Source organism: Grammomys surdaster, unplaced genomic scaffold (assembly GCF_004785775.1).
Source record: "Grammomys surdaster isolate TR1022 unplaced genomic scaffold, NIH_TR_1.0 146, whole genome shotgun sequence".
In the NCBI taxonomy this organism is placed as follows: Eukaryota; Metazoa; Chordata; class Mammalia; order Rodentia; family Muridae; genus Grammomys; species Grammomys surdaster.
This window is the reverse complement of record NW_021604604.1, coordinates 4,547,726-4,619,573: the sequence shown is the minus strand read 5'-3', so window position 1 is coordinate 4,619,573 and position 71,848 is coordinate 4,547,726. Positions and strand designations below refer to the sequence as shown.

Sequence of the window (71,848 nt, the reverse complement as noted above, 5' to 3'; positions counted from 1 at the left end):
CTAGGGACACTATCATGAGAAATATCTACTACAAAGTCAGAGGGAAGAGTCCACAAGTCACCCTCAATTCTACCCCAGCAAATTCAAGGCTCCTATGACTATCTCAGGTTAAAGGATTTGTTAAAAGGACTCTTAAAACTTTCAGGAAGCCTGGCAGTGGTGGTGCAGGCCTTGAATCCCAACACTCTGGAGGCAGAAACAGGCAGATCTCTGAGTTCAAGATGGTCTACAAAGTGAGTTCCAGGACAGTCAGGGCTAGGTAGAGAAACCCTATCTCAAAAAACCAAATCAAACCAAAGCCCAAACAAAACAAAAACAAACAAATGAACAAAACTTACTGGAAGCTGCTCACAGCTGTAGTTTATTTGCTTTGACTAAGTATACAGATTAACATCCATCAAGGGAAGTCCACCAAGGACAAGCCAGAAGAGTTTCAAAAAGGAGTTTCCAGTTGTCAACCCCCATGGCATCATGGGTAGTATTCATTCTTCCCAGTAATGACGTCATGTAATTCTATGGACAATGTGTCATCCAAAGAAGAAACTCCTCAAACTTTGATGTTCATGATTTTATTGGGGTGACTGGCTTCCCAAATAACTCATCTCAGTCACCAGTCCTTCAGGGGTGCAAAGTGATCCAACACAACCCAAGGGCCTCATGTTAAATCCCATTTTGGTATAGTGCAAAGATTTCAGGAAAGATTGGTCTTACCTGGCAAGATATTCCAAGGTCTTAAGTCAAAGGTTAGAACTCTTTTGACAAGTTCAATTCTTTACTGTACAACTCACCTCTTGGTGTTTTGTTTTTGTTTTCTTTTTATATTTATTATTCTTTGCCAATTTCCTATGTGGATATAATTGTAGCTGGCTTAGCTACTTTGTGTTTTCTTTTTTTTTCCCACCCTTTAACCTCTTCCCCCACCCCTACTCCCTATCCTATAGGAGAGAAAGAAGAATAGAGCAGAGAGATCTCGGAATCTGTGGGGCCGTAGCTCGCGCATAGGCATGGGTCATGTTGGGTTGTGTTGTGGTTCCCACGTGTCTGCCATGGCTCAGGGAGTGTGGGAATTTGACTGAGTTCACTCCACATGGTGCCAGGCTGATGCTGGACTGTGAGAAGCTGTGGGGCTCCACTTGGGTGTGAAGTCTTAGCCTGAAGTCCCACGAGGGGGGGGTGGCAGAGCTCCTGAGTGGGTGCCTCTGGGCTGAAGCGGCTGACCGGTGGCCTCTGTCTTTGGGCTCCCACACCAGCCTGCAGCCGAGAGAAGGGAGAGGGAGAAGCTCTGGTGGTGTCCCTTGGGATAGAGACTCTTGGTTACGGCACTCACTTGGCTGGGTCGGTTAGCTTGCCTGAGTTGGCAGGCCTCTGCAGCAGAACATAGAGAAGTCTTCTAGCAGGAGATTAAGCAGCAGCTAGGTATTCAAAGGCCTTCTCCCCACAGTAGGCCCCAAAGACACAAGGAGTCCAAGGTTTTAAAAGGTTTATTGTCATGGTGGAAATTGGATGAAGCTGTACCTCCATACATACCACTTGTAAGGAGGAGGGTCTGGGAAGGAATGCTTAATTGGCTATGCCCTCTGGCTTTTAGGTATCTCATTAATATGGAGATCTCTTGAGGCTCTGAGGCCTGTAGTCTTGCCCTCTACCTGTACTAGGTGACACAAACCTCTCTTTGGGAGGGGCTGTAGGGGCATTGCCCTATGTGACTGAAAGGCGCAGATCAATGGATCTTTGGCCGCATGTCAGGAGCCTGGATTCTGGGAGTGTGGTGAAATGTATGCCGTCCCTTGCAGGGTGGGAGGGTGGGTCTCTGGCCATCTCTAGCCAGTGTTCCACCAGAAACCAAGCGATCCTTTCACAGTCCCACATGAATCTAATTTCTTTCCTCTTGTTTCTTCTTTGCTTGTAGATAGTTTTGCTACTTTGTGGGTTCTTCTTTTTCCACTCTACATTTTCACACACACACACCCTCCATTTCACCCCCTAACACTAGCTAAGAGAGAAACAATGATAGAGGGGAGAGAGGAATTAGGAAAATCCCTGAATCTAACTTTTGTTTTTCTCTGACTATGGCTACTAACAAACCTCAACCAGCACCCCCACAACCCCCACAATGATCAACAACCACCCATCCCTGCAAAACCACACCTCTGCTAGAGCATGAAGCAAATCCTAGTCAGCTGCTATGGTCACTTTGAAGAAGCTGCCCAATATTCTTACACTTGAGATTAAAACAAAAGCACATTTTTACAATATTTCTGTTTTTAAAGAAGTTGAAATTCTGAAATTTCCACTACATAGAATACATTCTGGTTATTTTCATCTCCTCTTACCTCTCTCATTCCCCTCTCGCTCCTGCTGAACCCCATTTGCCTTCTCAACTAGTTCCCTCCTATATTCATGTCTTTTTTGTTGGGTTTGTTTGTAGGGTTTTTATTTAATGGTCCACTAATTAGGTTTGCTGGCATAAATGTGGGGGTTGGTGTATACTAGTATGTGGGAAACCTACCAGTGGCCTAAAGAAGGAAACGACTCCATGTTCCCAGCTACTATTAATTGCCTACAGCTCCTCAAAGATGAATGGGACCTGATAAGCCCCTTCTCATCCAGAAGAGACTGCTAACAAGCCCAGTCACGGCAGCTAACCACAGATGCTGTGTGTACTTAAGTGTAACAGCCTTGTCACATCTAGAAGACAGCACTTCATGGCACTCCTCCCCACCCTCCAGCTCCTACATCCTTTCTGTCTGTGCTCTGATTTGTGCCCTGAGCCTTGGAGGGAGTGACACAGATGTCCAATTTAGAGCTGAGCACTCTATGGTCATTCACTCTCTGCACTTTAACCTCTTATGAATCTCTGTATTACCCATCACCTACTGCAAAGAGAAGTTCCTCTGACCAAGGATGATAGCAGCACTAATCCTTGAGTACAAGAACAGTGGAGACGGCTGTTCGACACCACGTCAGCTCTGGGTTTTAATTAGAGTGCTGCTCCAATTCTTTCTTCATGTTTGTGTTTTCAAGAATATTTTCTAGACTTTAAAGATAGGGATAGAGACAATCTTGACCGGTCTCCAGGAGAGGACAGTGGAAGATGGCACAAACCAACCATTCCAGCCCTTGTGAGGCAAACCAGGAGCACTGTACGTCAGCCTGGACCACAAAGAGCAAGAACCAGCTTCAGAAATAAAAAATTACAAATTTTAGGGGACCAGAGAAATGGCTCAGTGGTTGAGAGCACCGGCTACTCTCCTAGAGGACTTGGGTTCAATTCCTAGCACCCACAAAACAACTCACAACTGTCTGAACTCCAGTTCCGGGGATCTGACATCCTCACACACATACATAAAGGCAAAAAAACACTAATGCACATAAAATAAAATTAAATAAATCTTTAATACATCCAACATCTTCTAGTAATAAGCTAGCCATCTCTCAAAACTAACAATTTTCTGGTCTTTATATTTCAGGAGTCTATGTCAACAAGTTAGCTCATCCAGTAGAGGCCATTGGTAGATCCCACAAAGTAACAAGAGGGAACTAAGTCTCTAGGGTTTTCCTCTATCCTCCACATACAAGATACAGTACGTGTGCCCATGCATTCACAAACACACACAAAAATAAATAACTATATATACTTATTGTATATATAGATCAAGTTGGCTTCAAATTTACAGTGATAGTCTGCCTCTGCCTTCAGTGCTTGAATTACACGTGCAGTCCACCATGTCCAGCACACCAAGTATTAACATATTGTTTCAATTTAGTCACCCATATGAGGTTAGACAGGCTCGCTGGTTCCTGTTTTGCATGATCAATCAACATTAGCTGAAGGACAGACTGATGCAGCTTCTGTCTTTACAGTACTCGGTAGAAAAAGTATTATTCAGACCTAGCGTCCATCCTGATAATGTATTCAGGTGAGGAAGACACAAACATGTCATGGGAAATGAGGTCATTTCTTGTCGGACACAACTCGCGCCCGGAAGTCGTGGGTGGCCGCGCAGGCATGAGCAGGAGTGAGCAGAGTGCCAGTTCCTGGGGCGCTGCTCAGTCGCGCTTGACGGCCGTGCGGGCGCGACCAAGAGTGCAGCAGCGTGCAGGGGCATTCCGGGCACCGAGGCTCAGCGAGAGCGGGCGGGAGCGAACTGGAGCAAAGCAGCTGTACCGGAGCATGCAGTTTGGTCGCGCAGGACCAACTTAGCCTCTCTAATTGCGGCTACAGCAGCCTCGGACGTCTGGGCCCGAGAGGGCGGGGAGCAGACTGGAGGGTCTGCCTCTGCCCCAGCCTCCAAAGGCGGGCAAGTGTTACAGCTCTTTCGGTCCCCTCTCTCCAAGGGCAGCCTGGGAGTGCCCGAAGAGGGAAAAGTGTTACAGCTCAGCCCAAACCGCTTCGAACCGTGGAGCAGGGAGGAGAGAAGTATTGTTGTCCTTTGAAGTGGGCAGGATAGTCGGCGACAAAGCACTCCGACAGCAGGAAAGATCTCACACCACACACCTATTTTACTTTTGAGCTTTGGGGGATATATACAGTTTTTGGGGGGAGAGCAGGTACCTCCTATTGGTTTGGTTTGAGAGCTTGGGAATGCCTTATTTGCATGGAGGTGTTATTCCTATGTGATCAAAGGCCATGGACCTTTCCGTGGGAGGGGCTGTGGGGGGCGGAAGCTAAGAGAGCCAGATGGCTTTTGGGAAAGTTCGAAGCGGCCTCCCATCTGGCCTTCTTCAGACCAAGGTTTCCAGGGCTTCATATCTTTCTACCAAGCTTTCTGGCTTTTTCTCATAGCCCACTGCCCCACAATTTCTGGTGTCCACCTAAATTTTGGCTTTGATATATGCCCGTGTTCTCCAACCTCCAACCTATTCCATTAGGATTTCAACAATTTCTTAGTCTTTGATATTACTAGTATACATAATCCCTGATAGTTTTTGAAGAAGATTGGAATGTTGGCAAATTGATTGTTAATTACGCAAACAATAAAATCATCAATGTCAGAGAATGAGATATTACAAAGGAAAAAAAAATCTAACATCACACTCATGAGAACAGGAGGATCCCATTTTCAATGTCAGCCTGGGTAACATAGTAAGACCCACCTCAGGATTCCTCAGGGAGGAATCCAAAAGGTATCTTCTGTGCACGACAGGACTACTGAACACATGAGCCTTCCCATGGCAGCTGCACAAGTTCTGCATAAGATCCAGCCATTCAAAGTCCTAGCACTGGAAGTCCTAACAGCAAAGGGTTAGAGATTCATAAATCTCTACCTATCACAGTAGCACTTTGCATACATAGCTGATAGCTTGGTAGGGAGAGTTGGTTTTCTTAAAGGGTGTAGCCCCAGTAGGCCAATAACATTCCAGTGGTTTGCCCCACTCTCCTTAGTATATAGGCACCACAAATTAGACATGGTAAGTTATGAGAGAGAGAGGGGGGAGGGAGGGAGGGTAGGAGGGAGGGAGAGAGAAGAGAGAGAGAGAGAGAGAGAGAACCTGACCTGAAGTTTCAAGGGTGTGGGAAGGCAGGGGATGGGACTGGAAGGAGTTGGGGGAGAAACAGCAAGTCAATACAATGAAAAAACATTGTATAGAATTCTCAAAGATGTAATTGAAATATTATATTAAAAAGCAACGTCCAAAACTGGATGTGGTAGTACATGCCTTTATTCTAAGAACTCAGGAGGCAGAAGATGGTGAATCTCTGAGTTCAAGGTCAGTCTGGTCTACAGAGCCAGTTCTAGGACATCCAGGAGTGCACAGAGAAACCCTGTCTCCACAAACAAAGACTTCTACAATAAATACCAATATAAATAATAATTTACTTTTTTAAATTTTGGGGTGTTTGTTTATGAGTATTTTGCGTCTGTCTACCTCATACCGGTTTTGTGTCTTTAGAGGCCAGAAGAGGGCATTAGATACTCTGGAAATGGAGTTACAGGTGGTCATGAGGCACCATATAGGTGCTGGGAACTGAACCTGGGTCTTCTGAAAGCACAACTAGTGTTCTTAACTGCTGAACTATCTCTCCATCCCTAAATCATAATTTATAATGGCCTATATGGGGTTAGTAGAGATCATGTTAAGATTTCTGATTGTGATTATCACCATACAGGATCAGACAAAAGCCACAGGACTGTGTATGATTTGCTTTGCATGTGCTGTGTGAACTGTGTGAACTTAAGTCAAAGTCTGTGCATGAAGTTAAAAACTTCTCCTCAAGGGTATTACCAATTAAAAAACAAAACAAAGCAAAACCTTGTTGACTGCTTAAATATAAGAGTTAAGAAAAGAACTTTATGTAAATTAATGGTAGACAAAGACTTTTTTTTTTCCTTTCCAGCAAAGCCCAAGAGGACCAAGATAGCATATATATTCTTTCCCTCTCTAAGTCTTCGAGCTCCAGCTGAGCACTCACCTAATCTATAAAAGCCTGCTGTGATTTTTTTACCTCTGATTTCCTGTTACACTTATGGTCCCTAACACATGGCTTAGCCCTTAATCATAGTGTCTTTTATCCTTCCCCAATTATTGCCGTGGTTCCCCAGCCGGGCGGTCAATTCTTTGAGAACAGAGCTGGTCCCTCCACTATGCCCTCCAGTGCTGACTGTTTGGTGCCGCGATAACTAACATAGCTCAGGACACACGGTAAGTATCTGCTAGGAGCGTTTGTTGATCTTCTGTTTCCTAATTCAGTAATCTTTATGGTGGATCATTCTAGTTACTGATGCATATTTTGGGTCCCCAAAGATAAATCCCCAGGAATACTGAAACTTACAAATATGTCAAAGATAGCCACTTCAATTTAGACAGTCTCTAAATAATCAAGTGTTTGAGGGTTTTTTTCCTTTCCATCAGCTAGAAACCTAAGCTCCCCAAAGCCCCATTTTTTCCTATTTTTTCGCCAAATGACAGCTGCAATGACTTCCAGAGTTCAAGCCAGTACACAAATCATACTCAGTCCTGTGGAAATCCGCAGTTCTGTGTATTTGGTGAGCTCATTACACAATGAAACTTGAGGTCAGAGATTAAATTCTGCTTCACAGCAAACAAAAATCAGCTTGACAATGTGCAACCAATAGTCTGTTTAATACAGCACTTTCAAATGGCAAGTTTTGCTTCTGTTGCAAACATTTTCATATTTTTAACACTTGGCTATAAAACTAACAGAAATAAAAATCCTAAAATGGTACAGAAGTAATAAGTGGTGTTCTCTTTCTCTGCCAACATGAACTTAAAACACAGGAACATGAACTTATTTTACTAACTTTTAGTATGGACAACTTTTCCCGTGTAATTTTTTTTATTTTAAATGTATTAGTTGTGTGTGTGTATGAGTCTGAGTGTGTGTGTGTGCGTGCACACACACACACGCGCGAGCACGTGCGCATGCCACAACCTGTGTATGGAGGTCAGAGGACAACTTTGTGGAATCAGTTTCCTTCTGCCATCTTTATGTGGGTCCCAGGAATTGAACTCAGATCACATTTGCTCAGCACGTGCCTTTACCCACTAAGCCATCCCACTGGCCCACCAATATAATTTTTATTAAAAAGAACACAATCTTTTTAAGTTATTTGATTTATTATGCTATGTGCATTGGTGTTTTGCCTGCGTGTCTGCGTAAGGGAGTCAAATCCCTTGAATCAGGAGTTACAGACAGCTGTAAGCTGCCGTGTGGTTGCTGGGAATTGAACTCTGATCCTCTGGGAGAGCATCCAGTGGTCTTAACTGCTGAGCCATCTCTCCAGCCAGAAAACAATTCATCTTTAATTTCTTTCTTTTCCCACTTTCGTTCCTTCTTTCTTTCCATAAATAATTTATGCTTGTGATAGACAAATTTAAAAACCTCGAGAAATCAAAGAGTAAAAAACCAAGTTACCCTAGCTTTTAAGATATCTTATTATTTGAGAATTTCATATGTGTATGCTCTATTTTCCTCTTTCGACTTACCTCCCAACTCCCCTTAACACATCTCCCTACCACCTTCGTGTCTCCTCCTCCTCCTCCTCCTCCTCCTCCTCCTCCCTCTCCCTCTCCCTCTCCCTCTCTCTCTCTCTCTCTCTCTCTCTCTCTCTCTCTCCATCTCATCACATCCAATTGTGACTCCAGTGCTGCACCTTTGCACACAGGGTAGGGCCATCCATTAGAGCATGGGTAACCTAGCAGTGTCCACACCCCAAGGAAAATCACTCTCCCTCAAACACCATCAACTGCATTATCTCTTCAGCTAGGAGCAGGGCCTCTTAGTCCCCTTCCCTGTTGAGGCTGGCACTGTTGACTGAGTTGAGGCTGGCACTGTTGACTGGGTTGATGTTGTGCAGTGTGGATTCACCTGTGGAACAGTCCTGCTGTGTCTCTAAAACATTTTACGACACTCTTCCTCACCCTCTGGCTGTTACATTCTTCCCTCCTCTGTTATCCTTGAGCCTTGGGGGAGGGGAGTATAGATATATCCCTGGCATAATCAATCTCTCTCTCTCTCTCTCTCTCTCTCTCTCTCTCTCTGTGTGTGTGTGTGTGTGTGTGTGTATCTGCATTTGTATTTGTGCACATTCGAGTACAAGTGGATACCCTGGGGCTGGAATTGTAGGTGTCTGTGAGCTGTCCAACTGTCCTCATGACAGAGCAGATATACTCCTAGCCACTGAGACATCCCTTCAAAGCTTTTAAGAGAAACATTTTTAGCATCAAATTAAACATCAGAATGGGAAGGAATTACAAAGGAAAAGAAATAGTTCACAGAAGCTGACTAAAAATTAAGGGACATTGTCAACACTGATTAAGAAACAGAAACTGTAAAACAGGAAAGCATGCAATGCAAAGATAGCTGAAAGGTAAAATACAGGTTTAAAGTGTTGCTGATGCTGATCTGACACAGTCTCATATACCCTTGGCTAGTTCAGCGCATCATGCCCAGTCTATGTGATGCTGGCAAAGCCTCCTGCATGCTAACCAATCTATGGAGATATGTCTTCAGTCCCATTTGTATTTGATTACTGTTCTAGATTGCTTTTTGCTATTGTTGCTACTACTGGGATAAAACCTATGACCAAAAGCAACTTGAGGAGGTGAGGCCTTATTCGGCTTACAGGTCTATCATCCAAGAAGTTGAAGCCCAGGATCTCTGGGCAAGATGTAGGGACTAATAATGCTTACAATGACTATAACCTGAGCCCAGTGTATCCAGACTTCTGGTGTCAGCACTTGCCTGCCATATTGGAGAGAACTTCCTGCCGGGAGCCAAACCCATGAAATTACCTGCTGTTCTAAGAGAACCTCATGAAATTACCTGCTGTTCTGGAAAGCTTAGTCAGACAATCTTAAGAAAGGACGTTCACTGTCTCAGATCCTAGGAACTCACAGAACGTCTGGTATTTCCTAGGAGCCAGTTAGGACACTGGGGTGGTCTTAGGCAATACGGATACGATAGTGGGATAGCCTTAGGCAACGATCCTTGCCTAAACTTCCCGTTTTGCCACGTCTTTCTAACCTGCCGCCTGAAATTAAAGTTTAAGCTCTTGATCAGGACTTCTAGACTTGTGCTTCTTCTTTGTGTCTTCTGTCCCTTCATTCTTTCGTTCCCCTCCCCAGGTCACTGTTGAATTCCTCTCTGGCCAGGCAACTTCCTGTTCTCTGCAATCATCTGGTAGCCATCCTCCATCTAGACCCATCAAACTTCATCCAGGGTTTGAGAGAAACTCTTAGGAGGGAGAGGGGGGGGGAGGGAGGGAGGGAGAGAGAGAAAGAGAGAGAGAGAAAGAGAGAGAGAGAGAGAGAGAGAGAGAGAGAGATCTTTAAGATGATCAAACATTGGTGAAGTGATGCAACCAGAACACACCTAAGTTCTGGTGATCCCAACTGTAATGTTTTTAGATTTTCTTTGTTTGTTTGTTTGACTGATTGATTGCTGGGGGGAACTCCCAAAAACATGTGTTATGCTACTGAGTTAACCCTCCAGCCCCATCTCTTTTTGTTATGTGTTTTTGTGACTATTCAAATTCCTTATTGCAGCATCCATTCAAAGTTTTCTTCTGCCTTATCCAACATGCCAGATTAGAATCAGAAAGAACTTTGATGAGCCATCACTGCTGCTACCCACTCTGCTCCTTCGTGTGTGGAGAAGGGCACCAGGGATACTTGCAAAGCATTTTGTCACCAACATACACCCCCGTAATTTTAACTTATTTTGAGACTAGGTCTGGCTAACTAGATCAGGCTAACCTTGAACTCAATATTTTCTTGCCCCATCTTTCCAAAGAGCTAGGATTGCAGGACTGTGACACCAAGCAAAACACCCCTCTACTCAAATTCAAATCATATTTTAAGTATGACATGATATTTCTATTGGTGTAATCAATAAAAAAATACATAGATGGAGAAGTCCTTTAATTGTTATTATTATACAGAATCAGAAAGGCAGAAATCTAAATATTCAAAGATTTGGGGAGATTGGTTTGTTTGTTTGTTTGTTTGTTTGTGAGGTTTCACTCTTCAACCTTGACTGACCTCAAAATTGTGATCTTTCTGCCCCACCTCTGCAGTACAGACCTTACACACTAGGGCTACTATACCAAACAGTTTCCAGTTTTCAGAAGAAGTAGGATCTGAAAATCCATAGCAAAATGGCACAGTTTAGCATCATAATACTGCTGCCCTGGCCACAAAAGCATTGTCTTCACCAAAAGTGTCACAGCCAACTCTCCCAAAACAAAAGATAGAGTTTCACAGATAGAGTTTCACCCCACCTTCGGGGAAGAGCCCTAGCTCCAGGAGAAGAGTGGGTGCTCCAAGAAATCTGCTGATTGTTATGCCTCCGGCAATGAAGGATGACAGGTCACTGAAAGGGAGTGGACTAAAGGTGAGCTATTGAAAGGGGACACTCAAGAAAGGTTTCCTATGGGCCTCTCTCTGTAGGGTCCCTTTTTCTTGAACATAAGACCCATCAATGGTCAGACGAGGTGTTTCTGGGAATTCCTGTACAGTGAGCTCTTCTGCAGGAAGAGAAGGGAAGCCAGGCAAGGTAACACAGCAGACCTGTACACCTAGCATTTAGGAAGCTGAAGTGAGGCAAGACAGTCTGAAGTGCCGGGCAGTGGTGGTGCACACCTTTTGTCCCAGCACTTGGGAGGCAGAGGTAGGTGGATTTCTGAGTTCGAGGCCAGCCTGGTCTACAGAGTGAGTTCCAGGACAGCCAGGACTACACAGAGAAACCCTGTCTTGAAAAAAAAACAAAAACAAAAACAAAATAAAAAATAAAATTAAATAAATAAATAAATAAATAAATAAAAACCTAATCAGTCAAAATCTATTGTATAAAAAAAAAAAAGACAGTCTGAAGTTCAAGCCTAACCTAGGCTTTCTCTCTCACACACCCATACACACACACATTTGTTTTGTTTGTGGTATTTTGGAAAGAGCATATGAAAAACAGGAAAAGAGCAGTTCAGAAGAATCTTGCCTCAGAACCCTTCCCTTCATCTAAACTCTATTAAACGCACCCAAAGTCCTGCTTGTGGGGAGAGGGATTTTAAAGTTCTGATCGCCAACAATAAGTCTGAAGGAAAAGTATTAAAAACGAAGGACATGGCCGGGCAGTGGTGGCACACGCCTTTAATCCCAGCACTTGGGAGGCAGAGACAGGTGGATTTCTGAGTTCAAGGCCAGCCTGGTCTACAGAGTGAGTTCCAGGTCAGCCAGAACTACACAGAGAAACCCTGTCTCAAAAAAAAAAAAAAAAAAAAAAAAAAAGGAAGGACATGACTACTACTAGGTATGGTAGAAGACATTTATAGTAGACAAAAGGGAGAGCAGAGGCAGGGGCATCTAGGAGAGTCCAGAGTGAGCATGACTCATGTGAGGAGGAGTTGGGGAAGATGAGATCCAGGAGAATAAAAGGTAGACAAAGGACCAGGTAGCCAAAATGTTTGGACTGTACATAGGGGGACAACTGGGGGAGGAGTAGCCCAGCCTGTGGTCTGAAGAAATTTAGGGTAGGGAGCAGGGTATACCAACCATACCCTATAACAGGTAGGGACAGAGGGATGCTGGGAGGACCTAAAGACCAGGTCCAGTTTAAATAGACCCCTCAGTTAGACATTTGTCCCAGGCTTGAGACCTAACAAAGTCAATTTAGCATACTAACCATACAGGAATCACACTAAAAAAGATAAGCTCACAAATATTCCTTTACTTAGAGGAACTTGCTTTGCAATGACTGCTCTCAGTAATCAACCACAATGATTGGATGAAAAGAGATTTAAAGTTTAAGTTCTGAGGGTCAAAGACTGTGAAAATGAAAGTTGAAAATGTTCAAGGAAGTAGTTTAAGATATATAAAAAATGAAAAATATGTCAGAAATTATTTTTCCTCTATGCTATTGTTCTATTAAGATTTCAAAAGTTTTAATTAATTAATTTATCTCAGAGTTTTAATTCGATTCAACACAGTTCTGATAAGCTGTGAATCTGGCCCACTACTACTATCATTATCCTAGCCATAAACTCAAAATTGTTAATTTCCATTGGTTGTTGTCTTAGGGTGCTACTGCTGTGAAGAGACCGTGACCAAAGCAACTCTTATAAAGGACAACATTTCCCTGGAGCTGGCTTACAGTTACAGAGGTTTAGTCCATTATCATCCTGGTGGGAAACGTGGCAGTGTACAGGGAGACACGGTGCTGCGGAGCAGCTGAGAATTCTGTTCCTGATCCAAAGGCAGCCGGGAGGAACTGGAGTTCCACAGTGAGCAGATCTTTTCTTTGTTTTTTGTTTGTTTGTTTGTTTTTCGAGACAGGGTTTCTCTGTGTAGCCCTGGCTGTCCTGGAACTCACTCTGTAGACCAGGCTAGCCTCGAACTCTCGAACTCAGAAATCCGCCTCCCTCTGCCTCCCAAGTGCTGGGATTAAAGGCATGCGCCACCACTGCCCGGCTCACAGTGAGCAGATCTTAAGCATAGGATATTGCTAAGCCCACCCCACAGTGACACACATACTCCCACAAGTCCACACCAACTATAACAAGGCCACACCTCCTAATAGTGCCACTCTCTATGGACCAAGCATCCAAACACATGAGTTATGGAAGCCAAACCTATTCTTCTATTTTAGAAGACAAACCAGTTGTCTTCTAAGTATAGACTTAAAAAATCTTTGTTCAATCCGTGTATCCAGCCCTCTGGATATATAGGAAAAAATATTCATGCTTTTAACCCAGAATCATGTTTGGATCCCCAAGCTTTTTCTATGACTCAAAGGCATGAGACTACAACCTTTTCTATAAATGGATTTCAGTACAAATTACAAATAATGGTGATACTAATATATCTCAAATTTGTATCTCTTTTTATAAACTTAAATTTTTCAAAGTAAGTTTCAGGGAATAAGAGTTTGATCCACTACGCACAGGTCGAATGGTCCGGATAAGTCCTCCTGTCAATCAGTAGCCTAAGATTCTCTGTCTATTAACAACTTCTAGGGGTGGGATCTCTCTCTCCCCTGGTCTCGGTACTCTCCCACCTAACTATCAGGACTATGGTCTTCGAAGTTTCAAGTGTACACCCAAGTTAAATATTTTCCATAAACTCCTAAACTTCACCTTCTGTCCCCAGTCTATATCTGTCCCAGAAGGTTTTCAATCAACTGCAGACTGCTCCAAACACACCAGCCCTAAAAGTTGCTGAAGGAATTCCCCAGTCAGACTGAGCCTCTGCATTTCTGGCAGCACCTGTGCAGGGAGAGAAGGAGCTGTCCCTCAGCCTCCGCTCCTGTCTCCCTTCCCATCCTTTGACCGTCATTCCAGCCTTCTTGCCTCCTACACAACGGTGCCCCAATTTCAGCAGGAAGCAGTTACGGAAGAGTTACATCATCCCTATCTACAAAATGGCTGAAATAGGTTTCAAAGAAACCGAGCAATTCAGTCTCTGTGGCTCCTCCCAGCACTGCTCACCCCGCCCCCTTCCCTAAACCCCTCCCTTCCTGGGGCTGAGCTTCCACTCCCCCTCCCCCAGCCTTATCCCTATATAACTCATCTAATTTGGACACACTGTCTCTTCACTGCCTTTGCTCCTGGACCTCTCTTAGTTTGTATGCTCCAATCTCTTCTCTCTCGCTCTCCCCTCCCATTTTTCTTGCCTCGTGGCCTGGCTCAGTTTGCTAGCCATATTCAATCTGGACTCCTCCAAATGCTTGTGGGTATTCACTCTCTCAAATCTACTATAAAGCGTGTCTTCAACCATCCCCAGGATCAGCCATGTCCTCCCCTGTTTCACTCAGTGATGCTCCTCTTACCTCCCCTCAGACCCCTTCCCCTCCTTGCACTGTCATGGATTGGTTTGGTTTTCTTTTTAAAGACAGCACATGAGAGAAAAGCATGTTTCACTTGTCTTTCAGCTTATTTTGCTTGGCACAACGATTCCCAGTTTGGTCCATTCTCCAGGAAGGGACGCGGCTTTCATTCTTCTTTAAGGTAGAATACCCCACTATGTATACTTTCTGCATTTTCTTTGTGCATTCATCTGGTGACTGACCCCTAGACTGGTCCCGTATCTTAGCTGTTGAGAACAATGTTGTAATAAAAAAAAAATGGATGTGCATGTAACTCTGTGATACATTGACCTGCATCCTTTAAGAAAATAGTCAGAAAGGCTAGAGCTAGATCATGTGGTAGATCTATTTTTAGTTTACTGAAGGTCCTTCATATTGATCTCCATAGTGACTGGACTAACGTGCATTCCCACTAACACTTGAACGAATGCATCTTTGCTCCGTTTCTTATTTGTTTTCTTAACAGTATTTGTTATTTGGGGAGAAGGTTGTTAATTGTTGTAGGGTTGTTTGGTGTTTTTGGTTTGGTTGGGTTTTTGCAGGGGTTGATTTTTCAACACAGGGTTTCTCTGTGTAGTCCTGGATCTTGTTCTGTAGACCAGTCTCACCTCAAACTCAGAGATCTACCTCTGCTTCCTGAATGAGGGATTAAAGTCTTGCACCACACACACACACACAGTCTTAATTGCTGTAGTTTGTGTGCTTTGGAATTTTTTCTATCTTGTTTTGTGTTGTAGTAATTATTAATCTCAAATCAGGGGTTTCTACCCTGCCTTTGATCATTCAGTTCCCAGATAAAAGACACACAACCTTTATATTTATAATATGCCTTTAATGCACTAGAGCTGGCAGATATCTACCCTCTGAGCTATTAGAATCTATTCTCCCATCAATAATACCAAGTTATAATTTGCCATGTTTCATCTGGGCTGTTCTTAACTCCAATTGGCCAACCCTCATGGCCATGTTTTCATGACTCATCTGTCTCAAGTGTCTCTTCTCCTTTCCATGGTCTCCTCCCTCCAACCCCAAGCCCAGGAAAGAACCTCCCCACCACACTTATCTCTCTTCCGCCTTTACAGGCTGTAAGCATCTTTATTTACAAATCAGGGATAACTTGGGGGGCAAGGTTGCACAATGTCACTTGGGTCTAGTGTGGATTCTCTGGTCCCTAGGACAATCAAGCCTTGGGGGCCAGTATTTAGCATTTCAATATAGCAAAAAGACCAAACCTCAACTGTTTTGTTGTGGTTTTGTTTTTTGAGCTCACTATGAAGCTGTGTAGCCCAGACTGACTTCAAAATCAAGATCTTCCTATGTTAGCCTCTAAAGTACAAGAAATACATGCATATCCATACATATACATATGTGTGTGTGTGTGTCTGTGTGTATGCTTAACCATTGAGCTCTCTCTCCAATGCCAATTAAAACTATATCTGAAGCTTGTGATTTTATTAGACAGGAGACACTCTATTCTGGCCTCTTTGGGTACCTGAACACCTGTGACATACATACAGACAGACAGACACATGGAAAAAGAAACAGACACATACACACACACATACAGAAGACAAACAGACACAGAGAGAGAGAGAGATGAATAAAAAATCATTTTAAGAAAGAAAAGAAGCAAACGACTTAGAAGTTCACTAGTTGCTGGCACCATCCACCATCCAGCCTGCCCTCCTGCCCTTGGATAATGTTCCTCTTTTTGTGAAAAAAGAAAAATTAAATTTTGTTTTAAACTTGCTCTCTCTGAGCATCTTTTTGTGTTTAAGTGGTTACATTTCAGGAAAAAGAAAATGGTTATTTACTAAATAAAATGCATTTAAGGACACCTCCCACTTCAATATCAATAAAAATAATGATGATGATAATAAGCACCAACACCCACTGGTTTTTTGAGACAAAGTCATCATACATCTCAGGCTGGCCTTGAACTCACCATCTCTGGTCTCTGTATTTCAGCCTCCTGAGTGCTGAGATGACAAGCTACACCACTGTGCCCAATTAATAACTACCCTGTACGCTTGTGAAGTTCACAGAAAGCCCACATAAAAAGGAAGGCAGTTCATCAGCCTTGATTGTGCTCCGAATTTCCCCCTGCACTGGGTTGAAACACTAAGCTCTTTCTTGTGCACATCAGTTGTTCAAGGGCCAAAGGGAAGGCTCAAGTGCATTGGTGCAGCAGGGATAAATGGCACCCTTCTGACCTGCAAGAGTTAATAGAAAGCCCTCCCCCCACGTTTATTACTAGAGAAGATCTCTGAAGTATCACTCAGCCCTGGAAAGAAAAGACCCATTTGTTCCCAAGGTTTTTCACTCAAAAAGTTCAGGAGAGCCCACCCACCCCCCTTTTCTGTCTCCAACCTCTACTGCTGCCTACCCTTAAACACACACACACACACACACACACATTTTGTAAACCAAAATTTTTAAAACTCCAAGACTTGTTTCTCTCGTGAGGCAAAGGAAAAGCGTCCATGATTAATGAATGCTTCAGCTAAAAGCATAGGCTGCAGAATGGAGGGATTATTTATAGTCCTTCTCTTTGGGAGTTAATAGATGTTAGCCTAAAAGGCTAGAAATCCTACAGTGGGGTTTTTTTCTCCCCCAACTGATAAAAGTGACTCTGGAAGGCAGGATAAATACTGTCTCCAGCAAGCCATAAGCACTAACAATTTCGCTGTAAGTGCTCAGTCAAAGGGAGATGAACATGTTAAATGTTATTTAAAAATGGACGACATATTATCTGGGAAGTCACAGTGAAATTGTAGCCAAATGACAAGCACTGTCGGCGATGCCCTGCTCTAAGATGGGCCATGGCTGGGGGATTTACGGGCCATTGTGTTACAGAGTCAAATCACATTCAGTAGCTCAAAGGTAACAGGGATTGAGTTTTTAATCTCTAGTTACATTTTCCCTCTAGGCTGTTAGACTCCCCCACCCCACCTCCCACCTCCGACATTTCATTCTTCTTAGGTTAATTCTGTTTGAAAGGCCTGCCCTGCTAGTTATCTAGGATGGGTAGAAGAACCTGCAACTTAATTTCATGACTTTTGACATGACTAGATTTTAACTTGGCAGAAAAAATCGTGTTTTGTTTTATTTCTAACGTAAGGCCCTGCTAACGAAACATTTTTGTATGCTTGCTCCTTTTTTTTGGTGTGTATGTGTGTGAATCTGGGGTCTCACACAAGCTAGACAAGCGCTCTACCACTGAGCTACATCCAGGCCTCTTTTTGTTCACTTTTTGAAAACCAAGAAAACCAAAAGTATCCTGGATGGCATTCTGGAGAGTGTTGGGGAGGGAAAGGACCGGGTATATAATGGCACACATATGTAATCCCAGCACTTAGAAAGGAGGCTGAGGTTTGAAGATGACAAGTCTGAGGCCAACCTGGGATACCTAGTAAGACCCTGTCTCAAGTGAAAAAGAATTGGATTCAAGAAATTTCTGAGAATAAATAAATAGCAATTTGAAGACAGAATGACTGAAATAAAATGCTATGACAAAAATGTCAACCCTATACAACAACAACAAAAAAATATTTCCATGCACTAATAATGTTGTCCATAAAACAATAATTTGGTTGCTTGTTACCTCTACATGCCTGGGAATGACTGTTGCTAAGCAATTCATGAATGACTTCAGTCAAAGTGATGTGTGAAATTGCAGCAGCATCCTCATGATATCTACAGAAGAGCCCACTCCAACAAGGATGGAAAGCAGCAGGAGTAGGCCGACAGGAGAAAGTGCTCTAAACCAGGCCTCCTGAGTGTGTTCAGACTGTAGTGTCAACATGGTTACTGACATGAACATGGGCTGAGACCATAGCTCAGAGGCACATGCACAGGAGTGCCAGCACTGAGAAAGGAGAAGAAAAATCCTGGAGCACAGCAGGGATGTGTTGACATAGTTCTAGGGTTTGGGTGATATAATTCAGTAGAGATTCTTAACTAACAAGAATAGGGCCCTGGGTTCAGCTCACAGAACCATAAAAGAAAAGCAAACAAAAGCAAAATAATTTTTTTTAAAACCAGATAAATGATAGACCTAAACTAATCAATTCCAAAATGAAACACATGCTATTCAAACTGGAAAATTCAATGTCCTTACATGAAGGAATTATTTATGAAGGTGTCATGACAGTTTACTTGACTGGCCATAAGAAGTCATCAGGGGCTTAAACTGTGACATACGTGTGTGGGCGAGGGCACCAACAACATGTTGTCAAGTTTAGACAACGTGCTCTTTCGCTTCATCACATGGGTCCCAGGGGTCAAACTCAGGTCACTGGTCTTGATGGAAAGCTCTTTATCCCTTGAGCAATCGCACAAGTCCTAGGTCGGTTTCTTTTGAGGACTGTAGGAGATTGACGGGCATAGTCTTCTCCCAGGGGCTTTCATTGTCTTCCTTCTGTGTACACCTGTCTCTGTGTCTAAGCTTACTCTTTTGTAAGGACAGTCACTGTATTGGGTACACTGACCTCACTGTGATGAGCATATCTGACAAACACAACCCATAGAGAGGGATTTCTCATGATTTCAGAGGTTTCACTCACTTGGCTCTAGGTTTCTGGGCCCATTGAGGGAAAACATCATGGCACTGGAACGTGCTGAAGAGGGAGAGGCTGTTCACCGTGAGGCAGACAAAAAGATGAAAATGGTAAGAGCAGGCCAGGGGCAATATACCCCCAAATACCCAGGAGTGCTGGCACACACCTTTAATAACAGCACTCGGGAGATAGAGGCAGGCAGATCTCTGAGTTCCAGACCAGCCTGATCTACATAATGAATTCCAGCACAGCCAGAGCAAAGAAACTCTGTCTACACACACACATACACACACACACACACAATAATAATTAAAATAATTGATTGAAACATAGTATCTCCTTCCAAATATGATCAGATTATGAGATACTAAGAGTTGGAACTTGAACCTCTTGTGAAAGCCAGTGATGGAGGGTACAGAAGCCTTTGTTGCATCAAATGGAGTGTGGTTGGCCTGGACTAACCATAGCAGAGAGGTCTTTACACTGCAGGATGGCAGATAAATGTAGAACCACATAGAATCACACCAAGAAAGACAATGATTCAAATGACTTACATTTTGAACGGGAGTCTAACATTCAGAAGTAATGCAGGAGGGACTAAGACATTATATTCTAATTAGTTATATCTTTCCATCTCTGTCACAAAGTATCTGAAAGAGACTACTTAAAGGAAGATTGATTTGGACTTGTGATTTCATGGGCTTTGGTCCATGGCTGTTTGGCCCCATTCCAGCAGGCGGGTGGGGAGAACATCATGGGACAGAAAACACACATAGTGAGGCAGAGCTACTCACCTCCTGGCAGCTACAAAGCAGAAAGATAGGAAGAGGCCAGGGACAAGGTCCACTCTCCATGGGCCCTCTCCCAGTCACCTGCATCTTCCATCCAGGCCTTAGCTTCCATCACTTGCCAATGGTGCTAATCTACCAATGCTCAACACAGTAACTATGTACAACTGAGGGCCATTCAACAATGAGACACTGGGAGCTAGGGAAATGGCTCCCTGGTTAAAGTGCCTGCTACACAAGAATGGAACCCAGGACCTCTGCTGTGCTCTTAGGCACTGAGCCATCTCTCCAGCCCCACAGTGAATTTATTTTTAACCCCTCTAGAAATCAACAGTCTTTGTTTAGGGCACTAGGAAGAATATGTGAAAATCTTTTATGAAGGTGGTAAAAAAGATGGCTTAATGGTTAAAGGCACGTACTCCAGGACGATTGAGATCCCAGCACCCACTGGCAGCTCACAACCATCAGTAACTATGGTGTCAGGGATCTGACACCCTCTTCTGGCCTCCACAAGCACCAGGCACACATATGACGCACTTACAAATAAGTAGGCAAAATAATTATAGAGTACAAATATATCTTTTTGAAAATTTTTGTATGGAGCTTCTCAAGACCTCTGTGTCATGGGGTGCCAGAACACTCAGCCTCCTAAGATGAAATGTGGACAGAACTGAGCCCATCTCCTGGGTGTCAACACTATAAGGCACTCTATCTAACCTCTGAAATTCCTAGTAACATTTCAGTTTATATACTACTCAACAAATGTAAAGTTTTAACTTCAATCTGAAAGTTACAGCCTAAATTCCTTATGTCTTCGTAACATCTATGACATGGTAAATAAGGTTCATTTTTTTAAAGTATCTACACATATGGTATGAAAGTCTCATATCAATTTTCATCAGCAGACGAGGAGTAACATACCAAGCATGTGCAAGCATGTAACATTAGAGCTATCCAGCTCAAAAAGTACTAAACTTCGTCTCAAACTAACGACTGTTGTATTCCTCAGAGGGCTGTGAATATGTAGAGTTTGAAGGTTTTATGTCTGACTATTCTGAAAGCTATTTGAGGGCAAGGAAAGGTCACCCAGATTTTTAAAAAATAATTTTTATAGAAAAACAGCTGAACTGGTGTGCTCTAACATACACTAGCTGTGAAATCCACCCTGTTGAAACTGCAGCCAGTTTTTCAGAATGAGAGCAAGCTGACTTTGGGATTGGAATGCTTCCTTCATTCTGTTAAATGCTGTATACTAAAGCTGCTGTGATTCCTAAAAACACTGCTTTTCATAAAAATGTATGAAAAAATTTAAAAATCATTTATTTACTTTTTGCCGAGATTTAGGTTATGCTATAGGTAAAAGAGAAAACAGAAATTCAGAACCTTAGAACTAGGCTGAGGAGTAGCTCAGTGAGTAAAGTACATGCCACACAAACATAAGGACCAGAGTTTGAATCCCCTGAACTCATGGAAAAGCCGGGTAGGCATGGAGGCCTCCCTGTAATCCCAACACTCAGCAGGCAGAGACAGGGATCTCCAGAGCAAGCTAGCTAGTTCAAATAGGTTCAGCAAGAGACTCGGCCTCAATAATTGAAGTAGGGAGCCCTGGAAGAAAATGCCAGGGCTGGAGAGATGGCTCAGTGGTTAAAAGCACTGACTGTACTTCCAGAGGTCCTGAGTTCAAATCCCAGCAACCACATGGTGGCTCACAACCATCTGTAATGAGATCTGATGCCCTCTTCTGGTGTGTCTGAAGACAGCTACAGTGTACTCACATACATAAAGTGAATAAATCTTAAAAAAAGAAAAAAGAAAATGCCAGATGTCAACTTTAGGCATCTGTATGAAAGTGTACACACACGCACACACACTTGAGATTTTATAGCCTTCTGGGAAAATCAGAATAATATCCCTAAATTATTTAGCATTGAAATTCAAGGTAGGAACACTTTAAAATAATTTAAGAATTGCTAGGCATATAGGTCAGTTGTAGAGTTGGCCTAGAACGTGCTAGCTCTGGGTTTCATCAGATGCTCTGAAAAACAAACAAGCAGAGGTAGAAGAAGGAGTAAAAGAGCTTCAGACATTAACAACAAGCTCTTCACTCAACAGGTGAACTCGGAAGGGAGACGATGCAGAATAACCTCACTCTCACCCAAGGATGGAGGGCAGGTGGGGCTGACACAGAGGAGAGAATGGAAAAATACACCGTCCTTGGGGAAGATACATTTCCAGATGCCGCGGGACCTTGTGTTAAATCACTTAGGTCTTATTCTGGACGTGACATTCAAGCTGGAGGATAGGATTTGTATTTTGAAAAGATAACTCTTGCAATGAGATGAAGAATGAATTATAAAAAGGAACCTGAGCCCGGAAGGTCCTTCGCACACCTGATAAAGAAGCAGTCACTACTCTTGCTTGTATTTTTCAGTTAAGACTTTCAAAAGTATTAGGGAGTGGGGTTGTCTTTTTTTTGGGGGGGGGGTAAGCACACATCTGTACAGATGCACTTGTGTACATGCACTTGTGTGCACTTGTGTACATGCACTTGTGTGCACGTGCAGGTGGGGGCCAGACAGCAACATTGGATCTTTTCCTCCATGGATCTCCACCTTATTTTTTTAAGACAGGGTCTCTGACTAACCTAGAGCTCCCTGATTTGACAAGGCTATCTGGCCAATGGTTCTAAACATCCAAGCCCCAGACCACGACATTGAGGTTACAGATGTGGCACCCAAGTTTTCATCTGTTTGTTTACTTCGGCTTTGTATGTAGGTGCTGAGACCAAACTCAGGTCCTCATGCTCCCATGACACAAAATTTACCGTAAAGGAACCATTTTCTGTCTATTCCATCCTTTTTTTGTTTGTTTTAAGACAGGTTTCTCTGGGTATAGCCCTGGCTGTCCTGGAATTTCCTCGGTAGACCAGGCTGGCCTCAAACTCACAGAAATCCACCTGCCTCTGCCTCATTTAAAAGGTGCACCACCACTGCTCTGCTATGGAATTATGAGTCTTAACCCTGTAGTACAAAGCCCAGACACCAGATATTGACAAGGACAGCTCCTGCTTGAGTCTGACCAGGCACTGACTTCCACTGAGGATCATATCACCTTCACCGTCTTCATGTGAGCAGAGTATTCCTCTTACTTTCCCTCTCATGCACAAAAATTTGCTTCTACACCCATCGTGGAAGAACTTTTCTCCAGTGGCGAAATTGGATGTGTCCATCTATGAAATAGAATACAAATAGGACAAAGAGAATCTTGGCGTGTAGCTGAAGGGCCAACGGAGAAGGATGGAGCTTTAGAAAAATCTAGTTGCTCAGTGAAATATAAAAAAAAAAACATACAAATAAGAAAGGAAAGAGGGGGCTGGAGAGATGGCTCAGCGGTTAAGAGCACTGACTGCTCGGCCAGAGGTCCCGTGTTCAATTCCCAGCAACCACACGGTGGATCACAACCATCAGTAATGTGATTCATGCACTCTTCTAGTGTGTGTCTGAAGATAGCTGCACTGTACTCATATAAATAAAAATAAATAAATCTTTAAAAAAAAAAAGAAAGGAAAGAGACCTCAGGGTTAGACAAAGAACTAACAGAAGAAAAGAATGAAAAGCACCCTAAGTCCCCCGCATACCCATCTGCTGTGATCAACAATGGCAACTAGATATGAAAGGTCCCCAGACCATTCCAACAGATTATTCTATAAATAATCCAAAATTCAGCTGTTTGCCAATGGCACTTTCTTCGATCATCTCATGTCCTTTAAGATTAAAAACCTCAGTAGGCACTTGGGAGGCTGAGATGGGAGATCAAGACTTTGAGCCCAACTTGTCACTTGAAACACAAGAAATAAGCTGACATTGTTGGTCTCTTGTGATAAAATATGAGCTTTCGGATAAAGGCTAGAATTGTTAAAAATGTAAAAATGCACTGGGCAGTGGAGATATACAACTTTACTCCCAGCACTCAGGAGGCAGAAGCAGGTGGATGTCTGAGTTCGAGGCCAGCCTGATCTACAGAGTGAGATTCAGGACAGTCAGGGCTGCACAGAGAAACCCTGTCTCAAACAACAACAAACAAACAAACAAACAAAAAACAAACACTAAAAAACTGATAAGATTAATACTTATAGTAACAACAGTATATCCACTCATGAAGTTGAGGCAGGAGTTCCAGGGTCAGCCTCTACTATTCAATGAGTTCAAGACCATCCTGAGTTACTTGAGACTGTCTTTAAAGAAAATAAAGTCCTGGAGAACTGCTGGTTTTACTAAACAGAGAAAGCCACTTTAAAGTGTAGCTCCTTTTTGTTCAGAAAAATCAATGGCAGGCCACTCTTGATAGTGGTGTAAATATATAAGGAACGGGCACCCACTGCTCTGGAATAAAGAGACCTTTTCTGACCTGACAAAATCTATCTCAAAGCTAGGTATACAGAACTGATTCATGGGACAGAACCTGCTTAGGGACAGAAACATCCAGGAAAGAAGCTACCACACCCTCCCTTGACCCCTTCTCTTTGAGACACCCAGTCTTGAAACCTCTCTGAGGTTGGAGAACTGGTGGGAACTAGGGACACTGTAGTCTTCAAAGTGGGTAACTCACCAGGAGATGGAAGAGAATGTGGTACCGATGAATTGGGGGTTAGTAGAGCATTAAAAGGGATAGCTTCTACAGAGTGTGATGTTGGGGACAGCCAATCTGTCCAGTTACAGCTACCTTGTTCCAGTGTTTACAACTCAGGAAAAAAGGTTTCCCATGACTGTGAACCGTTTCTTTGGGAGGGCATCTGTGGGTATCTGCAGAGATCTAGGCTAGCAGAAAGATAAATAAAGACATGAAGTCAGGTCTGGGCTCGTTCCCCTTCCCCTTTAGTGGTGATATCACAGGACAAGAACTGGAGGAAATGCAACCACAAACCAAAGTCCACTGAAGAACTCATTCCACTGCCCAGCTTTATCTCTGTCTTGTGTTTTATTATTATTATTAATTTTGGTATGTGTTTTGCCTACATGATGTCAATACACATGTGTACCTGGTGCCTACAGAAGCCACAAGAGAACATCAGATCTCTAGGACTGGAGTCACAGTCAGTTGTGAGATACCATGTGGGTGCTGATAATCAAACCTGCGACCTCTGGAAGAACAGCAAGTGCTCTTAACCACTGAGCTATATGCCTACCTCCCTTTGCTTGGCGTTTAAAAACAGAACTCATTTCCTTGAGTTGAATAAGTCCAGATTATTACTGGAAAAGAAGGTAGAAACACACAGCTGCAAAAGATAGACTCTGTGTGCTTACTTATTTTTTTGCTGCTGCAACATTTTCATCAAAGGCAACTTAAAGAAAAAAGAGTTTATTTGAGCTATGGCTCCAGAGGAATGAGTCCATAATGCAGGGAAGAGATAGCATAGCAAGAGGAGCAAGAAAAGTGGGTGTTCAAATACACCATGAGACTGTGCTGACATTTCTCATTCAAATTGTGTGGAAAGCTTTCGGGGCTGCTTGGCAGGAATCTGACATTAGGCCATAACAAGGAAGCAATTTCATGTAGGAATCTAAATCTTAGGCTAGAATAAAGAAGTAAGCTTCAGGCATAAATATGACTTTGGGCTAGGACAGGGAAGTAGGCTCAGATATTTTGGTTATCCTGATAAGCCCTTAGAAACAGTGATCATGGGAGTGATCCCAGAAGTGATCAAGGGACTTTGTTTATTGCCTTGCTTGTTCCTTGACTATTTGCATCTATTGTATTGCTAGTTCCTCATCCTAGAACTGACCTTATTACTTGCATGTAATTAAAATGATATAAAAGCAGATTGGCAAAAAATAAACCCACCTCAGCCTCAGCTCTCTTAGCTTTCTCAGTGCTGCCCTGCAAAAGTCTCTCAGATCCATGCTGCTTGCTCCATGCTTACAGCATCAAGTCACCCTGAAGTCATTCAACTAGTTTGTAGGGCACAGAGCAGGAAATGGCGGTAGGCATGTTGTATACCTAACAAACTGGCTCTGGAAGTAACATATGCAACTTTCATTTATATTTCATTCACAAGGATTAGCCACTTGGCCCTACCCCAGACAAGAGGGTGTAGGCTTTGTTGGTCAAAGAAGAAAATGGAAGAATTTGGTAAATAGCATTTACTCTACCACATTGAAGAAATGAAATTCAAGATGAGGTGTTGACGTTTGGTCTTCTGATATGTATTGTAATGTTAAGTGCAGGGGGCCCCCAAGACCTGGTTTCCCAAGAGACGAGAGTGTCTGCACATAGACCCAAGTGACACTGTGAGCTTGCCCCGAAGTTATTTTTGATTGGTAAATACAGATGCCTACAGTCTATCGCTGGGCAGAATTGAGATAGGCAGGGCTTGGTGTTTCCAGCCTAGAGGTAAGAGGAGAACCATGATGAGGAGAAGAAGGTGAGCGGAGGAGGAGGGAGAAGCCACCATGGGTTAGGTGAATCATAAAATAATGGCCATGTGGGTTGGCTATTTGGAGTTAAAAGCGGGGAGACGAAACATGGAAAATTATCTAATTGGGATTATTGGCTGGGAAATAGACATAATAAAGTAGAGGGTAGACATCTGCCCAGCTGCTGTGCTGATTAAGGCTTGTTATAAATGTAAAGGCTGTGTATGTTTTATCTGGAACTAGATGGTCAAAGGCAGGGTAGAACACCCCCCACCCCGGATTGGAATTAACTATTTCTACAGCAATGAGGAGGCTGGATAAAGACACTGAGGGTGAAGAGGCAAAGAGGATCTATTGGATTTTTTTTTTCTTGTACTGGGATAAACTTGGTGTGCATGATAAGCATGTTTTTTATCACAAAGCTATACTCTCTACTCCAAAGCCTTTGGTTTAGTTTTCTATTCATGCTTGTTTGTTTGAGACAAGTCTTACTATATAGTCCTAGCTGGCTTGTGTAGTAGGAAATTTTGGCTGCCCACTTTGTGATCCTGGCTAGTTGCATGTGCACACCAGCCCAGGAGCTATCTTGGATCTGCGAACAGAAAACACACAGTATTCTCAAAATGCCTTGGCTAACTCAATGACTGGGCACCCCTGCCATCCCTAGCCCAGTTGGGGAGGTGGCCTGAGGCCATGCACTAGAAAACTCACATTGCTGGTTAGCTTTCCTTTCTCCTTCCCCATCTTCTCATTCTCTCTGAGACATACCTGGATAGCTTTCAGTGTCCCACCCCATGCTCAGCCATTGACTACTGGCATCTTTATTGATAGATAAACATTCAACTGGGAGCAAGGACCTTCATGATTAGTAAACACAGATTCCCAATCAAAGCATCAGAACTTGGAAATCACTATATAGATTAGGTTGACTTTGAACTTATAGAGATCTGCCTCTGCTGAAATTAAAGGTTTACATCATCAATCTGGGCCAAAGTACACCACACACAAGTTCAAGAGGTGAAAACTCTTAGTGGGCAAGAGCTGAGGTAGATGATGTCAAGGGAAGGTTTAATAGCCCATGAGACTGAAAAGAGAGATTGGAGACTCAGCAGAGTGTTTGCCTAGCAAGCATGAAGCTCTGGGTTCAATTTCCAACACCACATAAGTGGGACATAGGAACACCTGCCTGTAATACCAGCACAGGGAAGGATCAGTAATTCAAGGTCACCCTCAGTCTCACAAGTTCAAGGCCAACATGAGCTACAGGAGACCCTGTCTCAAGGAGAGGTGGGGAAGGACCTCACAACAGAACTTGCAGTCTATATGTACTATGCAAATCAAGGCAGACTTTTAGCACTAAGAGCAGTGAATAGAAAGTGTTGAGAGAATTTCTTATAAGCATCACCTGTCAATACAGAAGAAAAAGCTCATGGCCAGTGAGATGAGGCAGGAGACAGGAGATGGGTATCCAGCAGGGATAGAAAGAATTCTGGGAAATAATGAGAGGTGTGAGAGAGATTTGCCCTGAACCACTGAGGAGAGGGACATAAACCAGCAAGTAGCTGAACTCAGAAGAGAATAAAGGGGAGTGCCAGGCAGTTGTGGTGCACACCTTTAATCCCAGCACTTGGGAGGCAGAGACAGGCAGATTTCTGAGTTTGAGGCCAGCCTGGTCTACAGAGTGAGTTCCAGGATAGCTAGGGCTACACAGAGAAACCCTGTCTCGAAAAAAAAAAAAAGCGGGGAGAGCCTCTCCTGTCCGGAGATGAGGAGAGGAAATCAGCCATTTAGCTGAACCAAGGTTAGAATAAAAACGGTAATAAGTCAAGAGCAAGACAGAGAACAAGCCAAAGTTTATGGCCAAGGCATTTATTAATCAATAATCAATCTCAGGTCATCCTTCCAGGAGCAAGGGCTAGGAAGTAAAGCTGAGTTTATTTTTACAGTGAGTACTATTCAAGAGTTCCAAACAAGGAGGTGAGATGAGATGTTCATATTTGTGCCTCTGAAAGATCGTTCTGGCTGCGTTGTAAAGAACAGACTGGAAGGAGGGAAGACCAAAAGGAGACAAGCCAATTTGGAAGTTGTTGCAATAATCTAGAAAAGAAATGCTGTGTGAAGGCTGTTGCCGTGGGGATACGGAGCATAGGGCTTTTAGGAAGAATCAGGATTGCCAGGTGTGGTGACACTCAACTGTCATTCCAGCATTCACAAGCGCAGGTTCAGCCTGAGCGTGTGTGTGTGTGTGTGTGTGTGTGTGTGTGTGTGTGTGTGAGCTGAGAGTGTAGTTCACAAGTAAGAGTTCACTGAGAGACAGAGAGAGAGAGAGAGAGAGAGAGAGAGAGAGAGAGAACACGGAAATCGCACAATCGAATGAGGAATGAAGAGATGAGGACGAAAGAGAGAGGTAGTGATGGTGCCAGTCATTGAGAGAGAAATAAAAAAAGAAAGAGCAGTTTTAAGGAGAAGTATGATCGGCTGTGGAACAGCCAAGTGAAGCCAGAAGGATTTTGAAAAACTGGGCCTAAAGACAGCTCTTCCCTGGAGAGAAAAGACCTGAGAGTACAGAGAGGATTCTCGAGCCTGGAACTGTGGATTATGCAGGGAGAGTGTGAAGAGCAAGCATAGAAGCAGCGATATTCGGGGGTCTCGCTTCCATCTCTCCAGCTAAGGGAGGTCTGATTTGTAGCTTTTGCTGGTGTCTGTGGTATAAACACCCGCACCCGTTTCCAGCTACCAACTTGTCATCACTGATGCGGAGTTGCGGAGACATACCCATTTGGTTCTCATGAGCTTCTGTGAGCTGGCTCCGGTACACCACCAAACACAAGAAAGCTTCAAATACAATTCTACCCTCAGTCCTTAAAGAACACACAGAACAAAAGAAGTGAAAGAAGACTCTGACATAGGAACTGCAGACAGAAAGGATTTGAGAGGTTTGGTAGATGGCTCAGTGGGTAAAAAAGGTTGGTGTGAAAGCAAGAAGACCTGAGTTCAAACCTCTAGCAGCCAGGTAAAGGCTGTGTATGTTGTAACCCCAGCTCTGGGGGTAAAGATACACATACCACAGAGCTCCCTGGACAGACCACTGAAACACTGAGCTTCGGGTTCAGCAAGAGAATCTATCTTTAATGAGAGGAGGTGGGTGTAGAGAACACAGAGGAAGACAGCCATCCTCTTCTGGTCTCTCTCTGCATATGCACAGGTCCATATACCCCATACACATGTGCACATACCACACAAAACACCACACACACACACACAAAGGTGGAAGGGAGGAAGGATATAAGGAAGAAGTGTTCAATTCTTATCTTTCCTCCACAGATAAAAATGTTTTTTTAAAAGGTACATTGGATTTAGTACCTAAGCGGTCATTCACATCCTTGACAGGATCCATCTCAATGAAATGGTAAGGATACAAGACATAGGATATTGGGAATAGATTTAAGTGTGAAATCATATGTTGAAAACTCTATAGAAGTAGAATAAGAGAACTGACTTCTATTTCTCAACAGAAAATCAAATTGTATGAATTGCCTTTATTTTGTACTTTATGCATATAGTTATTCACTTAATGTGTGCACCGTGGCACACGTGTGGAGGTAGGAGGACAGCTTGCAGAGGTCCCTTCTCTCCTTCCACATGTGGGTTCCAGGGATTGAACACTGGTCATCAGGTTTGGCAGTAAGCACCTTTATCCACTAAGCCGTCTCAGTGGCCCAAATTGTGCCCATCCCCTCCCCTGTGTACACATAAATGCATGACTTCTGTTCTTCTGGGGTACCGCTTCCCTAGAAGCCAAGGAGAAGAACATGAGTTGAGTGCTGGATTATGCTTTGTCAACTCAATTAATTACGGATCCCAGAATGCCTTTCCCTATGTTTCACGTTAGAATTTATTTTTAAAAAGTGGTATCAACTGGAATCTGAAAGGCAGACACAAAATAGCAGTAGCTAGCATTAGTGGTCTACAGTCAGACATGAAGGACACTCTCAGGTGCTTGGGGCCCCGGTCAATCAACATTGCCTTTTATCTGCATCCAGAGCCTCTTCTTAACCACCAGCCCTACAACTAACAGATACAGGCAAGCCAGCAGGAGCCACAGAGAATCACCACAGAGGCGACAACATCCCAAAGACCTTTCAGTGGTGTCTTCCTTTGGAATTCCACTTCAGGCTCTGAGCGGTACATAACATGGATTTCTCTTCAGCGACAGCTGGTCTACCCATTCCAGAGACTCAGAGACTTGATGGACATTGCATCTCTTTTGAATCTTTCTGGCATGCCTTCAATTCTGTTTCCTCTAATGTTTGTTTAACATTTCAAGTTTCTCATTTTCCTAAGGCTTCTGAAGAGTCTGCCTCCCTTACTGATCCATTGGTATTGGTTGTAAAGCACAACCAGAACAAAATCCAAAAATGCATGAGCTTGGTTTGCAGGTTGGAGAGGAAAAGCATCAAGGTCACTATTAGTAAAAGAAAAAAAAAAAAAATCTGGTGGTGGTGGCACATGCCTTTACTCCCAGCACTTGGGAGGCAGGGGCAGGCAGATCTCCAAATTCAAGGTCACCCTGTTCTACAGAGTTCTAAGATGGCCAGAGCTACACAATGAAACTGTCTCAGAACAAAACAAAATAACACACACCTTTAATCCCAGCACTTTGGAGGCTTAGGCAGGCTGATCTCTGTAAGTTGGAGACCATCCTGTTCTACACAGTAAGTTCCAGGACAGCCAGAGCTACAAAGTAAAAAACCCTGTCACAAAACACAAAAAACAAACAAATTTTAAAAAGTAAAAATAAATAATAAATAAATAAGTAAAATTAGCGATGGCCAAAGGCCAGAAAGTGAAAGTCTTATTGCCATCTGAAGATGAGGGTTTGCATTCTACACCTCAGAAATGGGTGGAGAAATGTTATGGACGATAATGTGGAGAATAGTGAACACATTTTATGAACATTTAGACTGAGCTGTAGTGATTTCCAAGTAAAATATTGAAAGCAAGAAGAGCATGGTTATGAAATGTCTAAAATCTCAGCTATTTGGGAGACTGAGACAGAGCCTACCTGGGTTACATAAAAGAGTTTTGACCAGGCCAGCTCAGTCAGTGAACAGGTTCTCCAGGGCAGGAGTGAGGATTAAGAAGAAAAAGGACAATTAGACAACACTATAGTATGACTCCAGCCAGTTCTGAGGCTGAGGCGGGTTTATTTTTTTATTTTTTTCCCAAACTACTTTTATACCATTTTAATTACATGCAAGTATTAAGGTCAGTTCTAGGTTTAGGAACTAGCAATACAACAGATGCAAATAGTCAAGGAACAAGCAAGATAATAAACACAAATAGTCAAAGAACAAGCAAGACAATAAACAGAGTCCCTTGATCACTCCTGTGATCACTGTTTCCAAGGGGTTATCAGGATGACCAGAATATCTGAGCCTACTTCCCTGTCCTACCCCAAAGTCATTTTCATGCCTGAAGCCAGTAGGCTTTATTCTAGCCTAAGATTTAGATTCCTGCCTGAACTTACTTTCCTGTCATGGTCCAAAGTCAGATTCCTGCCTGAAGCCCATTTCCTTGTCCTTGGCCAATGTCAGATTCCTGCCAAGCAGCCCCAAAGCTCTCCACAGAGTTTAAACCCAGTGTATTAGTTACTTCTCTGTTGCTGTGATAAAGACCACGACCAAAAGCAACTTGAGAAGATAAGATTTTTTTTATCTTACAGTTCATAGTCCATTATGAAGGGAAGTCAGGGCAGGGAATCAAGGCAGAAGAAACGTTGAGGCAGGGAAAGAAGCAGAGGCCATGAGGGAATTACTGGCTTGCTTAATTTGCTTTCTTCTACACCTGCCCAGGGACCAGGGACCACCTGCCCAGGGTTAGCACTTACTACAGTGAGCTTCCATATCCATCAGCAGTGTCAAAAAAATATCCCATAGGCTTGCCTTCAGGCCAATCTGACGGAAGTGGTTTTTCAACCTAGGTTTTCTTCTCTCAGATGACTCTAACTTGTGTCTGACTGATAAAAACAACAAACAAGCAAACAAACAAAAACATAATGAGGCAAATTAGGTTGGCCCTGTATCAAAATAAAAATTAAAAATTTAAGCTAATGTTTGCCTAGTATCCACAAGACCCTGGAGTCACTTCCCAGTCACTAATAAGAGCACACAGATACACTCACACACGTGCATGCACACATGCACGTGCACAGACACACACTTGAAAGCATCCTTTGGCTAGTCTAGGTGAAGTGATAAAGTACTAGGAGAAAGACTGAAGAAGGAACCATAATTATGAAGCAGAACTTAAAGGAACCTGTTAAACCGGAAGAGTCAGTTCAAGAGATCTATTGTGGGACGCAGTGAAAACTGCTAATAACAGTATCATCAAAAGTTGCTGACTTCGATTTTAAGTGTTCTCAGAAGTCTACATAGCTAGGCACAGAGGTCTATGCCTGTAATTGTGGGAAAATAGGCCACAGCGGAGGAGTCCTGGTGGGTTTCCATGTGGCTGATCCCACAAGCAGGAGAAAGTCTAAGGTTCCAGAGGCTAGGGGCTTTGGCGATGGCAGGCCCCAATGACACAAGGAAGTCCTTGGTTCCAGAAAGGGTTTATTGTCATGGCGGATGGTGGATGGATCTGGATGTACCACCCACCACCCCCAAACTCAGGGCAGACCTGAGTTAAACAGGGAGGGAGAAAAGGGGGGGTCTGGGGAAGCACACTTAGTTTGCTCCACCCTCTGGCCTTCATTAGTATGTAAATCCCTAGGGCCTGAGGCCTATGGTCACGCCCTCTACCTGTGCACTTTGGGAGGTGCTGTAATGATCTACGTGACTGAACAATGTAGATCTATGGAGACTTCACGTTAGGACTCTGGGTTCTGGGGGCGTGGCCAAATGCCTGCCGTTTCTCACTCAGAGTCTCGGGATTCCAGGCCCATGCCTAGCCATGAACCAAGATACCCTTACACAATCCCACATATAATCTAAGCACTTGGAAAGTTGATGCAGGAGAACCATAGTAAAGTCAACACAGTGAATTCCAGTCCTACTTGGGTTATATAACAAGACTCTGTCTCAAAACAAAGAAAAGAAAACAGAGTATCTGAGATAATGCAATGAAGTTATCTCAATGTACTATCTCTACAATCTATAATTATTTCAAAACCTGGGATGATGAGATGACTCAGCAGGCGAGAGCCTGCCTCCGGGCCTCAGAACCCCAGTTCCACTCATAGGACCCACACAGAGGAAGGAGAGAATTGACTCTTTCAGGTTGTCCTCTGACCTTTATATGTGCACCACAGCATGTACACACACACACACACGCACACAAATGCACACACACACACATGCATGCACACAAGATAATGAAATATCAGGAAAAGAAATCTTCCATAGTATGTACAGTCTATACTACTTTTGCTCAGGTTCTGCCTCTTCTGTGCTTGACAATTAAATAAAAAATTTATAATAATAACTAATAAATAAGTAAATAAATAAACTAGCAAAGCAGAGTGTGGACTTTAGTCCCAGCAGAGTTAGGGGCATCTCTGAGTTTTTAGGCCAACCTGGCCCACATATCTAGTTCCAGGATAGCCAGGGTTACAGAGTGAGACTTTGTTTGTTTCCAGCACCTATGTCGGACAACTCACAACCACCAGTAGCTCCAGTTGAAGAGGATCTGACACCCAGTTCCAGTTTTCTTTAGCACCTGTATATATGTGTTGCACATAAACTCGTGTAGATGCACATACACATAATAAAATCACTGGTTTTCAAAGAAAAAAAAATTGCTTGGTACTATACATGATAGTCTTTTTTCTTGCTATTATTTCAGAAGCAAAACAATAAAAAAAACCTCTACTTACAACGCATTTATGTTACATTAAGTATGTGACATGTAATCTTGAGGAGACGTAAACACATCGTTGTATAGGAGGAGTGTGAGCACCTGCAGATTGTTGGTATCTATCTATTTGGGTCCTGGAACCAACATCATGAACATCAAGTAGTAACTGTATAGAATTTCTATTTGTCAAATTACAAAAAGAATATAGGAAACAAAATCCAGGATTAGCTTATGATAGACACTAACCTCTGACATACACATCTGCTGCTGATGTAGGCAGCAGAGGGTTCTCAGAAAGAGTGGCCTGGGTATGGGGAGAATCAAGAGTTAGGCTCTAATGTCCTACAGCTGAGACTCTTTAAACCCAGAGCCTAGCAATCTCTCAGTTAATCAGATGAACTTCTAGGAATCAAAGGACTTGGTCCCAAAGAGGACTGAACTCCACATAGCTATGAATAAATCTAAGAAATGGGTCAAAAAGAACCATGGGTGTGCGGCTGAAGAGATGGCTCCGCAGTTAAAAGCATTTGCCATCCTACCAGAGGACCTGAATTCAATTCCTAACACCCAAGTCAGGTCATAATCCCCTGTAAACCCAGCTCCAGAGGATCTGACACCACTTCTGGTTTCTATAGGAACCCATGGGCGTGCCATACATTCCCACAGACATACACATGTAAAATAACTTTTCATCTAAAAAAAAAAAAAAGAAGAAGAAGAAAAAGAAAAGTTGTCTGTCTAGTTGAGTAGACCATAAGTCTCAGACATAGAAACCACACCCCAATCTTGTAGCCACCAAGGATAAAAAATACTGAGACTGTTCATGTAGACCTCTAGGCCCCTCTAGACTCTCTTGTGGAGAGCAAGCTGGAGACTATGCTCAGCCACAACCACAGCTCTGTTTAAGGAAGAGGACAAGAGCTAAGAGCCCCAAGAATAATGGAATAAGGAGACACTCCCCACAAGCATCAGGTTCTGACCGATCATCATGGAGAAATAAATACTCAACAAGGTCCAGGCTGATGATACATATGTCAGCCAAATCGGATTTCGGGATTGCTCAGAGGTAGTGTGTACTTGGCTTCTATTCTTCCATGGTTTAATTTTTGTTTGGTTTTGGTTTGTTGGTTTGTTTGCTTGTTTTGAGGGGGAGGTTGTTAGGGGGTGACATAGAGAAGGAAGAGAGATGGGGAATTGCTATTTAGTCTAGATTGGGCATGATTTCACTATGTAGTCCAAGTGGGCCTCAAAGTCATGCTCCTTTTGTGGTCTCAGGCATGCTGAGACATCAGGTTTGAGCTGCCTCCCTAGCTTCTTCCAGGTTGTTTTGAAATCGAAGGTCTGCCTGCCTCTGCCTCCTGAGTGCTGGGATCAAAGGCATGTGCCATGACTGCCCAGCAATAAGCTCTCTATTTCAGTGACCCTGATGCAGTTTCCTGCTCCAGGACACAAAGACCAGGGATCTAAAGCCTTACCTCAGACCTGAGGCTTGACACTCTTAAGTAAGCGTGTTTCCCCTGACACTCTGACTTTCTCATGTCCTCTGACCCCCATGGCTAACTTAGTAGGCACCACTTTTTCTCCATCTCCTCTCCTTACAGCTGCCAGGATTTTCAGCCTGCCTGCACTGCTGTTTTTTTCTCTCAAATCCTAATAAAATTGTCCTCAAGCTTAAAATTTAAAAAGGGCCAGGGGACTGGAGAGATGGCTCAGCAGTTAAAAGCACTTGCTGCTCTTGCAGAAGAAACTGGGGTTGGTTTCCAACACCAACATGGCAGCTCACAACCATCTGTCACTCCAATTCCAGGGAGTCTGACATCTTCTTCTGACCTCCTAGTATGCATACAGGCTTGTGGAACACATGCACATAAAATATTTAAGAAGAGATAGAAGACCCAGCCCTAGGGTCCAGTAAGATGATAGCTCTGGTAAAGGTGTGTCCTGTAAAAGTCTTGTGGTCAGAGTTCAATCCCTGGAACCCACATCAAGTTGGAAGAAGAGAACAGTCTTGGCAAAGTTGACCTCTAACCTTCATGCATGTATCCTGGTGAACACATACCCGGTAATATATATATATATATATATATATGTGTGTGTGTGTGTGTGTGTGTGTGTGTGTGTGTGTGTGTGTATGTATATATATGTATATATATGTATATATATGTATACATGTTGAAGAGGAACCAAAACTGGGTCTGCAAGATGGTCCACTTAGTGAAAGCTATTACCGACACCTGAGTTCAATTCCCCAGCCCACATGGTGGAAGGAGAGAAGTGATTTCAGAAATTTGTCCTCTGACTCCCATATGCGAGCCATGATACATATATGGATACACACACACACTAATAATAGCAATAATAATAATTCCTGAACATGATAATTTTCATTAAATATGCATATTATAGAAAGACCAAACTGGACTAATGTGAGGTTAATGATAGAAAGTACTTTCTACCTTTTGGTTTTTGCTTTGTGGCTTGTTTTGTAGTTGTTTGGTTTTTTGAGGGGATCTCTAATAATACAAGGTGACTATACCAGGTAGAGAAAATAAGCTTGAACCTGATTCTCCTGCCTCTACATCTTTCGGAATGCTGGCATAAATAGGCAACTTTGTAATTCCAACTCTAAAACCAGAAACCACGCTTTCAGTTAGGAAGCCCGAGATAGAAGTTTAGGACCAGAAACTTGAACCCAGGAATTCAAGCTTTGAGCAACATAACCAGACTCCGACTCAAAACAAAAGGACTGGAGAGATGACTCAGCAGTTAAGAGCACTTGCTGTTTGAAAAGGACCCAGGTTTGGTTCCCAGGACTACATGATGTCTCACAACTCTCCTCAGCAAGCTCCCACACCAGCTGAAGCTGACAGGCACACATGTAGTGCACATACACTTGCAGGCAAAATGCTCCTATACATAAAATAAAAGTGAATAAATCTTAAAAGAGAAAAAAGGCACTCAGTAACTGAGAATGTGGCTCAGTACTAGAGCACTTACTTCCCTGGCATGTCCTGGGTAGAAGTCTCAAGTAAACAATAATAATCAGAACAATGGGAGTAATAATAGTAGTAGTTTTGATTTCTAAAACATGAAGAAAACAGGACTTACTGTTTTGTTTAGTTTGGGGCCTGCATGTATGCATGTATGTATGTATGTATGTATGTATGTATGTATGTATACCACCTGCGTGCTTGCTGTTCAAGGAAGTAAGAGAGAGCATGAGATTCCTGGAACTGGATCACAAATGGCTGTGAGCTGCCATGTGGGTGCTGGAAATTGAACCCGAATCTCCTACAAAAGCAAAAAATGCTCATGACTCCGGAGCCATCTCTCCATCCCTTACCTATGAAATCTTATAATTCGTGTTTGGTACTGTTAACTTAGTAGTATTTGTTTAGAAGGAAATAAACAAAACACATAGAAGGAGAAACTGATGTGGGAAAAGCAAGTTTACAAATGCTCTGCTTGAAAAACAAACAGGAAATAAATTTGAATGAAAAATGAAAGAGAACTTAAAATTGTGTCACTTTTCTATTGAGTCAAATATCGTTCCTCATTAGTAATCTTGAAATTCTCATAATATTTATTTCATGAAATCTATCAAATACTTTCATGATGGGGATATACCAAGGTTCCTAACCTATGTATTTTGTTCGTGAAAAAATATGCTTGTTTCATAAGCCTACAGGTAAAATATGAACATTTTCTTTGTGTACTAGGCTGGCCACAAATTCACTATTGCCTTGAACTTCTGATCTTTTTCTGCCACCCCTTTATGGGAAGCTGGGGATTGTAGACATACACCACCATGCTTTTGTATATAGTGCTAGGACACACCCCAGAGCCCCTATATGCCAAACAAGCACTCTACGAAGTTGGCTACATCTCCAGCCCCTATATCACAAGCTTTTAAATGACATGCTTTGTTTTTCATTCTTCTTAATATATTGGGCATACTTACGCACCTAAGATAAAACTGGTTTGTTTCTTTCTTTCTTTCTTTCTTACAGCTGTTATTTAGATTTTTGTCTATCTAGTCAGATACTAACTTTTAAGCTTTTGGGTAGTATATCTGTCTAATATATTACTTCTTCCAGGGGTTTCCCTAGAGAACTATAAATCTGCAATGAGAAGGAAGTAGAAATATAGGTGAGAAAAAAATGCTAAGGAAAGAGTCCCTGTGAAAAAGAGTACACAACGGAATATTTCATATTCTAAGTTATTCCAAATATCGTGTGCCCTCTAAGTGGTCCCTCCTTAAGGCTTTACCCACACAGATGACCTTAATTAAACTTGGTCCAGATTTATGAAGAATTTCAAATTAAGAAACTTTAATTTAAAAAACAATCCAACCTCCCTGGATGGTTTCCCAGAGCGCACCCAGCATTACTAGTTGCAGCTAGTTGGAGAGATCGTAGTCACAGCGCCAGTCAGGTCTCCAAGAATTCTGTGACTGATGCCTAATGGAACCAATTTTCACTCTGGCAGAACAAATTCAAGTTCAATACTAACTTGAATTCGTTGCCTTCAGATGCTAGGAATCAGATCTTTGGAGAGGAAATTGTATCAACGCCTCTGCCTATTAAGTGATATTCCATTTATTTCATCTAAATAGCTAGCAGGAACAATTGACGGGAGCGAAATCTAAAACAGAAAACAAATCTTTTTTAATTATGGAATCTGCTCTATTCTTTTTTTAGCCTTCTTTCTTGTGTCTCCTTCAGGGCCTCCATTTTCTACAAACTCCCCATCTCAACGGTGGACCACTGATCTTTCTTAAACAGGAGCGAACGCTCCCGCGCGGTGGCTCACCTACACTAACAAGCATATTACAGTCACAGGCCATTGACTGTCACTCACATTTTTATTACCCCGAGTTTGATGAACATTGATACACTTGCATGTCTCCCTCTGCACCGGAAAGAAAAGTAATAATTTAGATAGAATTCTAAAAGTTAGCATGTTTTGTCAATAGCTTCATTGTTCCTCGGGTTCATTCATCACAGCTTGCCTGCCATTGAAATCCTTCCTCCCTGACATTATTAAAGTCAGTCATTATTAAAGTCATTTCAAAAAGAGATACATGGGCCACTTCTAAGATATTGTCAAGCTGGAATCACATTTTCGGTACTTTATAGTGTATTGTATTTTCAAGCGTCTGAAGCAAATATAATATTCTTGCATATTTCCTCTGATAGAATCTCATGTAGACAAAGATGAGATGGGGGAAAGTGATGCTTATCACATGACTTTGGCATCCTCTCTTCTGATAAACTAAGATGCCCTGAGAAACCCTGCATTGGTTTTACTATTATGGAACAAATTAAAGGACATGAGCCGAAGTTTTTATATGTCTGATATTTGTAAAAATGAAAAAATCTTTGGGAAGAAAGCAGTTAATTGTATCTGTATTCATCCAATTTCACTAAAATGGTACTTGGAGATATAATTTTATAAATAATCATATTGTTACAAAGACCACTTAATGGATTCTTGAATTGTGTCCATCACTACCCTCACCCCCACAAGCAAAAATTAAATTTAATTAAAACTTCATAAAAGGCCCAAGACACAAAAACTGCATAGTTTCTGATTTTCCAAGCCTTTTTTTTTCTGTAGGCATTACTTAAGTAATTTAAACCAGATAGGTTTAAGTTATTGGTAGTATATAGCAAAGAGAATAAGCCTATCCTTATGGAATCACATACTGGTTAGTCATTTTCAATTACTGTGACATAACTTTGCCAAAATATGACTACAAATGGGAAGTCATCCTTCTGAACATCTGGAACGACTGTGACATACCTTTCAATATCTTTTGATATTTTGGTACAAAACATAGCTTTGAATAGTTCAATAATATTGTTTCCCTTTTAGTTTCAAAGAAACAAATTCAGAGCAAAGAAGGTAATTTTATTTGTTAACAGATGATCTTTAATAAAGTGCATACAGGCAGAAAGAAGGCAGATCCCCAACTTGAGTGAAAATCGAAACACAGGCCTAGACTGACAAATCAGGTAAGCATGCGCGTTTGTACTGATCCATGCATGCTCACACGTGAGAAAGCAAACACCGAGTGATAGCAGGGTCACAAACCATAAGTTATCTCATTTAAATTATTTTTATCTCTTCTCCCAGAAATAGACTCAAGTACTATAAAGTTCTATACACATTTACTGTTAATGAAGTTTTGACCCCAATTTTGCTTTACATCAAAATTTGTTGAGCTTCTCACAGGGACTGAGAAAGACTTCATCCAATCCAGCAACTGCTTTCAAAATCAATTAATGAGCAGTACCTCTCAATTGTACAAACATTTTACAAGACTTTCTCCCCCTCCAACTTTTTGGATTTTTAAAGTGTTCTAGGTTTCAAAGAACAAAGAGTGAAAAGCCGCCTCCATCCATCCTGTCTCCCCTCACCCCCTCCCACCCACACACAATTTCACCGAGTAATTTATCTTAGTTTTACTTTTTAAATAAAGGTCATTCTCTAGGCTTTCTTTTGTCTGCCTTCCCTTTCTATCGCCACTAGCACGTATTTGGGTGGTGGGAGAGAGTTCCTAAATAGGACCCTCACGAGAGGAACGTGGGAATAAGGGAACCACTGTCCTGGGACTTGCCCACTTGACCCTCAGCGTTCCCCATCTGACCCCTTCCTACTCTCTTTCTTCCTCTGGCTGTTCTTCCAGGAGTCTGAGCACCTCAAGTTTACACGCAGTAAACTGAGTTTTGCTGCGTGGTGCACCTAGAGGCTTTGGTGAATTTCCCCAAGGAAAGCTTTGAGACTCATCCGTGAGTGTTTCTTCTGGTGAGCTTGTGTGTAGACGCTCGGTGGAGACAACTCAATCGCCTACCCTTTCGGTAGATCCACCGACCGAGCTGGCACTCTCTAAATGCATGCCGACACCCAAATGCTGCCCACTGCCCTACAGTCACAGCGGAAAAACACTGGATGGGGCTTGCCTGAAGCACGTGGCCTAAGATGACTGGTAGAGAGGACGCACGCGGGTGAGAAGCCAGGGAAGAACCTGGCAGTCGGGGATACAGCCTGTGCCCGAATCCCCCACTCGGCTCCCTACGTGCCCAAGTCTCCCCTGCAATCCAAAGCGCAGATCAATTTACCTCTTTATCAGAAGGACAGCTTTTTCGTTGAAAAATTGAGGGGAGGAAGGGCACGACAAGAAAAAAAAAAGTGGAAAGGAAGTGTGCTCGCATGTTAATTTGTTTTTTTTTTTTCCCCTCTCCATGTGCTTCCAAATTAAAAAGTGGCCTCTTAGGCGACAGGCCTGCGGTTTTCACAGTGTAAAACGGATTAGTGGGCAGGCTCCTGCCCTTCTCGACTTTCGCTTGCGGTTTGCAACCCCCAGGGCGGGTCTGACCTGGAGGCACCTGCCCAGGCGAGCTTTGCCCGCAGCTGCCTAGCGCGTGGACTCCGCTTCTCCGGAGCCAACACCCACCCCAGGGACCATCGGCCTCCCACCCACGGGGCGGATCCCAGGCCCAGTGCCCAGGGGGAGGGGAGTTCCCACGGTGTGGATGATCCGCACACTCAAAGCCAGCAGCCGGCCTTCTAGCCCTTGTGCTCTCCTGTCCCGGGTCTTCTCCGCCGCTCCCGAGTCATGGGAGTGCGGGAGTCCAGGGACCGTCTGCAGCCTCGTGCTCCCAGGCGCCGACAGAGAGGAAATAGACTGAGACCGCGGGGAACCCTACTTGCTCATTCATAGGTTTTTCTCCAAGAATCTGAAGTTCGTGGAGGACACTTCCAAGGGTTCTCATATGTTTATCAGTCGGTTCAAGAAAGAAAAAAAAATGTATAGGATAATTTCGAGCAGAGGGTCGCTGAAGCTGCAAGATGTGGATCCCCAAACAGGCTGGACGCGTAGTCCAGTCCCCTAGTGCGTGCACCTGTCCACGAGTTGGCTGGGAGTGAGAAGATTCCGAGATTGGCCAGTCTCATCCCATGCTCACCGTCACTTAACGTTTAATAAACAAAAGTAAAAGTTTGCTTTCCAGTTACAGAAACGCCTTCTGGCCTTTCCGCCTTGAAGCGGGATTTAGGTAGTCTCTTACACTGGGAATTAGCAATGTGACTTGTCGATCCATAGTGGGGCATCCACAGATGAGGTCCTGCAGATGGTGGGGCCAAGGGTCCAGAAAATAGCATCGGTGAGGGACAGACTCCGGGGTTCTGGACCGTCAGGCCCGTTTCGCTTGGGAGACCCTTTGCGCATGAGGGTGAGGCGGGAACTACCCACCTCCACCCACAACCACTAGCTTGCTGGAATCAGGCGGGTTCCACCTTAAGAGTCGATGCGTGCCCGGCTGCGGAGACGCCTGGCACCTGCAGGGGGCGCTGCTGTCTCGCGGTTCCTCCCGCGCCAGGGCACAGCGGGCTCTGCGGCTTCCAGGCCTTCGTCCCCGGAGGGGGGTGGGGACCCTAGGGGAGGAAGGGCGCGAATGCTGCCGCTAGGTAAGGTACCGAGCCCTCCAGGACTGAGAAACAGCCTCACCGAGGCGCTAGCTGCGTGGAGCTTTCCGTCATTCGGCCCAGAGAGGAAGTGCAAGCAGGCGCCCTCCCCTGCCCCCACCGCCTGCCTTCCTGCGTCCCTCCACCTCCGCTCTCCGACCCCGACCGTGCTTCCCAGACCCTTTGTTCTCCAGGTTGGGAGCGGCTGGGTGGGTTCCCCGGGGAGGAGGTGCCCCGGCTGCACGTGGAGGGGGAAGGGATTGTCGCCCGGCTTCCGATCCGCAGTTCTCGCCCTTAGAGTCCCCTGAGCCCCACCGCCTCTGACTTGGGTAGCTCCGTGCGGCTTTCCCGCCTCTCTTTCCTTGTCGCCGCCTCCCGGGTCTCCGGGAAGAGGAAGGGTAAAGACTGACGCCAGGGGTTAGAGAGACCACCTCTACTTCCAGGCGCTGATAAGCCCCTGGGACTCGTTTGGGCCTGAACCCACAGCGCCCGCCGCAGGTCGCAGAGGACATCCTCGGACCTTGGGCGCACGGTCTCGGCAGCAAGTCCCGACGCAGCCTCTCTTCGTGAGGACCCCAGAGCCCCAGAAGGGAGAACGGGACATTGTATGTCGCGCCCAGGAGTCTGATTGCAAAAGAACGCCCTCTCCACCCCACCCTCGGCGGCGCCACCCGCGTCGCCCCTCTGTCGCGCGTGACCCCAAGGGCTTGGGCGATTGTGCCTCCCTGAGTACAGTTACAATTGTGTTCGGCTTAATTTCTTACTCGGTTGAAGGCGTCGCGGAGTAAAGCGAGGGGAGCAGGATGTGGGGTGGGGGAGGGGAGCTAGAGCGGGAAACTGCGGGGGAGGGGAGGGGAGGGCAACTGCACAGTGAAGGGCTACTACGGCTCCCGTGTCCGAGGTCACCAGGCAGCACTGCTCATCCAGGCCCAGGATCTGGGCCCAGGAGCCGTAGTGTGGCCGAGCTCTCCCCAGCCTCGGCCCTGTGCACGAATCTCCGCAGACTGCCATCCTCACTCCCTGCACTCCAGCACGTTTGCGCTCGGCCGGGTTGGGGGGGAGGGTTCCGTACCAGCAGGGTGTCACCTTGTAGGTGCAGCCGCTGGAGTAGCTGCTGGGCCTGTGGCTGTCAGCTCCAGGAGCCCCCTCCCGCCTCTTGGCTTGACCCAGGTCCTCACTGGCTGGTCTAAAGGCGCGCTAGCACTTTTCTCCGCAGCGGGTTCCGGGGGACACACCCCGTCCCCACCCCCGAGAGCTGGCGGCCAGCTCGGTATGCCAGGCGGCCAGACGGGCGCCCTGCCAAATTCCGCGTTCCTCTCCAGGAGACGGGGAATTGCGTCCCAGGCTCGGGAAAGCCGGTAGTTAGGGCTTGGGACTGGCTTGCAAAGCCTTCCCCCCGCCCCCCAAAAGGCGCCAGGGACGTCTCTGCAGGTTGGATTCCTGCTCCGTATCACTTCAATTTTAATTAATCTTTTAAAACACCGCTGTCACGTCGCTTGCAGAAAATTAATCAAACTTGAATCCTTGTTGCATAGCAAGAATTTCGATCCAAGTCTTTTAAAAAGGACTTGACTTTGCAAAGTCACGTCTTTTACAGTTCCTTCATTCCCCCTTTAGCAAGGGAAATACTGCAAAAGTCAGGACATGTTTGCTTCTTTCTGTATTTAAAATGAAACTCTGCTTATTTCTGAGCTTTATTTTCTTGTCTTTAGACAAAAAAAGTTAAGCGATAAATTGCCTAACCTCTGTTAATTCAAAATATAATTAGTTTGAATGATCTTTGTTTAAGAGCCCAGATAAACTAAGATAATCTTAATTTTAATGTGACACGACCCCTATTTTTCCTTGTGAATAATGAGAATAAAGAAGTCATTAATTAATACCAAGGTATCTCCATAGAAGATGCTATCTGGTGGTGCTGAGACGCTGAAACAACGGTTGTATTAGTAATTGAACATGAAGATAGTCCTCTGTTTTTAACCTCAAAGCTTGGAGTTTATTTGGTGATTACTGAGCTTCTAATAATTAATTTCAGTCCCTTCTTGATGCAAAAAATAATTCTTACAATTCCAAGCTCCCATGCAACAGAGGCTTCTTATTAAAGCCCACCCCTCAAAATAATTGTGGAGCTATATCATGTAGCAACCCTTTCTGTTCCATTATTTGTAATAACTTTGCTCTATTTTCCTTTGCTGTAATTTACTAAAATACAAGAATATACCTATCTTCTTACTACTGCTTTGTCTTTCAACTGTGTCTCAGCTTTAATACATGATTCCTAAGGCTTTCAGTATTTTAAGTTTCTAAGATTTAAAGATGAATTCCATTAAAGAGTCAACATTTTTGTACAGAGTGGTTGCCACACACCAGACTCTGATCAAACCCACAACCTGCATTAGCTCACACTTTTCTGTTATTAAAACAGACTGCAAAACACATTCCCCCTTTCCAATATGAACTGAATAACAGCTACTGCAGTTTCCCGGGCTAAATTTAGTGTTAGCACAACTTTTGGCATTAATATAAAAATCCTCTGCAAAGTAATAAGGTCTTCCAAATAACAATAGATATTTAGACTCTAGCAGTAAAGTGTCTAGTTATTTCTCACCATGAATTTGCTAATGGCCCTCCCTGCCTTTTAACCAATGGAAAGGGCTATGATGTTTTTCTCATATGTACAAAGTTAAGAAAACCTTCCAATACCTCCCTCCAAACACGTGTCACCCCAAGCAAATATGAGGTATTTTATACCACGTAAATATTCTTAGAACCCACCCTACTACATCCGAGAATCCTGCTTAATTACCAGCACCAGTCCTGAAACTATTGGAAAGTACTTCAGCTGCACACTTTAATTTCCCCTTTACTACAATTAAAACTTTAGGTCAATATATGCTGGCGTAATTCTCTTCCCTTGGATCTTATATTTTCCCACTATAATTTAGGCTGAAATGGGATTAAAACAGGATCTAGAGTTCTAATCTCGGTTGATGTTTTGGTGTATTCACAGTAATGAGTCCTATTCCCTGCGGTCATGAAGCTCCCAAATGCCAATCAAGCAAACTGATTCAGAAATGCCATTGTTCGGCTCCCACGTCACTCGCCTTCCTCTCATTTTATTGAACAATACCGGAGTTCTCTGATCAGTCATTCGGAATATGAGGCATTATCTGGGGAAAATTCACAAAGTGTCTTGATCTTTCTTTGGGAGATACTGTTAAGGGGCTTCCGTAAGGCAGAGAGCTTGTTTATATTTCTGTCTTTGGACCGCACTTTGGATAGGGAAAGAAAAAAAAAAAAAGGCCAGGAATACCTCCTGAAAGAAAATCATGCCGTAAATCCGTCAAAAATTAATTCGTCCAGTCGAATGTTACATTTCTATTTTCGTGTTGTAAGCGTACTTATTTGTCATTTAAGAAAGTATCATGGGGTGGGGTTTAGTTGACATGCCCCCACATCCAACCCTCTGTTTCACCCATCTAATAATACTGATGTGTTTACACTAGTTAACTAAGAATTTATTTGGGAACTGGGAAGAGCTAAGCTTCACTAGGAAGCTCTCTCTCTTGCCCACTCAGGAAGCCTCTACCCAGAACTCACTCACTTTTCCCAGTCACAATTCTGGGTCATTCGTGCTTGCGTCCCCGCCCAGAGACAATTCCCAAAGCCGAAGGCATCTATAGTGTTACCAGCTCCAAACAGCCCAAATTAATAATCAACTTAATTCATGGAGGACTCTTATCCTCAGTTCCCTGAAGGCAGCGGGTATGAAGCCCGGCTCCTGCGAGCACTTCCTTGCAGGGAGGCAGGCGTGCAGGGACAGATGTCAGGGGAAAAGCGATCGATGGTGATTTTCACCTACAGGGTTATGAACAAGGAAGCAGGAATCAACCCTCTAAGTGTGGGTTCTCATATCGGAATTCATGCAAACCCGACAGCCTCGCAGGCTCGGGCTACTGGCGCTTGCAGCACCCTTTGCCACACGCACACGGCCCGCGCGTCCTCCGAGCACACTTAGAGCTGAGGTGACAAGTGAAGGCCGCAGAGGTGGGGACAGAAGGTGGAGCCACTCTCGGGTGTGTCGTGATGGATCACTTTAAAGTAAAAGATTAAAAAAAAAAATGTTTAGGCTCCCCTTCGGAGGACGGAGGGAAAGCTTCCCGCGGCCTGCTTGTCCCTGCTACGCCGGGCTTCCGAGCAGCGGCGTCAGGCATGGAAGTCTCGGAGGCTGGTGGCTCGACCCGGGACCCCAGGCTACAGCCGGCTCCGCAGGACCAGCTCTACATAGCTGGCGGAGGGCTGCTGAGCATCTCCGAGAGGATCCGGTTCTCCCGGCACCGAGGCGCGCGCTGCACGCTGGGCCCGCGCCGCACGCGCTTTTCCCTTTCTCAGCAAGCGGGAAAGGCCTGTTCTCCCAGGCGGCTGAAAGCCGGAGGCCTGGAGGCACCAGGGGCTTGCAGGAAACCCGAGCTCCCTGCGACCAGCTCTACCAGAAGGGGCGGGGGAGAGCCCTGCAAGCGGTCCGGGAGGCGGGCTGTGCGAATTCCTGAGGAAAAACCCCTCTGGAAGAAGCCAAAGACTTCTGCCCCTCCCCCGTCCCTCGGCCTTCCTTCTAGTTGCCTCCGCTCCACCTAGCTCTGCTCTCACCTGCGACCTGGCTGAGGGCTTAGCCCCTCACCCCACCCCATCCTTCAATTCCATCTCCTCCTTGACCTCTCTGAGGCCTGGGCCAGGGTAGCCAGGGTGTTGCAGAGGAAATGAAATTGTTCTGGAGATTACAGTGGGGCTTTTGGCTAGACTCCCTACCCACCCACCCCCTTCTCCTGCTTCCACGTTAAGTACCAACTTGTATCTCCCTTCACAAGAATAGACAAAATTTCTCGCTTATTTGCAGTTTTGCAAAGTTCGACACACAGATCAGTGAACCTTAAGCGCCCTTGTGCAGATGCACATTGTGGAGGTTTGTCAAGAACTTTCGGCAGCGATTATAATGACAGGTGAATCCAGCAGTCCTAGGGAGAGCCTGACCTAAGCCCAAAACTTAAAATAGGTTAGGGACTCAAAGACTCCTCAGACACTTCAAGCAACAGGTACCAAGCAGGCTTTGGGGAGTCCAGTCCAGAGTCTTGACCCTGGACTCAGTAGGTGTACCTCAGTGACCAGAGACTAAAGGCCACCACCCTGTGTCTTCCCCCAAGAGATCCCTTCTCTCCAGAGTCACATAACCCCAGAAATCTCAGAATTCTCCCACCTGCCTAGGCATAGTCAGGCCTGGCTTCAGCTTCAGCAGGCCCTGGTCTTGTACATATTCTTCTTACATGATTCAAAATAGAGGGGAAGAGTGTGGAAGAAGAGAAGATGAAGCAGAAAGGGACCAGGGTACAAAAATAAAAGATGGGATTCACAACAGAACACAAGCTCTTTCTTACCCAAATCCCCCCCCCCCCCATTCAGTCTTCTCCACATTCAGGAAGAGATAACTGGTCTCAGTAACTACCTCCTCAAGGTCACTTCTCTGAGTGACATTTCACACCTGAACCTGGTTGAACACAACCCGAAGAGAGGAAGGAGTCGTGTAGCTTAAGAGAGATAAACAGCTTTATAGGCATAATAGCCTCCCTGTAGCCACTCTGCTCTCCACAGAAAGCCTGGGAGATTCAAGCTGCAGGAACCTAAGTGCTCTGCTACACAACCAGTCTCAGCCCTAACCCACCATGTTCAGCCCGAATTAGATTGAACGAAATGAGGAAGCTTAGGGTTCCTTCTCCTGCCCTCTCTGTTCCATGATGAGGAGAAGCTCTCACAGAAATGCAGCTGGTCCTTAGGCCATGTCTGTAAGTGAGAGCTAGTCATCACTGTGATGCATTCAAGAGTAGATCACTTATGATGTAGAATTCTTCTGTGGTGGGGGGCAGGGGTGTCAGAGAGGTTTGCTTTCTCCCAATTCAGAAATTCAGCTTGACTCAGACCTTCTAATAGATGTCTGTGTCTGGGTTATCAAGGAGTGCTGGTGTGTGTGTGTGTGTGTGTGTGTGTGTGTGTGTGATTTCCAATGCCCAGTTATCACAAAAAGAACTACGTAAAGAGAAAGCATCTGACAGGGAAAGAGAAGCCGGAGCATCTCCAGCACACCATCTGAGGAACTCTTCCTCATTAAAGAAACCCTTTGTATAGTGCTGTGTTTCTTTCCCAGATTTGTAGCCCCGTCTACACTGAAGGAGGAGGCAGCTGCAGTAGCTGCTGCAGCTACCTGCAGGCATCCAGCAATGTGTCCCTAGCAGCAGACTTGCTGTCCCCAGTGTGTAAGGCCCAGGCTTTGCCCATTAGTCTGTGACTGAAAACAATCCCCCTGCTTCAAGCAGCCTCCACAATGACTACCCCAAATCCCTAAGCAGATTCCTGGACTTGAAGAGAGAACAGTTCAGGGAGTATCTAAATGCAAGAGTCCAACTCAATTTGGAAACCAGTAATAAAATTGTGTGTGGTAGCAGGTATCTGTGCCTATATGTATGACAATTTCATACTTTTCTTCCTAGAATGACACTGAAAAAAATTTCTCCTACATAACAGGAAACGCTGTTTTCACATTTTGGTATGGCAGTTCAACCTTCTGCAAACCGTATTGTGTATTTTCCCCCCTCGATTTTAATGAAAGAAGAATTGTACAAGCCACTGCTTTGTCCCAGAGCTGAAACAAAGACTAACTCACAGGGAGAGCTCTCCAAAATGTGCTCTTCTCTGATTTGGGAGGAAAGCTCAGGGAGTCAGCAGCCCATAATTGTGGCTGCTATTTAATCCTCCTCGGTACACAGCTCATCCATCCACTATGCAGAAGTACCATTGAGATATGACTAACCTTTAGGGTTACATCCCAAACTGGGAGTCCGGGGCTTACACTTGGATTGTCTGGGCCTCTTCTAACCTGAACAAAAAGGATTTGAAGAAAATCACATTTTTCCCTCGCAACAAAGCATTCCTAATCACTTCAGCTTGTTGGTGAATTTTTATTCCCGTGTCCACTTGGGGTATTGAAATCGATCGCTGCAATATTTAATATATTACACTCCTAGGGTCATCGCTCTCCTAAGACCGAGTTCTCTCCCTCTTGCCCTCAACTCAGCCTGGCTCCTACCCTCCCACTCCCATCTGTCCGAGGCCTTCTGTTTATCTGTCCACATAACGCCTTTAATTCACAGCCCACCCAGGCAACTTCAGCATGTTTATTCTGTTTTCTTCTAGTATGGACAATTCTGAAAGCTCCGGGCAGCAGCACACTTAAGGGAAAATGAGGAGCTTAGTAGATTGGAGAAAATTAACCTGCCACAAACAACCTCATTAAAGAACTGCCTACCAAGAGTTAAGAATTAATAGCAAAATGGATGGGAAAAAAACCCCTTGAGTGAAGAGACCTTCAACCCCCTTTCCTGAAAGGTGCATAATTTACAGACCAAACCTAACACTGAGTTTTATTTCCCGTTCCTAGTGACCTGTCCCATAACCTTGTAATCCACTGTGGGGGCGTTTTTCTCTTTGGTGCCTTTGGTCTTTTTTTTTATGAAACCGTAGGTTCTCAAATCCAAATGCTTTCTAATATGTATATGTATATATGGTATATATGTATATATAATTCCATTCATATACAAAATATACATATATTTGGTCAAAAATGCACTTATATTGTTTGGGCCTTTTAATTTAGAAAGGCACTTTAAGAGACTCCTGGGTTCCCTTTGGGAATTGCTAGATGATTTGAAGAGTGCCCTTAAAAGAATTGTGTTTGGATAGGAGAGGGGGTGGGGGAGTCATGCAGAAAGAAGCATGAAAAACCAGATCTAGGGCATGGTGTAGATTTAGTGTTCTGATGGGGCTGTGGCTTATTTTGTATATGAAGTTCAAATTTAAGTAAAGCCCATGTCTATGGGCTGTAAGTTGCTCTTCTAATGTTTTATTGGACAGTGTATTCTACATTGGCATTTTATATGCATAATCTCATTTCAGTGCAGAGCTGTATACTAAATCCTGGAGCAAGCAGATGAGAATGTTGTATGGATATTATACTCAATTTCATTGGCTTCAATGAGACTTTGCACATTGCGATTTCCATTGTAATGGCTTATCTTTGGCTAGAATTTTACACATTGACATGCTATTCCTTTGGCCAGGATCCTGAATGAAGAAACCCTGTCAATGGTTCAGCCAGCCATAATGGTTCCATTCACATTAGAGCAGGTAACTGGACTCAATGGTCCTAACAGGATTTATAAAAAGGTTCCCGATTTTCTTTTCCTTAACAATTTTTTTCTCTTTTCTCCCCCTCAAAGATCACATTTAAGACCAGTCTTTAAGTATACACTAAAGTTCAGATCAGGGAGATGTTGGGAAGCCCACAACCAGGATGCTTGTGACTCATCTGGAAATCCTTCTGTTGTGTCAGATCTTGACCAGGTCAGACCAACAAGAGATTAATGCAAATGACAAGATTTTAGAAACCCTGGTAACCCACCTGCAAAATAAGTAGTATTTCCTCCCCATGTAAGTTCCACAAAATGAGTTATGTTTCCCTTGTATTTCACTATAATCTCGTATTACAACTGCAAACACAGGTTGAAATGTTTTAGATAATATGAAATGGTGATAGTTTAGGGAAAGTGGACATTTCATAGACAATTTTTATCAAGAAGATAGTAAGAGTATATGACCAATTTTCTAGTTTGCTTTTTAAAATTCATGATCCATTAAAAATGTAAAGGATTTAAAAAGATTTAAATATTTTTATTATTTTCTTAAAAGCATGTGAACAGCAGAACCACTGAACAATTCTAATGTTAACCAAACTCTTACTTAAAAAACACAATCAACAACAACAACAAAAAACTTCCTTATGAAAAAAAGGTATACTAGTCCTCTTTTAAAAATCAGATAAGAAACACTCTAGCCATAAAGATGTTCGCTCTTAATTCTCAATCACATACTTTAAGCTTGTTTAAGAAGACTTTTATTATTAACAGGAAAAAATAAAATTGGCTTTCTGAAGGCCAATTTGCCACATGATATGTAACACTTGGAACAAAATTCAAAGCACCTCTGTCTATCTGCATCTGGCAATGCACTCTGTGTTCGACCCATAGCTTTCCACATGCTTATGGAAATGAGCGCTTTGGGTTTGGTATACATGCTGTTTGTGATACTCAACGCAGAGTATCTCAGTATTTGAGGACCAAGAGGTTGGGATGCTCTGGCCCTTCACCCCACAGCTTCCATCCTGCTGTGTCCTTCCCCCAACTTGGGCTCAACTTGGGCTCTTCCTCTCTTTCCACCCCAGGAGAAAGATCTCCACCTGAGTGTGAGGGTTAGGTAGGGGAAAGGATGGTAGAAGCTAAGAGGGTAGAAAAAGAGAGAGAGAAAAAAAAGGGAAGGCAGACAGGAAAATGGTGAATAAGCCTGTCCATGGCAATTCCTACTATAATGTGCAGTTTTTAATTCAGATAGGTATGGTAATGAAAAAGAATCTGAAAGCTTAACCTTCCTTAGGACTGCATATTTGGACCCAGTACAGAGGAAGAAAACTATGCTTTGACATTTGCCCTACTGACAATCAGGGTATTCATCTGCAGGGAGGGGGAGACAGGGGACTTGAGGAGGATGGTGTGAACTGTGCTTTTCTTCCTGGCAGATCCAGGAGTCCAGGCCCTTCCAGGGTGTTTCAGAGCTTGAGGACTTTCCCCTTTCAGCACAAGCAAGCTGTAGCCTTAAGAACTCCCATGGATTTGTGTGATCTCGAAGTTTCACAGGAGAGGGGCAAGGTGGCTGCTAAGTTTGGCACAGTCCCTCTTTCACTCTGTGCCTCACCACTGACCATCACTTAGCACAAGCAGGAGATAACCTAAAGGAGGCACACGCTAAGGACGGGCATCCTCTTCCTGCCTTCCAGTGCCTCCTCCATAGGCTTCAGTAACTCTCCAGGAGAGTTCTGACTAGTTGGTTGGTTTGTTGTCTTGGACGAGAGGATGGCATCCACACAAATGGTTTCCTCTCTTCATTCCCAGCTTCCGGCCTGGAAAGGCCTTTACAGATCTGTGAACTCCTTGCTAAGCTGCTACTATTTTAGGGTCTAAGTCTACTGACTGCTAAGTCTTTATCCAAAGGGGTCAAACACAGACATCTGGATAGCACCAATTAGAAGAGTGGATCTTTCTGGAGGACCTTAAAGCTTTCTACTCCCTGTCCTTCCTGGGACAGAACAAGAATCTTCTGTCTTGTTCCAGACACCCAACCTGAAGGAAGACTCAGACATGAGCTTCAAAACTGGGATATTCTAATCCACTAAAAATCTAGATTCTTTGGTTGTTTCTCTTAGGTACTTCTTCCAGACTACACGTTTGTGCAAAGACACACACACACACACACACACACACACACACGGTCCTGATTTTTATGGGCAGCAAGCTCTCCTAATTCTTGTTCAGAGGCCACCCATGTCTGGTTATAAACTCACTGTCCCTTGCAACAGGGTGGGGGGCAAATGCTGTCCACCCCACCCCCCAGTAAAACACCAGTCTATGTAGCTATGGTCCAGGCCAAATAAACAAAAAGTATTGCTTGGCATGTATTGTGACTCTAACACCACAGATCTAGAAATCCTGGGAGCCAAGTGTTGGCTGCTCCCTAACGAGTGAAATATTAAATTGGGCAAAGGTTTGTGGAGCCTCTGCTAGCCCATTTCTAAGTGCTACTGTTAGGTCTTAGAAAAATAAGGTGAGGAGATCAGCGTGAAAGGTGGTGACAGGGTTTGGCACCACAAGTTTGGGGGTCGTGTTTTTCAAAGAAAACCAAGTGATCTTTAGGTAAAGCTGAATACCCAGGAGGAAAACATCCTGTTTTGAGAGAGGCAGGAAGTGTAGACGCACAGCTATAACCCGTGAGTGTGTTAATTACTCAGGAAAAGGGCTTGGGAGCCCAAGGCTTGAATTTGGTGAATTCATGCAATTTGGAGCATTCCGACTTAGTATTGATCCCTAAACTCAATTTTGAAAACAGCCTCCACCGCAGATGTGTGGGTTGTGTTATCCCAGTATTTGTGCGCATCGATTGACTAAAATAAAATGCATCATACTCTCCGCAAAGAAGGAAGAAGCAGGGACAGTCACAAGAGGAATAGCAGAAAGTGCATAGTTAATATGGGTTGTACGCCAATCCGCGAAACAAGTGCTCTAAACCCAGGGGGATTTCACGTAATAGCTAATTTGGTGAGAGAGAGAGTGCGCAAGCAGAGGGCCATCTAAGAAGGGAAAGGAGGATAGCTGAAAACAGGTTTTTGTCCCTCGCTGGAATTAACATTTCCCTGTGATTTGCATCAGCTAATGTCCAAACCCTCTCTTCCAGTCCACCCAAGCCAGGTTTTCTGCCACCCGTGTAGGCTCAAGAAGAAATTCGCTTTTTTCTAGCTGTAGTGTCAGAGGAAAAAGATTGCAAGACAGGCGGCAGCTGCTTTTCCCTTGGACCCACCAGGCCCTAAGGCCCTGGAAGGGCCGCGGACCGAGCCCTGGAGGCGCTGTCTGCTTGCCCCTCTGCCCTTTCAGGGCCTGCAGGACCCGTGGGATTCTGTCCTCAAAGTCCTAGACATGAAGCCAGCGCCTGTCTGGTTTTGCCCATTCAGGTCCTTGATCCTAACTGGCTGGACAGGGACTGGGAGGTGACCGGAAGAGGAGATAGGAACATTTCATCTTAGATTAAAGAAATTATTTTCTGTGTTAAACAAACAGAACCAAACTCCTTCCTCATTTCTCTCGTTTTCTGATTCCCTTCTTGCAGGTTTCTAATGAAGAGACTGTGTGTGTCACCGTGCATAAGAGAGTAAAAGAGGGAGGGAAGGAGAGAGCTCTTTAAACAAAAGACGAGGAGGCCCAAGCAGGGGCCTGGAGCCGTCCCTGGAGCCTGCTCAGCCTGAAGACCCTCCAGTTCCCCAGCCAGGCAGGCATTTTGGAGAGGTTCTGCCATCGAGGTGCACCGGTCCGGGGCTCTCGCTCCATTCGGCTGGAGAAGAACTAGAGACAAAGCCCAGATCCAAGGCCTCACAGCGAGGCTCCAATCAGCGCCCCGAGCTCGCTAGCCTGCGGTCGAGGCACGACCCCCTGCGGGCTGTGACCGGGGAGGGGAGCCCAGGCCCGGCCCCGGCCTTCCCGCGGCCCTAGGTAGCCCTGGCTAGCCTGTCGCACCCAGCCAGCTGGTCTTGGGTGCTTGCGAGTTCAAAACACGCTTTCTCATTAATTAAAAGCTGGACAGTCTTGTCACTTTCTTTCCTGGCCGAGGAAGCGCCTCTAGAAGTCCCCGCAGTCCTCTTTCGCATGAGGCCTTGGAGGTCGAGCGGCCATTTACTGCCCTCTGATTGCGCCGAGGACCAGGTTAGCTCATAAAGCCTTTCACACTCAACAATGGGGATTTTCTCAACAATTAACAAGAAACAACATAATAAAGCCATTTACAAAGACCTTGCTATTTACTATAAATTAGGCACTCTTTAAGAGACCAGTGCGTAATTTCACACACTTTACAACTGGGGCTGCATTTTAAACACCCGGGAAAACAAGCTTGTTGCACTTTCCTGTGACCTATACGCGGAGCACCTCTGTTTCCCCTCTTCCCCAGTAGCAGCTTTGTTTGCATTGCTGCACTCCAACCTCCCAGCCGAGGGTGGTTTTCCAGGTCACTGTCTCACGTTTCCCGTTTCCAGGTCATCATTCCACTTGCAGATGCACTGAACGAAGTTCCAAGGGATGGGAACCACGGAGCCAAAGCAAGCAGGCCTTGCCTCAGGTTACTCCCACGCGAGGAGTTGCACCGGGCCTGACTAGCGCGCTCCCTCCCCACACGCTAGGCCTCTGCTCCTGAGCCTCTTTCCAGGAGGAGATCGCAGCCATGCTGGCCCAGTCCCTTTGCCACTTGCCTTTCACAAGCGCATTTTAGAGGCCCCGGAATCCGCTAAGCAAAGCAAAGAGCTGGGTCCCATTTGCCTGGGGAGGAGGAATGAGACCTGGGCAAGAAGGTGAGAAATACAAGACGGCAAGGATGGGCAGGGATGGGCGATGACTTCAGGACACACAAAAGAAGTGCAACCTGAGGGGAAGCAGTCCAGTCTCTGATGGGGAGAAGACCCTAGGTGGCCGACGCGCCTAGCTGCCCTCTGCTCTCGGCCTTATGGCCGCTTGGACTGGAGGCTGCGCAGGACGAGCTGAGGTGCAGGCTCTTCTGCCTGGAGGAGCGAAATCGTCACAGGATCAGAGGAGAGCAAGATCTGGGCGGGAAAAAAAAAAGTCACAAAGAAATTTGTTTGCCACCATGCAAAATGGCGGCACTTAAACATCTATTTGGTGATGATGGTAGCCTTGGTCGAAGAACCCAGGGATGCTCTGGGTCAGTGAAGAGCCCAGAGCTCGGTGGCTGCGGAAAGCAACCCTGGAAAGCCCCCTCAGCCCTTTGCCTGCAGCCTTTGGTCGGCTCCATAGTCCCTGGTCTTCTCTCCCAGACCGGTAGGCCTGAAGCCCGCGCCAGCAGCCCCTGGCCACTGACCCCTGTTTACAAACACAGCCTGGGGGCGGGGTGGGGCCGGCCTGAGCGCGGGCTTGAGGGCTGGAAGGGAGGCTGTGCTCAGCCGAGGACGCCACCAGCAGAGAAGAACCAGGAGTTGGTGCGGGAGAGCGGGCCCGGCAGCTGGAAAGGACTGAAGGCCTTGTTTTTGAAACTGTCAATTCCCTCAACCCCTATTGTGAGGGCTTCATGCAAAACATCTCAGGCCTTTTAAAGTAGAAGCTTGTGAGGCCTCCACAGTTTGAAAAGGAGCTAGAGTAGCAGGGGCCTAGGGCATGGGCAAAGACTGATAGCTGCCTCCCCCTTCCTCTTCTCTGTTTTTTAAAGCAAAAGAGGGCCTGCCAAACAGGTAAAATGCGGCCCTCCCCCACCTCCTGGATAGGCCTTGCGTACCCAACCCCCAGGCTAGTTTGCAGAATGCCCTTTGGCCTAGGGAGCAAACCATAACCCAAGCCAGAGGGAAGGTAGTTGTTCCTCACAGGGAAAAGGAGAATCCCAGGGCTAACAGAGGTGACAGGGAGGACTCCTGAAAGTAGATCCTTGCCAATTTACTGAGTTTAGCTGATAGGAAGCCTTGATTTTTTTTTTTTTCCTCCTTCCTATTTTGGCCCTGGGAAATCCCTCCCTCCATATAATCCTTTTCAGCAGGAAGATGTTTTCAAGGTGAAGCAAAAGTCACCTTTCTTTCTTCCTTTCTTTCTTTTCTTTCTTATAGGTGCTGATGTTTTATTGTTTTTTTTTTTTTAAGAAAAATTTCACCGTGGAGTATTTTTGTTTTCTTTGAAAGAAAAACAATGCTTTTGAAGAATTACTTTCACCTACATGTTTTCCTGTGTGCAAACAAAACTCCCATTCTCATAATCAGTAGAAATTTTCAGCCTAATTCTTGTTAGCTAAGAACTCTGAGGAATTTCTAGACCATTGAAAGTCACCCAGACACAAATAAGATAAAAATCCACACACCAGCCCATCTAGTTTGTGTTATTGCTGTTTTGTGGGGGCTCCTTGTTGTTGGTTTCCAAATAAACAACCATTATTGAGATTACTCCACTGTAATCAAGTAAGGCAATAGAAAGGAACACCCATTCTAAAAAGTAAATAGTTAGGGGGTAGGGGGAAAGCTGTATTTTCTATAAAGGCAGATAACCTGACTGGGGAAGAAAGTACACACTTCTCTTTAAAAAATAATTAAATCTTCACTTCACAGGCGTAACAGAAAATTACCAGGAATAAGTTTGCTTCACCAAAAAGGCAGAGAAAGGGATTTCTCTTTACACTTCCCCCATGTCTGTTGAGATAATTTAGACACAAGAATCACTGGCCCTAGAGCCTGATAGGATTTAAAAGAACAAACCTATTCCCTGAAAACATTTAAATGTAAAAATTCAACCTGTCAATGGAGGTAACTTTTGTTTTTCTCTCAGTAAGGCTTAACTTTTGAACAAATGTGACATTTATAGCAGCTGAGAAAGACCTAGAAATTGTCTTTAATCATAAAACAACCCAAATAAAAATAAACTGTTCTGGGACTAATTCCCACAGCAGGATGGGAAACCAGCTGAGGGCTACTAGGAATTGAAAGAATACCTTATATTTGCACACTAAGACTTACTATGTGGTGCTCTTTACTGACAGAAACCCCCAACTCAGGGTTTGCGGTGGCTGATGTCTTACAGGAATACTGTGGGATAAAATTTATGTTGACTACTCAACATCTTCCCTCCTGATGGTACCACTCTGGCATGCCTAGGCCCCCATTCTGCTCATTAGCAGCTCCTAGAAGCTGAACCTATTGATACTCTGAGGATTGGGGACCAAATGTCCAAGCTGGAGCCTCATATTTTGTCCAAAATTCTATGGGATATTTGTCTTAATTTGTGTTCATTCCATTTTATAGACTTCCACACTCAAGATCTGTAGACTTAAAACAGATTCTTAGTTTATAACTTGGTAACAGTCTGTAGCCACTATGGAAAGTCCTAGTCTAAATGCAGTAGTCTCTGTCCTTGAACTTTCTCATCTTGTCACTAATTAAAGAATGGAAATTACAGACTTCCCCTATGTGGGTGTCATACTTTTTACAGAATGTATTGCTTTTGTTTTTTGTTTTGTTTTTTCTATATAAAGACAACTCACTGTCTTAAATTCTGCATTGCCTTCCAAAGAGAAAAGGACTCAAGTTCAGAAGCCAGTTGTTCAGATTTCTGGGACTTTTCACTGAGACTATGGACTAGTCTTTGGAAATATATACAAACATGAATTCAAGAATAACATCCCCCAATTTTTGCTTTGACCATATCTATGATTCCAATTTAAAAAAAAAATCCAGTGAGCCTACATCTGGCAACATTCAAGAAGGAAAGGAAGGGAAGCAGTTCAAAGCATCTGTTCACTCCATCCAAATGTATTTGGATGCAGGTATTCTCAGCCTCTGTCCTTTACAACAGGAGGAAAACCACAGATCATACACAGCAATTAGGTCTGAGACCATCCAGAACTATCTGAAACATTTATAGACAAAAGGAAAATTTCAAAGGGGGCAGGAATTAAAAGGTTAAGGTAAATAAATAGCTGAATTTCCATGAGAAATAATGATTTAAATTCACACAGTAAACATTTCATTGGTGTTTTGTTTTGCTTTGTGATTTATGGTCTGTAGATGCAACCTCTTAGACTAAAGATAACAAGGATCTAAGATACATAATTTGGTGACCCAAGAATTACTAGATTCAACTTTCATTAAAATAACAACTGATCTTTGCTTTACTTTCTTAAATATGAAACTTTTAGTAGTTTGTCTGTAACAAGTTTGAAAAGTTTTTCTGTTCTTTGAGAGGAGATCTGCCAGTGTTATGCCCAGAACCTGATTGGTCTCATCACAAAGTATCACCACAAAACACTGTACCCAATAAATGCATTTCTTTCAGGCAAAAACATTACAAGTGAAAATGTCAACAAAGCCATTCATTCTTGTTAACCCTTCTTCAATCTGGAATAAGTAGAAATGTATGGAACCAGGAATTTTAAACAGTGTTTTTAATTGAAAATAAAGCTAAAGCATGCTTTTCAACAGTGCAAATTTCCATCATTTTGATTTACTGCCCTCATCTTTACAACACAGTGCACCAGCATGGCCTTACCAAGGGGTAGACCATTTGCATGTGGAACTACTTTGATTTTAAGTGCAAATATAGATAGTCACCTCTGATTGTCACTTGCAGTAGAAACTCTCCTGTTCTATACACAGGATGGCCTGAAACAGAAGTTTAGAGAGATGCAGAAAAAAGCATAAGGTAATAAAATCCAAGTGCCTGAGTTCTGATACCAAAAAGCCCTGAAATTAGTTATTTTTCACTTGGGGTGTTATGACTCTTTCTTGGTTGTTATTTACTGCTTGGTCACTATGATGAGTTAGACCATTAAACATCCTGCTATTAGGAGAAATGTTTTAATTGTTTTGAAAGCTTGAAGAGTTATCTTCAGATCAGAAGATAAGCAGGAGCAGAGTAAGAGTCATCCTATTTTAAATGTTTGGGTGAGAACACAGAAGGGACTTTTCCAATTGCAAGGAGTGACTGTAAAGGTTTAAAAAAAAAAAGCACATCCTTAAAAAAAACATATTTCTTTTACTTCTCACACAAGAGGCAGCTTTTAAATCAGCATCCAATCAGGACTCATACCCCAATCTTTCCATTTAAAAAAAAAAAAAAAAAGAAAAGTTAAGTGCAACTACTCTTGGAAAGGGAATGAGGGTTTAAAAAAAGACACCCCACAAATAAGAGCTCCAGAAAATTACATTTGGGCTCACAGAAACTTCCTGTTACCTCATTGTGTAACATGTAACCTAACAAACTTTCACTGAATACCAGTTACACTTTCAGGTCTGAAATCTAGTGCATAAACTTAATGGCTCATTGTAATATTTATTATTCAACCTTTTGACATTTATTTGTAGCAGTTGAATTGAGGTACCGGTGCATTATTAGCATTGAAACAGTAAAGTGTTCCAGCTCTACCATAATAACTGAGCTTTACTTGAGTCTTTAGCCTGAAGTAGTCTGTGGTATGTAAACCAACCCTTCTCCCACCCCGCCCCCACCCTAAAAAAAAAAAAAAAACCCGCAATGGGAAAAAAAAAAGTAATCCGATTTCTGTCTTCAAAATGCGATAAACCAGGACTCCAAAAGGGGTGTAACACCATTAATGGACTTGGTACAAGCCATCCTGTACAGTTTACAACAAAAGGAAGGTAACATGGTACAAGAAAATATCTTCCAAAACATTTTTTATGAATTAAATTTCCTGAATTTGTGACTAGGTGGAAGAGGTATTGCAGGACCGCCCAGCTGCCATTTCCATATAGGATGGGCCTTGTGAGGAGGTTGGGAATCCTTAGTGGTGTTTAAGGAGTACGCTGGCCACAAATCCCCATCTTTCCCAATAATGAGTGAAGGTGGACAAGGAAAATTTGCCATGAAATTAAATGGCCTTTTCACTGCTGATGCTACATTGCTGGCTACCTTTTTGCGTCTGTTTAAAACTGTAAAGTCATCCAGTGTTCCTTCATGTGTCTCAGTTTTACCTGTAGGACGAGGGCTTCTAGCTGATTTCAAATTTGGTTTGACTGGAGGTGTCTGAAGGACTGGTCGTTTGCCCAGTACTAGTGTCCGGTAATTTTTTCTCACCCTGGCACCAAATTTATATTCCCCATCCTCAGGTTTTGGAGATCCTAAAGTGCATGAAAGGCCCTGACTCTGAGCCAGTGGATTTAAGGAAGGCGTTTCTTTCTCAGGGCATGCAAAACCTTCCTTGGCTGTGGGTAACAAGGTGTCCTCCTCTTTCTTCTCAGTGAGACTGTAAAACTCACCCTCTGTATCATTGCACTCCCGCTTGAGCTGATTTGTAATAAGATCAGGTTCATATTCTTCATTAGCAGTACTGTCTTCTACTTTGATTTTAATATTGTGCAGAAATGGCAGTGTCTTGTTGCCTGTGTCAGTGCAGAGACTCTCAGCTTTAGTTGTTGCTGCTGCTGCTGTTGCTGCATTCACTCCAGGATCGGTTTGAGGAGAGGGCAAATCCGTAGCAAATTCAGGACAATGAGGGATTTTGGAATCTTTTCCTGAATTTGCTGCTGTTCCACAAGAATCATTATTCAAGAACCTAGCAGCTATTGTGCTGTTTTCTGCACAGTGTGTAGTAGGAGTTGCTTGTAGGCATTTCCTAACCTCTCGTAGTATTCTTTGTTGTGGAAATACATTGTTTGTCTTTGGGCTAGGTGAAGAGGCCCCCTCTGCCAGGCAGTTAATTGTCAGGTCAGTTCTCTTTACAGTACTGGAAATTTCAGAGTGTGGGAATGTAATCTCAGATACCCTATCGTTTCTTATCTCTGGGAAACAACTCCCCATGCTGGCCGGGCAGTACACCGGAGCCCCTTTGGGAGCCCAGCTCTGCAGATTCCACTCCTCTGGCGACTCCGCTTTGACACTACTCTTGAGGTCGGGAAGTCGGCCGGCATCCTCGAAAGCAGCGGGTTTGGTTGCAGCGGCGGCGGAGGCCAGATGGTACAAGAAGTTGGCCTGTGCCTGCACGCTGGGAGGCTTGCAGAAGCTGGTGCGCCTGAAACGGATGCTCTGCACTGACACTTGGCTGGACCCGGAGCTGGAGTCTGACTCGGTGGACGAGTCCTCCTCCTCGGAGCTGATTTCACTGGAATCCGAGGCCCCGCTGCCCCCCTCTTCCTCCTCCTCTTCTTCCTCCTCTTCTCCTTCCTCCTCCTCTTCCTCTGAGGACACCGAGTTGCTGGAGCTGGACAAACTGGAGCCAAAATCCGAGTCATTGGCTGCATGGTCGGAGTAGGAGCTGGACTCGGAGTCGCTGCTACAACTCTCGGGAAAGCTTCCTAGATGGGGCTGCGGCCGGTGGTGGTGAGGAGGGTGGTGATTCGGCGTTGGCTGCTGGGCCCGGTGGTGGTGGTGATGGTGATGGTGGTGATGGTGATGGTGGTGGTGGGGAGGCGGGCAGAAGCTGTTGACCAGATGAAACCTCTCCAAGCAAGTGGCACCGGCGGCCGCCGCCGCCGCCGCCGCCGCCGCTGCCGCCGCCGCCGCCGCCTTGGCTTTGTAGGACCTGGGCAACAGCAGCAGGCGCCGGGCGCCGGCGTGGGGCGCGAGCAGGCAGTTCTTGGCGCCCCCGCGCTTGCGCTTGCAGCGGTAGGTCAGGCTCACCGGGCCTCCCGCGCCGGTCGCCGCCTTGGGCTGGGGCCCGGCCGCCTGGTAGTAGGCGGCGGCGGCGGCGGCGGCAGCAGCGGCGGCGGCGGCGGCGGCGGCGGCTGCAGCCGGGTGCTTGCTGCACAGCAGGCTCCGAAAATAAGCGGGGTCCGAGTGGAAGGCGACGTAATTTCCCTGGAGCGGGGCAGTTTCATAGTTTAAAGAGGGTTTGCAAGGCGAGCGAACGATCTCCGGGTAGTGCGAGCCCGGGTATTTGCTAAAAATCTGAGGTAGATGGGCGGCGGGGCGCGCGGCGGCGGCGCCCGGACGCTGGGACTGCGCGCTGATTGGCAGGGGCCGCGCGGCTCCGCTCAGGCCCCGCCAAAGTTGGTGCTTGTCCTTCCAAAAAGCCGGGCGGGGGCTGGCGGCGGCGGCGCGCTCTGGCGGCGGCGCCTTTGTGGCCAGGGCCCGACCGACCCTCCTCCGCTTGGTCTTGAGCACACGCTCGGTTTTGCAGGAGGTGTAGAGCGCTTCTACGTCTTCCCGGGAGATGAGCGTGCATTTGGCCGCGTGGAAGGCGATACTGTTGATTGCTTTGAGTTTCCGCAACTCCTCCAGATCGCAGTGGTGCTTTTTCACTTTCAGATGATCCATGCGCTTGTGCACGGTCGTCCTCGGGATGTTTTTCAGCAGATCTGTGAAGACTTGGGAGAGAGCAAACATTTGCTTTCCTTTAATGATGAGGTAGCCGAGCCTCACGCCATCCACCTCTTCGAAACCTGACTTCAGGTCTCCCATCTCGGGTTCTAAATGATCCCCACCATTTGCAGTAAATATATACGTGACGCATACATACACATGTATGTATGTTAATCCTCCGCCAGATGCTGCGTGTGTCTCAAGGCATCCTGCTAATAAAATAACAAAGACTGTTATTCCCGGCGAAGGGAGTGCCAAACTCTAGGCGAATTACTGGGGGGGAGAAAAACCCCATGAAATTACACTGACTTGATTCTCGCTTTTTTTTTGGTTTTCGTTTTTTTAAAAAAGAGGGAAAAGACCATCCGGTTTCAGATCTGCCAGTGTGTTGGTCTGAGTCCTCGATGCGGATCAGTACCTGGGCCCCGCTACTCCTTCCTTCTCCATTGGAGCACTATGATAATGGAATGTGAAGGGAGAAAGAGAAAAGAAATGCAGCTGCTATTCCCGCCGCTGCTTTAGCTACAAATAAAATGACAGAGCGAAGTGAGCTCGTCCGGAGACACCTTCATCAATTAATTCCCCTAAAGCCAACGCTGATTGGACACTCCTGACAGGTGATGCAATAAAAATTGATATTCCACCCCTTCCCCCCAAAATCTCCTACTAATTAGCATACCCTTATACTGCCACCTCCCCTCCCAAAGTAAATAATACAGCCGGTATATAAATCTTTCCATTAAACTATCGGAGCTCAGAAACAGCCTGACTCACAGACTTCATCAGAAGCAGTGTATGTACGCAAAAAAAAAAAAAAAAAAAAAAAAGGCACCGTATATTCCCCTTTAAAGAAATACTGCCTATTTTTGCTTTATTTGCATTTTACCGATACAGCTATTATCGTTTCAAAGGAAAGCATTTAAAAAACATTATCAAGCTCAAATAGATATACCCCACCCCCTTTTTCTTTGGAAAATGAAGCTTAAGGGAAAACGTGCCAGAATAGCCTGGTATTTCCCTTCAGGGAGTGGAGAAGGAGACTGGCTGGGAGCTCCAAAGTTAAACCCCGAGGTGACCCACCCCAGTATGGACTTACGTTGGCAATTTCTCTCGAGTCCCCCCACCCCCCCAATGCCCTTTTACAACCAGAAACAAAGTTATTTGACCAAGAAAGCAGTTCGAGGCTCCACCTCAGGAACATGTAACAATTCAACTGGATTTCGCTTCTTTGCTGAGGAGTGGGGCAGGGAGAAGGTAGTTTCTCGTCAGGCCCATAACAAAGCGCAGATAAGCCAGAAATGAATACACTTTTCACGATTAACCAGCCTGGAGTAGAGGTGAGGTCATTGTAGAGTGTCCAGGACAGGCTTTAGCCAGGGTCCCGTGCACAGGTCAGATTTCCAGGGATACGTCCTTCTGCAGCAAAGGGAAGAAAATGGAAGGCTCCCCAAGGTGCTTCTAGAAGTTTTACATAAAAACAATGAAAAGAAAGTGCTGATGTATGGTGCAGACCATTTCAGTGGTTGGTGATGGTTTGGCTGGTAGTTTAGATGAATCTTCCTCATCTTCCATTTTCCCCCTGTGAAAGCCAGGCATGTTTTAACAAAATCACTTTGGATGAATATCAGTCTGGTTTAACCTCTTCTTAGTCATTAACAAGGTTTGCTGTCGTTTTCAGGGATATCCAAAATATTGCCAAGTGAGAGGAAGGGTCTTTCGACTTGCATTTGCAGGATCTCACATAAGTGGTTGGCTGCTTTGCCAAATTCGGCAAAATCTTCTCCCGTGTTTGTAACTACAGCATAAATGCAGCCCAAGCATCTACATATTTCCTCCTTTCTCCTAAAATAGACACATCTGTGAGGTTAAAGAATGAACGGATATTTCTGAACTTGTAAGAAAAAAATGCACAATAATTTCTTTCTTCATATTCAAAAGTTCCAGTTTCCCCTGCTGAGATCTGACCATCAGGAGCAGGTATGACTCAAAAAAGAAGAAGAAAAGGAAAAAAGAAAAAAATCTTAAAAAAAAAACCCAAACAAACAGAAATCAGACATACAAAAAGGTAGTTTGCTTGACAAGACGAAGTCTCTCGGCCATGGCTGCCCACCCCCACCCTCATCTTCCTTGTAATTTTCCCAGGAATTTTGAAGAGATTGGGAATTTCAAGAAGTACATCCGGAAATTAAGGAAGTCTATTTAAGAGAGTCTGTAACTCAGGAGGTTGGGATTTGAAAAGTCAGCCCTGGACTACTGTTGCTCTCAGCAGAGATGTAATCGCCGCTCTTCAACTTAATCAATGCGTGTACAAACCGCGATGTCTAGTTCTTGCCTTTGAAATCTAAGGCTAGCATTTCCATCCAAGAAATCAGAGCTACAGCAAATTACATTTTTGTCCCTTGAATGAGAGAAGGATCATTGAATGGATCTCGTGATATTTCAGGCTTTAAACGTAACCGAGAGGCAGCAATGAACAATGCCTCGTCACAGCTAAGACCATCCACCGACTGGGCTTCCTTTGCATCTGCTTCTACCACACCGAGTTTTTCTCTTTCACTTTCACAGGGAGACCAAATGTACAAGCTTTAAGCAGAAATCGAAGTTTCCTGGAAAAGCAAATGCTGGTGTTTGTTGTTTTTAAAGTCGAATGACCAGAGCCTTTCTATTGCCAACGTCAGTGTTTTAAAATTCCTCTGATGCACTTATATAGTGCCAGCCCTCTCCATCCCACCCACTCCCGCCCATTCCCCTCCTCCAGCTATAAGATTTAGATTAAAGAGACAAACAGCTAAGAAATAGTAAACTTAAAGAAAAAAATGTATGTGTGGGGGCTCTAAGAAGACATTTAAAAGGTTGGCTTACAGCATCTTTTTTTGGGGGGGAGGGGGGGCAGGTACTTTTAGTTGTTCCTGTTTCTTGTTTAGATCCACCCCCACCTCTTAGGTCCCATGCACGTGGGAGCATGCTTTAGTAAACAGTTCAAATTTACCTTCCTGTCCCTTCTCTCTACCTTTTAAAACTGGAAATATAGATGCTTCTGGAAATTAGTACAATATTGAGTATTATTTAAACTGAAGGTATAATCTGTGGGATCAGTTTTTAAAAAGGTAAAGAACCAGGGATTTGGGAGATGTGTCTCTATGTACTTCTTAGAAAGTGTCTGTACATAGAGATGAACCTTTACATTTATACATCTTAAATACTCACATTACACATCTGGCTTTTTGTCCAATACATTCTTTTGTTCCTGTAACTTCCCCCATCCTCGTGTGTGTTAAGGCTCCAGCACTGGTGTTTGTGTACACACACACACACACACACACACACACACAGAATGTGACAGACAGCTTTCTTATGGCCATCAGCACACGTTGCATATCCGGGGTCTTCTCCAGGCACATTGGGGGTCGATCCCGATAAAAAGACCCAGCAGAGGCCCCTGAGCGCTCACACATGAAAGGCAGGGGACTTTAAGATGGATTTGCATGCACACCGGGGATTTCGATCAATAGCTACCAACATTTATGGCTTAGATTATTAATGCGAAAGCTGGCCAAAAGAATAGGGATGAAAAATTAAAGGTATCTGTTATCAATTATGCTTAAAGTTATGCAATAATTTACTTAGTTTGCCTGGATGTGCAGATCCAGATGTATGAAGTACTATTCTTCAAAAGCCAGGGGGTTTCTTTGATAAATTTGTTGACCATGTCAGCTGCCTCTGCAATCAAAGATGAACCCAATTCTGATGATGAACTGTATTCAAATTCTTTTTAAGAAAGGATATATCAACTTCTATGTTTCTCAAACATATGTACATATGTGGGAGATATGCTCAAATGAACATGTACATACATACATGCACACACACATCTCTGTAAGTCTAGGGGATAATTGTGAATTTATCACAATGTGCAAGTGATACCTATTGAGTTTGTTAATGAAATGTGATCATTTACTCAGGTTGGAATACAAATTCTGCATTATCCTGAAAAGTATTTTAGCTTTGAAAACAAAGCTGCTTGCTGAAGAAAAACCCTCTGTAGCAGATACAGTTTCAAGTGTATTCTTAATGTCCACTTATTTCTACATTTATTGTAAAAAACAAATCAGCACTTTCAGTTTTTAAAGTGATGGACTGTGAAGATCTGAACATATTTGTCTTTACTTATCCCATATGAATGTGCTAAATCCACCTTCCGATGCTCTATTTTGATTTATTTTCACTGTATTTTATGTTTAAATACCATAGCAATTCAGTCTGACCTCTTTCCTCTGGAGCGAAGTAATGCACAAGGCATTCACAGTCTTTTAAATGCTTAGCTGGGAAATGCAACAGCAATTTGCAGGAAGTAGTTTACTAATGGGGAAAGTTCCTTTGAAAATCTAAAGGAAAACCTAAGAGTACTTTTGCATTTCTACACTACTACTGTTATATAATTAAAGTATTGAAGGGCATTAAAATAATCCTTTTTCATCCAAGCTCTCACCCATACATACATAATTTAAATGAGGAACACACACACACACACACACACACACACACACACACACGCCACGACCACCACTGGCTAACTCCGCACCATGTACATTTGTTTTAGTGATTGCTGGCTACGTTTTGTTCAAAGTGAATTCTGACAAAAAAGAGGGAGGAATATCACAAAGGGCCCAACACTGTAGGCACAGTGGTTAGAAGAAAAGAGATCTCTTAAACTGTTAACTAAAGTCTAATAATGATGATAATAATAAGACAAAAATAATAAAGTCTCACATGGCTGAATAGGTTGAAGATATAGGACCATACAGTCTAAACAGCTCTTTAGCTAAGCTTATCTGACATCCCCTCTTCTCTCCTTTTGGGGAGGTGAAAAAGTCTAAGAGGAGAATAAAAATTAGCTAAAATGAGGAATAAACTATAACTTAGGAGATTTTCTTTAAACTCCTTTTTCTTCTTCTTCTTCTTTTTTAAATCCCATTCAAATATATCAGGCAAGTCTTCCAATAGGCCCATCCTTCTGTTCTTTAAAAAAAAATCCTGTCTTTAACAGAAGTTTGGGACACAGAGTATATGCCATGTTGTCTATTGACCCATAATCAGAATGCAGTGACCTTCTACCCTTTTTTTGCCCCCTGACCCATCTTGAATTCAATGCAGCCTTTATAAATTTGCAAATCCTTGGAGGTAAAGGGGTTTTGTGAGGCTTTGTTCTGAAAAAGCCCTAAGAGTGTGCTTTCTAAATTAGACAAAGGTAAAGCTGGAGACCTTAGTGGATGAGATTTTATGCAGGTGAGCACTAGGCAACTCTTCAGATATGAATATTCAATATTGTAAGCTAAACAACACATTTGTAAGCATAGGAGACAGGAGGTTACAGATTGCATTAAATTAGAGTGTGGTACAAATCACTTCCATGATGTAAGAAATGGCCAGGCCACAATCTTCCTGCTTTTCTCATCTCTGGGGCTGTGGGGACCCTAGTGACCAAGGAAAGAATGGGGGGGGGGTTCACAAGAGGAGGGAAGAAAGGTGGGGGGAGGAGTGAGACCTGATTTGAATCTGCAGCCACATTCCCTTATCTTTCCTGCTATCAGCCAGTTTAAAGGACACCATAATTATGGTGGTGATAAAACAATGCCTGCTTATGTGTGCTGAATAAATAAAGAATGTTTACAGCTTAAGAATCTTTTAATTCCAATTAAATGCTATCAAAGAAAAGCCATTTTTCCTCCTGCAACAGCCTTTCCCCCCAATTATCTTATTTTGTTGCAATATTTTCCTAAGAGACACAGGACCTTTCACAAGTGATGCTGAAACACAGGGGACACACTCATAGAATGTAGAGTTCATCTTCTCCTATTAAATAATACACAGATCACAAGAACCAACATCTATTTGGGTTACCCAAGTTTTTTTTATTTATTTTACATGAAGGCCAAATGCGGAGAAACAAGTGATTATACTAAGTGTTGAGGCCTACCTAGGGGTTGCTGAAGATACACTAAAATTTTGAGCACCCAGAAGGAGAGGAAGATAAGACTGAAGCACTGGGATGGTCCCTGGAAAGGGAATCCTCTGGTTCTGTTCCCTTGGCTTCAGCCCAAATCCTCCTGGGAACCCTGGAGCCAAGTGCTGTCTTCCACTTTTCAGCTACTGGGAACACACAGAAAACAAAATAAAACAAAACAAAATAAAACAAAACAAAAAAAAAACCCAGAAGGTAAAAAAAATCACAAGTTTGATTTTATGGATGTGTATCATTTCATATTCATGACATCAGCAAATCACATCCTGATCAGATTTAAATCTGGTTAGGAACTCTCATCTCCATCAGGATGGTCACTAAACACTACTAAGCAGAAAATTTGGCTTTTAATTTTGTGATTATAGAGTAAAAATAAAGTCTGTTAACCTAGAAAATCGTAGTTTTTCAAATCCTGAGAACAATTTCATACTAGTAAATTTCACACAAATGCTTCCTTGAAAGTTGTTCCACAACATTTTGATTCAAACTTTTGTCTCCTTCTTTTCTCTGTGGTAGTTTTGTTTGTTTTTAAAAACACGTGGCAAAGGACATATTATGGAAAATGCACTCATTCTGTTAAATGCCTATACAAATCTGCCCTTTACTCGGACTAAGTCATGCTCTGCTGAGCAGAAGCCGAACAACAACAAAAATATACTTTTCTTGAAGAAAGATTTTATTTTAAAGCAAATACTATTTGGTGAGGTGGTACAAAAATCAAATGAAAAAAAAAAACAACTTCAGGGTATTTCTAAGTTTTCTGGAGAGGTGCAGGCCCCTTCCCTTTTGAAAGTTTAGAGATCCAATACCCTCAATTCTACTGGCAGAATTAGGTGGACTTAGAAGGTCCTAAACGTGACCGATTCACTAAGGCGGGGGGCTACAGCATGCAGCAACGTGCTCGGCAACTTAATCCTACGCTAAAAGAGGGCAGAGAGCGAAAAAGAATGGAATACAAACTCTCCCGACATTCCTAGTTACTTTCAAGGTGGATTGTGTATTTTAAGGCTGATGGGAGCGTCTGGTTTTTGGAGGAAAAAGAAGAGAAGGTAAGTGTTTGTCCTTGTATCCACCAGTTCATAGAGAAACAATGAAAGAACAAAGGGAAGCACTTCCCCATCTGAACATTTTGTTTCTCCCTAGGTTTCAAGCGGAAAGGTTGCAATGGGATTCGCTTTACTCTATTTTAAGTCGTAGGTTGCTGGGGTTGTTGAACTAAGAATGAGAGAAAAGTTGAGATGCAATGTAAATAGGTAAATAATAAAGGCTTGTGGTGACGAATCTGCACTGCTGCCTGGCGCGGCAACTTGCAGAAGTTAGAAAATGCATGAAGACCCAGCCCAGGAAATAACCTTTGCATACTGGGTCTCGAACTCATTTTTTAAACAGCTTTTCTTGTTGTTTAAAGGAATCTCGGCACACAGATTGTGTAGTAGGTACTGTTCCATGGGAAGAGAGTGGTGTTCGATTTAGGTCTAAAGTTGATCGCTATCCTAAAATGAATATTTTAAAAAAAAGGGGATTCGATTATTATGCTACTGCTTGCTGATAGAAGAAATGGCAGCGGTGGCTGAGGAAGGAGAGGGATGGTATTTAAATATATTTGCTTTGGGGATACTCTGTTTATTGGCAAGTCTGCTTTTGTGGATCTGTGTGACTAAGTGACTGAGCGCTCTCTTCATTCTATATAAATGGATCCGCGTGGGGGGGGGAGACGTCGAGCACGTGAAACATTTTTTTTTTACTGTCCCCCAAGCGGCGACCAAGCCCCCATCCACCCCACCTCAAAATGCGTATATTACCTGCCCTGTTACAGTGACACATGTTTATGTTTATAGTCCTGGTTTGTAGTAGTGTCAAGAGCCGCGGCGAGGGGGGGTAGACGAGAGGGAGGAGTAAATGCAACCACCCCCACTTGTTGTTAAAGCAAATTTACTGCGTTCTTGCCAGCCCCAAGCGGGGGGCTGGGACGAGTTGAGGGGAAGGGGAGAGTTGGGCTGTGCGTTGGCGGGGGAGGGGGTGGGGTAGGCTGAGCAGAGCCGCAACTCAGCGCCTCTCTTTCTAGCAGCCCGGTCAATAGGGGAGCACGCTGGCGCGGTGGAAAACAAAAAGGTTCCTCCCGCTCGCTGCGTTCACGTGGGGGGGCTCTGCGCGCCGGACTCCAGGGCCCTGACCTCTGACCTCGGCTCCTCTCGGCTCTCTCCCGGTGCGGCGCGGCCACTTTTTACCCAGGATGCCACGCGCGGGCCGCGCTCGTGTCGAGCCGGAGCCCTCCCTAATCCTCCATTCCCGGCCTCGCAGCCCCTCCCCCTTCGCCGCCAGCCCCGCGGGAGGAATCTCCGCCGGGGAACCCCCGCCCCGCCCCCACCCGGGCCCTCGCCGCGGAGACAGCGGCCAGGCCGGGCGGGGTGCTTGGCGCTGCGGGGCCCCGGGGGCGGGGAGGGCCCGGGGCGGCGGGAGGAGGCCAGGCCCGCGGCCCAGCCGAGGCCTGGACCTGTTGACTGCCATTGGTCCGCTCGTCCCGCGCCCTCTCCTTGGCCGCGCCGCCCCATCCCTTCCGCAGAATCCGGGGGAGGAAACGGGGTGGCTCCTCTCCCCGCCTCCCTTTAACTTTTTTTTTTTTTTCCTTTCCTCTTGGGGGGGGGGACGAGAGGGTGAGGCCGACCTGCAAACTCCTCGGCAGCCCCAGCCTTCCTCGGAAAGTATCGTCACGCGCGGGCCCGCCGCCCCCTTCAGCCCTCGCTATTTAAGTCCTTCGCCCCTGGCTGCCCGACTCGCGGCCGCGAGCCCGCGGGCCTGCGCCCCCGCCCGCCCGGCCGCCCGCCCGCGTCCCCTTCCAGCAGGGTTGCTTCGGGCCCTGGAAGCTCCCCGGCCTGCTACTTTCTACCCAGTCCCAGGAGGCTTAAGATAAAAACCCTGATTTGCTGC

General features: G+C 44.4%; 2 protein-coding genes across 4 annotated transcripts; one reads left to right on the top strand and one right to left on the bottom strand.

Annotated features, from left to right (window-relative positions):
• Positions 1 to 42,333: 42,333 nt before the first annotated feature.
• Positions 42,334 to 54,498, top strand: LOC114619068. Of its 3 annotated transcripts, none has more exons than XR_003711058.1 (2): positions 42,334 to 42,600; positions 54,218 to 54,498. XR_003711058.1 is itself a non-coding variant. In XM_028764942.1 (2 exons), the coding sequence occupies exons 1-2, from the start codon at positions 42,397 to 42,399 to the stop codon at positions 43,192 to 43,194; spliced, it is 549 nt and encodes a 182-aa protein (XP_028620775.1). In that variant the 5' UTR covers positions 42,334 to 42,396; the 3' UTR covers positions 43,195 to 45,288. The 3 variants fall into 3 exon arrangements, 1 of the variants encoding a protein (XP_028620775.1); XR_003711057.1 differs by lacking the exon at positions 54,218 to 54,498 and adding an exon at positions 49,646 to 49,728; XM_028764942.1 differs by lacking the exon at positions 54,218 to 54,498 and adding an exon at positions 42,850 to 45,288.
• Positions 54,499 to 58,892: 4,394 nt separating this feature from the next.
• Skida1 (SKI/DACH domain containing 1) lies at positions 58,893 to 63,005 on the bottom strand. The gene has a single exon (XM_028764932.1). It carries the CDS (start codon positions 62,995 to 62,997, stop codon positions 60,277 to 60,279), a length of 2,721 nt encoding a protein of 906 aa, XP_028620765.1. The 5' UTR covers positions 62,998 to 63,005; the 3' UTR covers positions 58,893 to 60,276.
• Positions 63,006 to 71,848: the final 8,843 nt, after the last annotated feature.

Coding starts and splice junctions, on each gene's coding strand:
- LOC114619068 (XM_028764942.1), top strand. CDS start 42,397: ATGCTGCCGCTAGGTAAGGTACCGAGCCCTCCAGGACTGAGAAACAGC. Junction 42,601..42,849: donor CCAGACCCTTTGTTCTCCAG/GTTGGGAGCGGC, acceptor CTCTACTTCCAG/GCGCTGATAAGCCCCTGGGA.
- Skida1 (XM_028764932.1), bottom strand. CDS start 62,997: ATGGGAGACCTGAAGTCAGGTTTCGAAGAGGTGGATGGCGTGAGGCTC.